Here is a 72,089-nt window from a genome sequence, read left to right as displayed (position 1 = left end):
TGCCAGGAGGCATCATGCCTGCCGTCTTTGAAAAGCATGGCACGCTTGACGAGTCCATACCCTGCAGCAGCAGCCTGTAGCAGCAGCCTGCACCTGCCACCTCAGTCTTGGCAGTAACGGCTAGGGTAGTGGTGGTTACGCCTGATGTGACTGAGCTCCAATATAAGAAGACCACGACCCTCACGAAACAAAAGTATTGAAGCTAGCACTTTCAACACTCTTAACTCTTAGTGTTTCCTTAAGTTTTCCTTAGAGTTCTAACTTAGCCATCGGAGTGTTCCGTCCGGGAGAGCTCCCCGGGAACCCTTCACCTTCCTCTTCCTCTCAGGTGTTGTCCGTTGCAGCTAGGGGCCAAGTCTCAGCCAGCTAGGAGTGCCCAGATTGGGCTGCATCATTTTTTGGCGCCGTCTATGGGAATCGCTTCAAAAGGCCTTCCTCTAACTTCTGTGCAACTTTCTCCAAAGAACTCATCAGCATCATCGACACCTAAGGCTTCCTCCAGCAACACCGGACGTCGAAACACCCCTGAGGAACAATCCCAGTTACCCACCATCTGCATCGGCTAGTTCACCATCCCCCTCTCTATGGACGGGGTTCCTAGCCTGACTGTGCCCTAGACGGTGGCACCCATGACAGTTCCACTGCCCTTTACAGTCGGAACAACCTTCGCTGAACCCACCATCCTCCCTTCAGTGGCCAGCCAAGGTCAGCTTGAGGATCTGATGCAATGCATGCGAGCCATGCAGGCTCATATGCAACAGTTCCAGCAACTCCAGTTCCACCAGCAGCAAGTGCTACACCAAGTGGTCCCAATACCAGTATCAGCAACAATTTCCTTCACTCCCTCCTCGGCATCCAGCTGCACAGCTGACGAAGCCTCACCACCGAAGTGAACTTCCTTCCCACCGAGGAGAGACCCCGATGTCATCCCATGGAAGGAAGGAAAGACCCCCTACCCCCGACTCGCGGCCTGTAGTTAGGTTGGAGGCTTCTCAGCCAGTTAGGTTGGTATCACCTCAGCGTTCGCAGTTTGGACCTCTGCTTGCCAAAAACCGGTTCGAAGTGCTGGCCGATGACTTGGAACAAGGTCCCTCTGTTCGTAGCTACCGACAGCCATCCGAGCATTTCCCTGGGCCCATCGAGCTCAGCAATACCGAGGCCAGTAGCACCAAAGCCGAGTTGGTCGAACTGCCACCCGCGATCTGCCCAAGCTCAAAGGCAAGGTAGAGGTAAGTTCGGGCGAGCTAAAAGCTACTCCACTTCTTTTAATTCCTTCCCCCCTGTCACCATAACTCCTTGTTGTCCCCATGCCAAGGGACTTCAAGATCCCCCCTGGACAAGTACGATGGATCCTTCGATCCCAATGACCACATGGATGCCTTTCAGTCCCAGATGCATTTGGCCAGAGCGAGCGAGTCTTGCATGTGCGTGGCCTTCTCCACCACTTTCAAAGGGGTAGCTTGCACTTGGTACCGAAACCTCGCGTCAGGTTCAATAAGGAGTTGAGCGCAGTTCGTACAGGTTTTCACCTCCCACTTCGTCACCAGCAAAAGGTGCTCGAGGACCCAAGAAATCATCCTTAGCATAGTCCAAAGGGAAGGAGAGTCCATCTGGAACTATGTCAAGCGGTTTGATGACATTTGCTTACAGATACCTGACCTAGACCCCGTAGTTCGGCTAACTGCCACCAAGCGGGGCATCACCCATAGGGAGTTCAAGTGGCATGTGGTTGTCAACCAACCAAAGACCGTGATCGAGTTCGTGGAACTGGCAGATCGGTTCAGAAGGACAGAGGAGGAGATCAACCAGAAGGGCGAGCAGGCCCTTGAAAAAAGAAAAAGGGAACCGGAGCACCCTACTCCAAGTGACAGCAAGAAGAAGAAGGACCAAGCTCGGGGGGCAAAGCCAATCTAGCCTTTCCGAGCTCCGGTAGCAGAAAGGGACTATATGCCCCTCAACGCAAAGCGGGCCGAGATCCTCATGGCGATCAAGGATGCCCCATATGTGAAGTGGCCACCTCGGCTTAAGGCCGATCCCAATGTTAGGATTAAAAACTTGTATTGTAGTTTTTATAGAGATCACCGTCATGGTACTGAAAATTGTAAGAACCTCCATGACGAGATAGAAGAACTTATCCATTGAGGATATCTAAGAAATTTTGTATAGCATAATAATAGTAATAAAGCAGGTCGACATGGGGAGCAGAGTAAAGAGGCTCCCGAGTCTTGCAAACAAGCAGAACAGCCGCAGAAGCAGCCTCCCGATGAGAGACCAGTTTGGGGGACCACCCATGTAATTGTCGGAGGATTAATTGTCACGGGCTGCACATTGGCAGCAGCTTGGTCATCAACCCGTGAGCCAAAGCGGCCGAGGTTGATGGAGGAATCGATCTTCTTCACTGAAGACGATGCACGAGGGGTCCATTATCCCCATGATGACGCACTGGTCATAAAGATAAAGATCAAAGACTTCGAGGTTAGGCGCATCCTAGTCGACTCGAGCAGCTCGGTAGATATTCTCTTCAAGGCAACCTTCGATCAGCTTCAGCTCGAGGAAAGTGACCTGAAGCCCGCAAAGACTCCACTTGTAGGATTCAATGATGAGGAGGTCAGGCCTTTAGGGAGAGTCACTGTATCGGTGGAGGTCAACACCTGGCCTAGTGTGGAAAGGCTCAGCCACGAGTTCCTAGTGGTTGCGATCCCCTCCCCGTAGAACACAATAGTAGGTTGGCCCAACACCCATGCCTTTGCGGGGTGATGAAGTTCCCTACAGACTTTGGAGTTGGAGTGATGCGGGGTGACCAGCTCGAGTCCCTTAAGTGCTACGTAGCCACCCTCAAAGTAAAGGCCAAGGTAGCAAACGACCTCGAGCTAGAGCGACCTACAGAGCAGTTCGCGGAGCGAGCCGCACCTACCGAAGAGACCATCCCCATCCCGGCTTCGGTAGAGGACCCAGCCTAGGTACTTCAGATCGACGCTTCTATTGAGGAACCCTTGCGGTCTCAACTGGTAAGTTTCTTACTCAAAAATTTAGATGTTTTTGCATGGTCCGAGGCAGAAATGCCCGACATAGACCCCAACATTATGACTCATAGGCTCAACATTGATCTTGTAGTTAGGCCCATTAGACAGAAGAAACGCAACCTAGCCCGAGAGCGATGAAGGGCAGTCGACGAGGAGGTCGGGAAGCTCCTTGCAGCCGATTTTATCAGGGAGGTTCACTACCCGAGCTGGGTGGCCAATCCCGTTCTGGTGAAAAAGGCCAATGGTAAATGGCGCATGTGCATCAACTACACCGACCTAAATCGAGCTTGCCCAAAGGATTGCTTCCCGCTTCCCAGGATCGACCGTCTAGTGGATGCGACCTCAGGACACGAGTTGCTGAGCTTCCTGGATACCTATTCGGGCTACAATCAGATCAGGATGGACCTAGCTGATGAAGAGAAAACTACTTTCATAACCGAGTTCGGCCTGTACTGTTACAAGGTCATGTCCTTCTGGTTGAAAAACGCTGGGGCCACTTTCCAAAGACTTGCAAATAAACTGTTTGAGCCATTAATTGGAAAAATGGTAGAGTGTTATGTAGACGACATGGTTGCCAAAACCCAATTTTCGCATGATTTAATACAAGATTTACATTCAGTTTTTGAAATTTTGCGTAGATTTAATATGAAGTTAAATCCGAACAAGTGTGTCTTTGGTGTCACCTCGGGTAAATTTCTAAGGTACATCATCAACTGGCGAGGCATTGAGGCCAACCCAGACAAAATCAAAGCCATCCTAGAAATGAGGCCACCCGGAAATTAAAGGAGGTTCAGAAATTAAATGACCGGCTAGCTACCCTGAGCCGCTTAATGTCCAAGTCAGCAGATCGCTGCCTACCCTTCTTTAAGGCCATAAAAAGCAAAGGCTTTGAACGGACTGAAGAATGTCAGCTCGCGTTTGACGAGCTAAAAAGGCACCTCGCCAACATCCCAGTCTTGACCTGACCTGAAGAGGATGATGTTTTAGAGCTATACCTCTCGGAAAGTGATGAGGTGGTCAGCTCGGTACTAATAAGAGAAGTAGATCGGGTCCAACGACCCGTCTCTTATGTTAGTAAAGTATTGCAGGGAGCAGAGATAAGGTACCCAGAGATAGAGAAGTTAGCCTATGCACTGGTCATAGCAGCCCGGAAGCTCCGCACATACTTTCAAGCTCACACCATCGTTGTCCTTACCAACAAACCTTTGATGCAAGTCTTGCTCATGCTCGAGGTCTCGGGAAGGTTGACAAAGTGGGCCATCGAGCTCAGCGAGTACGAACTCCAGTATAAACCGCGAACTGCTATCAAGGCCCAAGCCTTGGCAGATTTCATCACATAATGCACCTTTAGCTCCGAAGTCCCTAAGTCGGAGGAACATGAGACCCCTAGTGCGGGTGAGCCTGGGGTTGCCAGGTTGGTTGAGCTCGGGTGCCATGAAGTAGCAACCAGTGCGACGTCGCTCCTAATTAGGCCAAGCGCGAACTAGGATGAAGAACCCTGGATCCTTCACGTTGGTGGCTTGTCAAACCGGCAGGGCAGCAGAGCTGGGATCGTTCTGTACGGACCAAGCGGTGTGAAACTGGAGTACACACTACTCTTAGAGTTCGCAACATCCAACAACGAAGCAGAGTACGAGGCACTATTGGCCAGACTGGATCTGGCAAAGGAAGTGAAAGGCAAGCACATTGTCATCTGCAGCGATTCTCAACTCGTGGTCAATCAGGTTATGGGAGAGTACGAAGCTTGCGGGCCAACCATGGTAGCTTACTTGGCCAAGGTAAGAGGGGCTCCGCTCAACTTCCGGTTACACTTCATCCAACAAATCCCGATATTAGAGAACGCTGAGGCCAATGCCCTATCCCGGTTAGCCAGCACTGGTGATATCACCATGAGGACTGTGTATATAGAGAACTTGCCTCAGCCTAGCATTCTTGGGGGGGGGGGGTAGAGGAGGTTGCTCTCATTGTTCAAGCAGAGCCGAGCTGGATTGATCCGCTCACGAGCTTCCTGCTACACGGGACCCTCCCTGCAGATCATAATGCCACCAAGAGGGTAAAGCGTCAAGCAGCCAAATACGTCATGATAGACGGATGGATGTACCGAAGATCCTAATCTCTCCCCTACCTGCGTTGCCTGTGACCCTCTGAAGCTGAGCTCGTCCCCCACGATACTCATGAGGGCCTGTGCGGTGGACACTTGGGGGGCAGAGCCCTCGCTCAGAAAGCACTACGACAGGGGTATTACAAGCGAATGATGAAGGCAGATGTGATCAAGCTCATCAAAAAATGTAACAAGTGTTAGAAGCACGCCAACATCCACCATCGACCTGTCGCCAACCTAAAGTACCTCACTAGCTCGTGGCCATTTGCACAATGGGGGATTGACTTACTCGGGCCATTCCCACCAGCTATAGGACAAAGGAGGTTCCTGGTGGTGGCAGCTGACTATTTCACGAAGTGGGTCGAAGCTGAACCTCTCGCAACAATCACAGCTCGGAGTGTGCAAAACTTATTTTGGAAGAACATAGTGTGTCGCTTCGGATTACCTCGGGTACTGATCTTCGACAATGATAAGCAGTTCGAAGACATCAAATTCCAAAACTAGTGTCAAGACATGGGAATTCGGCAAAACTTCACCTTAGTGGCGCACCCTCAGGCAAACGGTCAGATGGAAGTCATGAACAGAGCTATTCTCCACGGACTAAAGGCGCGCCTGTACCGAGCTAAGGGACTATGGGCAGACGAGATGCCCAGTGTATTATGGGCCTATCATACCACAGAAAAGACCACCACAGGAGAAACACCCTTTAACCTCACCTACGGCACCGAAGTAGTCATTCTAGCCGAGATCAAAGTCCCCTCGCTAAGACTAGAAGCGTATGACGACAAGGAAAATGAAGACGAGCTACGTACCAACCTTGACTTACTTGACGAAGTACGGGACCTTGCATACATCAGGACCGCGGCCTACCAGCAAAGGGTAGCTCAGTACTATAATGCCAGAGTCAAAAAGTGAACTCTCTGCATTGTCGACCTAGTTCTCCGTAAGGTTATGGTGCATGAGCCCTGTGTTGGTAAGCTCGATCCGAACTGGGAAGGACCCTACCGAGTAAAGCGAGTACTCGGGGAAGGAACATATGAGCTCGAAACCTTGGACGGGAAACAAGTGCCTCGGGCATGGAATATTATCAACTTAAGGCAGTATTACCTATAAATAACCGAGTACACCATGTGTCACTCTCAGAGCCTAAGGGCCAAAATTCTAAGCTAACAAAAACCTCAGTGCAATAAAACCCAGTCACTCCTTTGACATGGGCAAACTCCAAGAGCAGACCACGAGTCACTCTCAGGACTTAAGGGCCAAAACACCGAATTAACAGACTCTGACATAATAACCTAGCTGTCTCTATAGCACGAACGAATTCTAAGGGTGGCTAAAGCCACTCCCCACCCGGCCAAGAGGCTATAAAACGAGCTGACCAAGGAGCTTGGCACAACAGTACACAATGTGTCGAGGGTACAAGTAGACTGGTAGATTCCGCGACGCTTAACTCACCTCGATGTATGCCAAAAGATAGTTCGGGTACATGCCTTACCATGCCTTACTGTCAGCCACCTCAGTAAACGCAGAAGACAGTTCGAGCACATGCCTTACTATGCCTTACTGTCAGTCACCTCGGTGTATGCCAGAAGACAGTTCGGGCACATGCCTTACTATGCCTTACTGCCAATCACCTCGGTGTATGCCACAAGACAGCTCGGGCATGTGCCTTACTATGCCCTACTACGTCAATCACTTCGCACACTCAACCATGATAGCTCGGATAAAACAACACTTGGAAAAAAGAAAGATCAATTTCATTAACAAGTAAGTTTGTACAATGAGCCTGACAAAAAAAAACAAAAAAACAAAAAACAAAAACAAAACAACAAAGATTGAGCTCGCATGCTCGGAATACAAGACAATCATTTTGGGGGCTCTTCATCCCCATGCGAGACCTCCTTAGGAGCTTCAGGTTGGTCAGGGGCATCCACTTCCTCATCACCACCCTCCTCCTCTGAATTCGGATCCTCTATGGTATGACGAGCTATCTCGTCCGTGATTCGCGAGGTGGTGATGGCGCTTGTGTCAAGTTTGGGGTACGTGTGCCTTATCAGCTACCTGCTGAGCTTGAACCCCTTGCGGTAGGCCTCCCCCAGAACGGCATCAAATTTGTTGGATTGGATGTACTCCACGACAGCCTTGATCTTTGTCTCCTCTATCGCTTGAGTGAAGATCTCGGTCTTCTCTTTGATATCCACCTTGAGGAGCTCCACCTCATGCAAAAGGGCCTTCTTATTCTCCTTAAGGCCTTCCACCTCTGCCCTGAGGGTTTCCAACTCGCCCCTCAGCACACCCTTCTCGTGTGCTAGCTCTACTTGGAGGGCCTCCACCTCACCCCTCAACATGTCCTTCTCGCATGCTAGCTCGTCCTTCTCCACCGACAGCACCGTAATAATGTCCCTCTGGGCCCTGGCACCACTATCCAACCGTTGGATTTGCTCGTGAGCTGCCCGCAGATCGGTATGGGCAATGCGGGAAGACTCCTCGGCGGTCAGAGTCCGCTTTAGGTTCCTCTTGGATTGAAGAGCAAGGGCGTGCACGATAGAGTTCACTTGACAAAGGAAGTTAGTTAGTACCGAAGAAAAGTATATATCAAAGGAAAGGAAAGGAAAGAGAAGAGAACTTACCACCATAGTGTGGGTGGCAGCCCGGGCTCCGAGCTGAGCAGGGTTGAGCATATCGGCCCAAACCAAGATTTCCTCATTGTAAACGACCCCTTTGCTTTTCCGAAGGCCGCATTGGAGGACCAAGATACTCCGGCCCCCAGCCGGGCTCCTTGAGCCAGAGATCGCTGTCTCGGTTGTACGAATGGGCTCGGCGGAGACCTCAGCTGCTACGTTAGCAACCTCGGTGGCAACCTCGGCCTCAGTTGCTGCCCTCATAACGGGCTTGGCCGAGGTCTTTGGCTCCCTAGGGGGTATGGCCTCCTCCAAGTCAATAATTGAAGGAGCCCCAGGGAGCTCGGGCTCGGAAGTTGGAGTCGGCAGTAGCTTGGGCACGGGAGTGGGGGTTGGCGATGATTTGATACGAGCTCTCTTAGCAGCCCGCTTCTTCCTCCCCTTCATGTGCTTGAAGAGCCGATCTCCGTTAAGTTTATCTGCCTCCATGAGACCTACAACAGAGCTCGGCATTAGTACTTGAGTAAAAGAAAGGAGTAGGCCAGACAACTAAGGTACTAACTACCTACCTAGACTCAAGCTGGTCTGGATGAGCATACTCTCGGTGATGTAATCCTTGAAACTACAATCGACCTCAGCCCACGATTGGAATGTCTCCCTGGTCTTCTTGTCAAGGATGATGCCGGGGTCTTGGGTAGCCGCCCTCCAGTAAGTAGGGAAGGGCCACCCCGTAGGGTTCTGGACTACGAAGTAGTCCTACTTCCAGGTCGGGTCTTGCTAGGAAGCTTATGCATCAACTTGAACCCCAGACGAGGGGACAAGTAGTAAGCCCTCCTATGCTCGGGGAGAGCGCATGAAGCGCTCTTCTTAATGGTGAGGATAGAACAGAATATGAAAAAGTTAAGGGGGAGGACATACTCGTAACAGAGGGAGATGGTTCCAACCACGTTACGGACCAAGTTCGGGTGAAGCTAGTCTATCGTAACATTGAAGTGGTTTAGGACCTCCATTATGAGTGGATGGAAAGGAAGGCACATCTCGGCTATGAGTTGCTCCCAGAAGATTACGACCTCATCAGGGTCGTGCTCCGATGGGAAGTTACCTATAGGTATATTGTAGGTGTACTCCCTGTTAGACAGTTTTGTATGCCCTTAGCTTCAATCAGAATGATGTACTTTATGAGTTTATTGTAAATTAATAAAAGTGCATATTTGATTCATGCTCCCTTGGTATGTTTCTGTGTAATACCCTTAAAATGGACACTTAATGAGACTCATGTTAGTTTAGAATGTTCACAGCTAGTGAATCGGTCTAGGGAGACCTATCCTGATAAGGCTAACACTGTGGTGCCACCAACTCGGTTGGGATGGCCTGTCTCAGCTGCCAGGGTGAGACCCTAGGCACATACAGTGTAAGATTAATTGAATCTATGAACTGGACTAGATTTTCAATATTGCCCTAGACCTTGGAGATTGATGGGCAAGACTGGAAAGTTACACCCGACCCCTAAACTCGATTATGATACTGCACTAGGTGTCAGATTGGGCTGTCTTTGATGTACCAATCAATGAGATCCTTAGCGGGGGTCAAAACTTGGGTATGTTGGGACAGTCTGAGAATTCATGTAAGTGGGTGATCATAGTGACAGGATCAGCCCCTTTGTCGGACAAAGGTAATGATCGGGGATGCACTCTCACTGATGGAAACCAAGACTGCCGACAGCTGATTTCAATCGTTGAGATTTGTTTTGCAAAATATATTTTATATGAGATATAAAAGTATATATATTATGGTTTCTAAAATGTTTGCAAATAGGTTTTAATTCCCAGGATCCATATAAGCAGAGAGTGCAACATTGTTCCTTGCAGGCGAGGGAGAGGTCCTCTCTTGTCGGGCACTGTATGATCATTATGGGCTGAGAGGATGAGTGTAAGACCATTGAGGATAATACCTGATGGGCTAATCTTGCATCTACCCACAGTCCCTGGGTGTTACAAGGTGGCTTGGCCCAGGGACCACTTAGGTTAAGTGTTGGGCCCATAGAGCCCATTTGATGGGTTTCAGGGGGTGCACTGTCCATAACAGTGTATTCGGCCAGGCCTTGTAACAAAGGCTGGGCCGAACCCATGTGGCTGATGTGTAGATCAATGCTTGGGTCACACGCCATACAAGAAAGCCCAACTGTGTAGCAGTTAGGAAGGTTAAGTGAGCACATAAGCTTAATGGGCCTAAAGCCCATTTCGAATTGGACTTATTTAATAAGTTAAATATGGGTGAACTCTGAGATGGATCAGCAGATAGGATAGGGTCTTAACCCTATCCACTCAGAGAATCCAGATCTGAATATGATTCAAATCTAGAAACCTCCTAATGAGATTAGGAGAAGACTGATCTAATCTGCAGATAAGATAAGGGTTTATCCTTATCACCTAAAGAGAGATCTAATCCAAATATGATTTGGATCAGCAGCTCCTAATTGGATTAGCAGCTGATCTTTTAGGTTTACAAAAGAATGAGGGGGCAGCAGCCTTTAGAGGAATCACATAATCAGATCCTCTTCAGAGTTGAAATTAGAGAAGAAGGATTTCTGCAATCCCTGCAAAGATCTTTCTTGCTATCTCCTTTCTACAGCCGCTAGACATCCAGTTCAATCTCCAGTTGTGGGAGAAGTCAAGATTCAATCTTGACATCAGTTCTTTGAGAAAGAATTGATAGGAAGCTGTGCTCACGTGCCATCTTGTTGTTTCTTGCGAATGACAGAATTCTTGAAGAATACTACTGATTTTGCTCCATCCTGCACTACGCCATCTTCAGTGGGAGCAATCTTTGGATCCTTCCTTAGGCATGAACACTTTCGTTGGGGGATACTATTTCTCCGTATCAGGTATAATCCTCTCCTACTCCTTTAGGTTCAGATCTGGTTCAAGAATGATCTTTGAAAATATGATTTTCTAAATAGGGAATGCGATTCCCAGTTGAAGGGAGAGAAAAATTTTTGAAATTCGCCCATTTATTCCGCAAGTTTTGGGCGTCCATACGATGGATCTCTCATCCCTTTAGTGGTATCAGAGCCATGGTTCAAATCTTGAACCAATTTGTTTCAGATCTGAACCTGTGCAAATGGGTAGAAGGCGTTCTACCCGATTTGCGCAGATATGGGCTTTGGGAAATTTGTTCCCAAAATTAATGGGCAAATAATCTAAAATTAATTTTATATAAATCTGATTATTGTTTAGAATTGTTCTTTATGATTTTCTTGATTTATGGGTTGTTCATACAAGAGGAGATCGAAATCTTGACTTGTGCAGGGAACTTGCGGTTTTGCCAGATTATGGGTTATTTTGTTACATTTGGTCTGTAAAATAATTTTCTTTTATTTTTTAGACTGAATGAATAGGTATTCGATCTGATGTAATTATTGATAGAAATTAGGATTTCTGTTTATTTTATTTTGGATTGAAGATGGCGGCTCAGAAAAGGAGAACTCGCGGAGGAGGAGATTTCGCAGATGGGAAAAGCGCTATCTGCGATTGCAGTTTGTGAAACTGCAACCTTTGATTTAACCTTTATTTTGCAGGAAGGATTGTGCGAACAACCCTGATAGGCTGATTTTGATTGTTCTTTTATCAAAATTTAATTTCAGATTATTTTCTTGAATTAAAGATTTAATTAAAGATCAAACCCTAGACCCATTCGAACCAAGATTGGTTTAAATTGTTTTGACCGAATCTAGGGTTTAATCAAGGCAGAATGTCAGTCCTAATTTTTCCACTAATGGGCCTGAGGATTGATGTTTAATTAAATTGTTAATTCGGCCCAACCTGTAAAGGCCCAATTTTAAATAGTTAAAACTGGTAAAAGCCCACTTAACACATAAAGCTATATGGGTTGAACCATTCGGCCCATATACCTAGATAATATTAATGGTTAATATTATGGATTTCAAAATGGGCTTCAAATGGGCTTTACAGATAATTAATTGATTGGATCAATTTATCCCTGCATGTGATGTATGGATGTGTGATGTGCTACGTACATGGGCCATAAGTGCTTGGCCCATGCTCAATCGACAGTGGCTCTTTCACCACACCATGGCTGAATGCACATCATTGCCATGGTGTCCCTTTTGGTCATTGGATGACCTCCCTCAGTGGTGGGCCCCACACCTAGCTGATTTAGGCCCATCGAAATCTGACTTTATGAAAGTCAGTGGGAGCCACTTTGGTCTAACCTAGATCAAACTAGGGCGTAATTAATTGTTCCCTCCAGCTAATATGAGTGCATGTGATAGGGAGATTCATATGATGAACTCTCTAAAGGCCTTCCATCATTAATATGAGGATGGGTCCTTTAGTAATGAGGAAACGCACCAGAAAATGGGCTATCCATTTGCTGTTGGGCTTGTCTGAGTGTTTCATAAGATGATAGGGGCGTCATAGACCGACGTGAGAGGGGCTTCACCAGAAAATGAGAATTCTCTCACGGTACCTTGGCGTTCACGAATATGATGGGTAAGCACTCACTAGACAGAAAGGTTTACCTGAAAATGGCTCTGAACCTTGTCTGACAAAGGCCAAAGGAAAAACTCATATGATGAGTGGATATGATCCTTCACAGAAAGGTGATGGGGTTATGCAGCTGAAACAGTTGACTCCATGCACCCTATGTGATTTCCCACATTTCCAGAGACAACCCGTAATCTCCGTCACTAAGAAATGAGGGAAATCTCAGAGATGAATAAATGGAAATGGAATGTAGATTAAAATCCATATCAATGAAATGAACATGAATCAAATTAGGTTGTGGATTGATGTTTGCTCTATTATCAGGAAATGACAAACGAACAATTTGCAAAGTTGCTTGATGACAACAAGTTGAAGGGCCCAAACTATGTCGACTGGAACAGGAACCTTATGTTGGTCCTAACTTCTGAAAAGTTAGATAAAGTGGCAAAGAATCCTGCCCCGGAGCGTCCATGTGATAGGGCTTCTGAGGCCCGAAGGAGAGACTATCAGGAATGGGAGGAGAAAAACTCCCTTGCCCGATGTTACATCATTGCCTCCTTGGACAACCCAATACAGAGGCAGTTCGATTAGATCGAACTTGCCAAGGACATATGGGACAGTCTCAGGACGATGTATGAAGAGCATAATCATTCTACTCGACAAAAGGTCTTGAAACAGTTCATGACCGCACAAATGTCCAAGGGACAACAAGTTCACGACCATTGTCTTTGGATGATGGGATACATCAACGAACTGGAGGCTCTTGGATCCGGATTGGACCTTGTGACCCAGATAGATGCTATCCTTAATTCTTTGCCTCCTTCCTTTAATCCATTCATCATGAACTATAACATGAACAAGCTGAATGTCAGCCTGCAAGAGCTTAGCAATATGTTACAAAGAGTTGAAGAACTGATTAAAAAGGATGAGCCCGTAGCTATGCTTGTTGAAGCTAGCAAGACAGGCAAGAGAAAGAGGAAGGCAAAGAAGTCTCAGAAGAAAGTCACTAAGGGCAAGAAGTAGAAGAAAGACAAAGCATTGGATGCGTGCCACTTCTACAAGAAGACCGGCCATTGGAAAAGAAACTGTCATGCCTACTTGGAATCCAAGAAAGGTAATTTCGAAACTTGTGTTATAGAAACCAATCTATTGGTAGCTTCTGTGTCCTGGTGTATTGACTCTGGGGCTTCAGCTCATAAGTGTAACTCACTGCAAGGGTTCAAGGTAAGCAGAAGGCTGAGTGAAGGAGAAGTCACACTCTACTTGGGGACTAATGCAACTGTTGCAGTCGCGGCCATAGGAACCGTGGAGTTATTTTTTAGAGAATGAACAATTGTACTGAAAGATTGTCTTTATGTACAAAATTTAAGGAGAAATTTGATTTTTGTCTCGAAACTGTGTGTAGATGGTTATTCTGTCTTCTTTAGTAATACAATTACTATTAAAAGAAATAACAGATTCATTGCATACGGGAAACTGGAGAACGGTCTCTATGTTCTACATCATTCTCTAGAAACTAAAATAACCGAAACTACGTCGGCTGAAATCCCCAAGAAGAGAGCTCGTGATACAGTTAATCCCACGTGTATGTGGCATTACCGACTTGGCCACATCGGTGTTGACCGAATCACAAGGTTGGTAAAAGATAGTCCTTTGGATTTTCTAATTGTAGAAGATCTTCCCACCTGTGAGCCTTGCCTACAAGGCAAGATGAAGAAACGGCCATTTAACGGTAAACCTGAAAGATGTACAGGCACACTTGGCCTAATACATACTGATGTATGTGGTCCCCTGAGTGTTAGGACACGCAATCAACACGTGTATTTCATCACCTTCACAGATGATTTTTCACGATATGGTTACATTTACCTAATGAGACACAAGTCTGAATCTTTTGAAAAGTTCAAAGAGTTCAGACAAGAGGTCGAGAAATAGTTAGAGAGAGAATTTAAAGCCCTTCGATTAGATCAACGTGGCGAGTATCTCTCTGACGAATTTAGGGACTACTTAAAAGACAATGGGATAGTATCACAATTTGCTCCTCCTACTATACCACAACTTAACGGTGTTTCAGAGAGGAGGAATAGGACCTTATTGGATATGGTCCAGTTGCTTCTCATACACTCAAAGTTACCCATATCCTTTTAGGGTTACGCATTAGATACTGTGATTTACGTGCTGAATCGGGTTCCAACCAAATCAGTTCCGAATACTCCATATGAACTTTGGGCCGAAAAGAATCTAAGTGTCAGACACTTGAAGATTTGGGGTTGTCCAACACACGTTAAAAGAACGAGTGCAAACAAGTTGGAATCCAAGACCAGTCGTTGCCTATTTGTAGGCTACCCAAAAGGCTCTGTAGGTTACCTATTCTATTACCCAAGTGAGTAGAAAGTGTTCTGCAGTCGAAATGCACAATTCTTGGAAACCGATTTCATCCTGGACACCCATCGTCAGGAAGTTGTTCTTGATGAGGAGAGCTCAGGAGCAGTGGGAGATATTCCACAAGTTCCAGGTAGTGACCAACCTAGAAGATCCACTCGGGTATCCAAGCTACTAGTTCATTATGGTTATGACCAGGATAGTTACCTGGTGGAAACCTTGACTAATGAGGAGGATCCTGTGACTTACGCGGAAGCTATGTTGGACATAGATTCCTATAAGTGGGTGGAGGCCATGAGAGCAAAGATGGACTCAATGGAGACCAATGGAGTCTAGACTCTAGTAGATCCGCCCTCTGGGGTGAAAGCAATTGGTTGCAAATGGATTTACAAGAGAAAGAAGGACCCCGATGGTAGGGTTGAGACCTTCAAAGCTCATCTGGTGGCGAAAGGGTACACTCAGAAAGAGGGCATCGATTATGGGGAATCTTTTTTGCCTGTGGCCATACTTAAATCCATTAGGATCCTGCTAGATGTAGCAGCATACCATGATTATGAGATTTGGCAGATGGATGCCAAAACTGCATTCCTGAATGAAGATCTTACTGAAGATATCTATATGCAACAGCCGCAAGGCTTCATTAATGCAGGTCAGGAAAACATAGTATGTAAACTTAATAGATCCATTTATGATTTATACAACCTTCTAGAAGTTGGAATATCCGTTTTGACTCTGCTGTCAAATCGTTTGACTTCAAGCAGAATCCGGATGAATCCTGTGTCTATAGAAAGTACAGTGGAGATAAGGTTACCTTTTTGGTTCTATATGTAAACAACATTCTACTCATTGGGAATGATGTAGGAATGTTGACTACGGTGAAAGTATGGCTTTCACAGCAATTCTCCATGAAAGATCTTGGAGAAGCCTCCTATATACTGGGTCTTCGACTCTATAGAGATAGATCGAAGCGGATAATAGGATTATCCTAATCAGCTTACATTGACAAAATAGTCAAAAGATACAGCATGGAAAACTCTACGAAAGGAAATGTTCCTTTCAGGCACAGAGTCACTCTCTCCAAGAAAATGTCTTCCAATACTTTTGAGGAGATTGATGGAATGAAAGACATTTCCTATGCCTCTACCGTAGGGAGCATCATGTATGCCATGCTGTGCACTCGTCGTGACATTGCTCAGGTAGTGAGTGTACTAAGTAGATTTCAGGCCAACCTAGGGTAGGAGCACTGGACTGCTATGAAAAACATACTTAATTACCTTCAAAGGACAAAAGAGCTTTGTCTAGTATTCGACGGTAGCTCACTACAGATCCAAGGGTATACAGATGCCAATTTCCAGTCGGATTCAGATGATAGAAAGTCTACATCTGGATATGTTTTCATGATAGGATCGTGTGTTGTTTGCTGGAAAAGCAGCAAACAGGGGTCCACTACAGATTCCACAACCGAGGCCCAGTACATTGCTGCAAGTGAGGCTGCCAAAGAAGTCATGTGGATGAAGAAGTTCATTCACGAATTAGGAGTAGTTCCATCCAGCACATCATCCATTCCATTGTTGTCACACAACAATGGAGCCATTTCTCAGGCTAAGGAGCCACGAGCTCACTTGAAGTCGAAGCACATCGAGAGGAAGTACCACGTACTACAGGAGATTGTTGGTAGAGGGGACGTCCTGATTCAAAATATAGCATCAACGAAAAATGTAGTAGACCCATTGACAAAGCCACTATCACAGAAACTGTTTGAGAAACACATGAAAAGCATGGGACTCCGACTTGTACCTGATTGGACCTAAGTGCAAGTGGGAGCTGTTAGACAGTTTTGTATACCCTTAGCTTCAATCAGAATGATGTACTTTATTAGTTTATTGTAAATGAATAAAAGTGCATATTTGATTCATGCTCCCTTGGTATGTTTTTGTGTAATACCCTTAAACTGGACACTCAATGAGACTCATGTCAGTTTAGAATGTTCATAGCCAGTGGGTCGGTCTAGGGAGACCTATCTTGATAAGGCTAACACTGTGGTGCCACCAAGTCGGTTGGGGTGGCCTGTTTCAACTGTCAGGGTGAGACCCTAGGCACATACAGTGTAGTATTAATTGAATCTATGAATTGGACCAGATTTCCAGTATTGCCCTGGACCTTGGAGATTGATGGGAAAAACTGAAAAGTTACACCCGACCCCTAGACTCGATTATGATACTGCACTAGGTGTCAGATTGGGCTATCTTTGATGTACCAATCAGTGAGATCCTTAGCGGGGGTCAAAACCTGGGTATGTTGGGACAGTCTGAGAATTCATCTGAGTGGGTGATCATAGTGACAGGATCAGCCTCTTTGTCGGACAAAGGTAATGATCGGGGGTGCACTCTCACTGATGGAAACCAAGACTGCCGGCAATCGATTTCAATCGTTGAGATTTGTTTTGCAAAGTATACTTTATATGAGATATAAGAATATATATATTATGGTTTCTAAAATGTTTGCAAGAGGGTTTTAATTCCCAAGATCCATATAAGCAGAGAGTGCAACACTGTTCCTTGCAGCCGAGGGAGAGGTCCTCTCTTGTCGGGCAATGTATGATCGTTATGAGCTGAGAGGTTGAGTGTAAGACCATTGAGGATAATACCTGATGGGCTAATCTTGAATCTGCCCAAAGTCCCTGGGTGTTACAAGGTGGTTTGGCCCAGGGACCACTTAGGTTAAGTGTTGGGCCCATAGAGCTCATTTGATGGGTTTCAGGGGGTGCACTGTCCATAACAGTGTATTCGGCCAGGCCTTGTAACAAAGGTTGGGACGAACCCATGTGGCTGATGTGTAAATCAATGCTTAGGTCCCACGCCATACAAGGAAGCCCAACTGGGCAGCAGTTAGGAAGGTTAAGTGAGCACATAAGCTTAATGGACCTAAAGCCCATTTCAAACTGGACTTATTTAATAAGTTAAATATGGGCGAATTCCGAGATGGATCAGTAGATAGGATAGGGTCTTAACCTTATCCACTAAGAGAGTCTAGATCTGAATATGATTCAGATCTAGAAACCTCCTAATGAGATTAGGAGAAGGCTGATCTAATCTGCAAATAAGATAAGGGTTTATTCTTATCACCTAAAGAGAGATCTGATCCAAATATGATTTGGATCAACAGCTTCTAATTGGATTAGCAGCTGATCTTTTAGGTTTACAAAAGAAGGAGGGGATGACAGCCTTTAGAAGAATCACATAATCAGATCCTCTTCAGAGCTGAAATTAGAGAAGAAAGATTTCTGCAATCCTTGCAAAGATCTTTTTTGCCGCCTCGTTTCTGCAGCCGCTAGACATCCAGTTCGATCTCCAGTTGTGGGAGAAGTCAAGATTTGATCTTGACATCAGTTCTTTGAGAAAGAATTGATAGGAAGCTGTGCTCACATGCCATCCTGCTATTTCTTGCGAAGGACAGAATTCTTGGAGAAGAATATTGCTGATTCTACTCCATCCTACATTGCGCCATCTTCAGTGGGAGCAGTCTTTGGATCCTTCCTTGGGTGTGAACACCTTCGTTGGGGGATACTATTTCTCTGTATCAGGTATAATCCTCTCCTACTCCTTTTGGTTTAGATCTGGCTTAGTTTATGGTTCAAGAATGATCATTGAAAATATGATTTTTTAAATAGGGAATGCGATTCCCAATTGAAGGGAGAACAATTTTTGAAATTCGCCCCTTTATTCCGCAAGTTTTGGGCGTCCATACGATGGATCTCTCATCCGTTCACTCCCTGGGTAGGTTTTATTGCTGAATAAGGTGGCGGAGCCTCTCCAGGGTCATGGTGGAGGGTCTGAACCTGTCCAGCATCCGACCTCGGTGAGAGGTGGACACCAAGTTACCCGAGGCCTCCCACGCCTCGGGGGATTGGACTCCGGTAGGGTTACCCTAAGCCGAGGTACCCACCTCGGGCACCTCGGGCTCATCTAATTGGCTATCAAAGGAAGACATAACAACGAAACCGAAGAAAAGCTAGGGTGACTCACCAAAAAAAGATGGACCAGACTAGGAAGAACTGACCCGAGCAAGAGGCTTTGGACGCGAGCTCAAAACTACGACTGAGGATTTGTGATGAAGGAAAATGGCCAGGACCCCCACTATTTATAGCCACTATACGTGGGCGTCAACGGTTGAGATCGAAATGATCTGACGGTCCTCATGAAAACCAGGTGCACGACCTTCGAGGAGAAATCAATTTAGTGCATTTTTTTTTACGTCCGCGGAGTCCATAAGTCGCAAGACGTCCGCGTGTAGACTGTACGCGACTCGAGCTGTGCCTGGTAGAGCCGAACAGGGGACCGGTCCAACCGATGAGCTGGCAGATACGAAAGTTCAGGGCCTGAGCCAAATCCACCTGACAGGTCACGGACTCCCCATGCTGGGTCAGAACCCCTTAGCACGGGGAGTGGGGGGCAATTGATGTAGTGTGATTTGGCCCGACCTCGTAGCACAGGGACATGTGTATGTGACCTGGCATAAGCAACAACTTAGCGCGACAGCCTGGCCACAACTCGGTGTAACAAGCTCGCTGAGGCCCGACCAAATGACTTGGCGGATGTGACAACCCTGCGAGAAGCAAGGCCCAGCTTGCCCCAAGCCTGAAGGCGGAGCTCCCCGAGCTCCCCTTGTGCAAGGGGACTTGAGCTCTCCCTTCCTAAGAAGGGAGCACCCCAGCTTTTGGCTAAGTGTCCCGAGGGAGAAACACCTCAGGGCAGCACCATCGAAACTCCTATTCGTACTTGCTCAAGGCTCGCTTATGTGAGCACCTCGGCGTACCTCGGCACCTCGATGCAAGGCAACCCAACCTCAGGTGGATCGGTACAAAGTAGCTCGACAGCCTGTAGGGAAGATCCGCCTGACATCCGTACCTGCCAAATCTGGTGGCAGTGCCCACATCTCTTGCCAGGCAGCGTCGTGCTTGCCGTCTCTGAAAAGCATGGCACGCCTGACGAGTCAGTACCCTACAGCAGCAGCCTGTAGCAGTAGCCTGCACCTGCCACCTTAGTCCTGGCAGTAACAGCTAGGGCAGTGGCGGTTACGCCTGATGTGACTGAGCTCCGGTATAATAAGACCCCGATCCTCACGAAACAAAGGTATTGAAGCTAGCACTTTCAGCACTCTTAACTCTCAGTATTTTCCTTGAATTTTTCTCAGAGTTCTAACTTATCTATCGGAGTGTTCCTGCCGAGAAAGCTCCTCGGGAACCCTTCACCTTCCTCTTCCTCTTAAATGCCGTCTGTCGCAGCTAAGAGCCAAGTCTCAACCAATTAAGAATGCCCAGATTGTGCTGCATCAAGAGCAAAAACAAAAGGCAGAGGACAATAAAGGAAGGCGATGAATAGTATCGTTGCCTTTCTTTAATATTTTCAAAAAAAAAGTTACTTTATTTTTGTTATTTTATAAAATTATTACCTTTTATTTTGATATTGAGTGCAAAAATTTGCTCTTATAGCTAGAAATCCTAAAGTAAAACCTCTCCTTTTTGACCTTTTCTTAAAGAGAGAGAGAGGGACGCACCGTGTGTCCGTTTGTACGCGAATAAAGCCAAGGTGCCAAAGGGCCAAAGGCCACGCGCTTTTGCTTTGCATTTTGGCCTTGTCTTAGAAAGCGTGCAAATTACGCCGGGTTGTCGGTCACCCAAATGCCACTAACCGATCCGAGAAACCGACCTTCGGCACACGTGTGAGTCATGACCGTAGAGTTTGTTTCTACGAATCGCACCGAAAAAGAAAAGAAAAACCGATTTCACAACGCCAAACCTACTAAATTCAATCTTCACCGTTTATATACACCGCCAAAAAAAATCAACGTAATTCCCGATGCCAAAAATTGGGATTCCTATTTCCTAACCCGGGGTTAGATGGGTCCAAGCAAAAGGTATGGTTGGGAGAGTTGTTTCTACGAATATAAGTGGGGGAGCGAAAACATCGATCAAATCCCCTCTACTAACTTCTATCACATCTCCATTTCGCAGCGCTTTCTTTTCCCCTCTCGCTTTGTCTCTGCCAAATTTCTTGCTCAGATTTCTCCGATTTAGGGTTTCTTCTTCAGTTGACTACACATTCGAAACCCTAATTCGGATAAGGTATGTGTTTCCTTCTGCCTTCTTTTCTGTTTTGCCTCTCTCTCCAGTTCTTAGTTTTTCATATTCTTCTTTTTTATTTTTCTGTTTCTCCGGTTGATTTGGTGGTAAGATTGGTTCATGGTTCTGAATTTTTTTTTACCCCTTCATTTTGGTCACGGGTCTCTGGATCTGATTTTTGTGTACCAGTTGTCTTTATCTGGCATGATCTCTCTCTCTCTCTCTGACGTTTTTTTCTCCGTGGTTGATTTTTGGGCCTTGATATGATTTAGCTTCCTTCAATGATGTATAGGCTTCCTTGAAAAAATTGTTATACTTTTTTAATTACACAATACTTTATTGTTTTAATTTCTGGATTTGTTGAGTTTTCAGCTTTGATCGTCTTTTGTATTTTTTTTTTGTGGTGGGGGGGGGGGGGGGGGCGTGTTTGCCCTCATTTATGTATCATGAATAAACAAATATGATCCATATTTTCTTTCGATTCTCATGTTTTTTACTCATTGTTCTATGTTGTTGCAAGATTTCTTGAATGGTTATCCTAAATTGCTGTGATCTTCACTTTTTATTTCTCGGTCGTTAGAATTGTATTGTCACTTTGGATCTATTAACGTTGTTAAATTCGGCATGTAGTTTAGCATGTTGGTTCTTGACCTATTTTGTTCAGTTGTATAATGGGTCTTTGTTCTTCTGGAGTTTATGATCTTTTCTCTTTCTCTTTTTTTTTTTCTGGTTTTCTTGTGCTGTAATTCGTGACACACGGTGAGGAAACAATATTAGTTAAGAGGGAACTTGTCCCTTTGTGACTTTGTGTCTGTTCAACAAGAGATGACTTCTTCACAATTTTGCGATACCATGATATAAAGTAACTTTAGATTCCTTGAGAAGGTGCCGTCCATTAATCTAGAAGCTGGTAAAATTATGGAGTTCCATTCATCATTTTGACTAAGCTTTTTTCAGCATAATATTCTATAACGGAAGCTCTTCTCCATATTCAAGGGGTCTTTAATTGTTAAAGTTTTGACTAATGGCTATTTAATAGATTTTACCCAAATGTTTTGGATTTGTGTTTCCGTATTAATTTGTGTTGGGAACTCGTGGGTCTACTTCCATTTGTGTTAAGCTCTGAGCTTTGTGATTAGAACCTAAAAGAAGCCCATTTGTAGTCCTCCACTTTCAACAACCAAGGTTCATGTCTGAACTCGACATCCAGATTCCTACTACCTTCGGTATGTTGTCATCTGATGTCTGCTTTCAATGTATTTTTTGAAGTTGAGTATTTTAAATCCCTTCTAATTGGTGTTGGTGGTGTCTGGTATGGTGAGGCAGATCCCTTTGCAGAGGCAAATGCTGAGGACTCGGGCGCTGGGTCAAAGGAGTACGTGCATGTGCGTATACAGCAGAGAAATGGTCGGAAAAGCCTGACAACAGTGCAAGGTTTGAGGAAGGAATTCAGTTACAACAAAATACTCAAGGATCTGAAGAAGGAATTTTGCTGCAATGGTACTGTTGTCCAGGACCCAGAGCTAGGCCAAGTTATTCAACTTCAAGGTGATCAGCGGAAGAATGTTTCGACGTTCCTCGTTCAGGTAATGTGGATATCAACATCCCTCTTCCCCCATTGCTATCTTCATCTCCTTTATTTCTGACCCACCGGTTTCAGTTTTCATCTCTTTGCTGTTATTGTTTATTATTGGGAACTCTGACCCTTTATTACTTTGTAAACAGGCCGGAATTGTGAAGAAGGAACATATCAAGATTCATGGTTTTTGAACAGCAGAAGACCAGTCCCTGCATGATCTTACCTTACGCATTGTCAGCAGAGAACATCTTATTGGACTTTCTAAAACAATCTTACTACATACATATGTTGTCTTCCTCTGTAGTTTATTTTATGATACGATGACTAGGTACTCCTGTGGCTTTTAGTTTTCTTGGTTCTGCATTCTGGTGCATGTCTTGTAATGTAGAACAAATATGGTGAATTACTCTTGGGCCGTAACTTTTATTCGGAATAAAAAGGAAACGCAGCTGTTGTTTTTCTCCTTTCCTCTGTCCTCACTTCAGTGAATGAATTGTTGTATCGATTGCTTAGAGCCTTAGACATTGCTTTCCTTCTGTTGATTCCCCCTACGAGCACTCCACTGGCGAACACGTAACTTGGGAGAAAATTTTCAAGCCTTTAAATATGTTGGGTTAGGTGTCCATCAGTGACATTTCTTTGGAGTGTCCATTCTCGTAAGGTCGGTACTCCATTGAGATGAATTGGTGCTGAATATGAAGTTTTCTATAATCCACAAAAAAATAAAAATTTAAGGCAAAATAGTCATTTTTAGCATATTGTTTAAGTAAATAAATATATAAATAACAGAATAAATAACAGACAAATACATACAAATGTGCTTGAAAATGGATTATTTTGTTCATGTTTTGTATTGGTCATGCCTCGTTAATCCCTCGATCTCATAATTGATAATCTACACTGTTGATTATTTTTCACCGATAACATCCTTGAGCCGAGTTGAACATTTGGATATATATTGCATAAAACCATCCAAACCTACGTTAAATATATCAAAGAAGTCCTATAAATCTTAATTTTATGCTTTTCATGTTTATTTTATGGATTTTATCGTTATCCTTTATGCCCAAATCCTGTTTTTTGGTACATATGCCCAAATGCCTTGAAGCTTATGCCTCGCCCCTGTACATTCAACGGCTTTAATACTTTTAAAATCTTAAAAGAATATTATTGTCTTTAATTGGGTAGTTTTTTTAATTAGAATGACCTTGTTTGAATATGAACGCATATATTTTTTTAATTTCATTGGGTTACTTGGTTGAAACAATTTCTTCGTATATACTCTTTTAGGGAGTACAATTGTCATTGTTTCGTCAGCTGTTGATATTTTTATCTAGTTCATTGCCTTAGTTTTCTACTTCAAGTTACAAAATCATCAGCTTAATTGAACTTGATAACTTTGTTTGTTAACCGAGTTGAGCCAGTCTAATATATAATATATAATATATTATATATATATTATATTTTTATTTTATATAAGGTTTCAAAAATTGGATAAGACAACAAACTGTTACAGGGACTGGTTCTTGATATATGAAACATTTAGTTACACTGCCTAGTTAGCGGGTGGTTGATCAAATTAACGATCTTTAGTCAAAAGTGGTTTTAGGATGAAACAGAATTAGTTACCTGACCAGTTTCTGACTCAATTGGTACAATCATTTAGTTTGGTTCAATTTTCAAAATTATGATTGATTATATTAATTTTATAATTCTTAACTTTTATATGTATAATTTTTTATTTTTATAAAATGTTTGGTTTATCGTCGAGTTCGAATCGAATCGAGCTCAAACTTACAAACTTTTAACTCGAGTTGAATTCAAATTTAAGTTTCTAGCTCAAGTTTAATTTAAGCTCGGCTCGAGCCTCAATTTATTGGCAAAGTGAGCTGGAATAGCCAAATATTCTATTTGGTTTGGCTCAAATCTACTCTACGCCTAATCATTATTGGTGAGCTGATAAATTATACATGTTTTGTACTATCTTTTTATCTCATTTTATCTCAAGTTATATGAAAATCATTTTTTATAAGAAACATCATTTTGGATGTTTTGGGCGTTTTTGTTAGGGGTCGGTTGGGGGGGGGGGGGTTTGGGATAGGATTTGAAAACACAGTTGAGTTGATTTGTTTTTTTGTTTTTTTGTTTTTTTTTTTTTTTTTGATAGGTTTGGCTCAATTAAACCCACTTGATTCGTTACCACACGATGTCGATTAATTGGTTAGGAGTTTTTATTGTATTGAATCCGAAATCGAATCCTTAACGCACTTATAAAAATAAATCTATCCACGATGAAGTGTTGATGTTGTAAATGGTGCATAGAGGAGGCATTATTTTCATCAAGCTTTTAAAAACTTGATCGGACGCGGAACCGTTTTGAGACTGGTTATCAAGTCGAATGGTTTGACCGTCTGATTTTAATGAACGGCCTATTCTGATTTTATAAGTAAAAAATAAATAAAATAAAAAGCAGTTAAAAATCATACTGCTCAATTTAAACAATGGCCTGTTCTGACTTTAAAAGTAAAAAATTAAAAAAAAATAAATAAACAGTTAAAAATCATTTTATGAGTCAAAGGGTCACTGATCAAATCAACAGTTTTTGGCTAAAAAACAATTTTAGAGTATAACGAAACTGGTTATCTGACTGGTTCCCGAATCACCAATATGGCTGTTTGATCCAGTCCCATCCGATTTTCAAAACCATGATTTTCCTGGAGGCTGGAGTTGATATACGGTGGGACCTGCTATGTATGAGACTGGGACCTACCATAAAAGTGGGACCTGCTATGTATGAGATATATGGTGTGAGATCATGTTGATAGATGGTTGGAATATATTTTGTTGACAAGTGATCTAGACTCTTCTATATGGGTTCCATGTACACAGATCATCGGTGTGTTCATGAGTCATTGGTTGCCCAGCCACATGCGGTGCATGTGAGAAAATAAAAATTAACAAAAATAACAATATGATTAAAAATAAACTTAAATGCTTGTAGTAAACATGCATGTGCATTGCATGTGGAAATTTTACATTATAATAACAATTATTATTATTATTATTATTATTATTATTATTATTACATTTTGTATTTCATTTCTATCATAAACAAAAATATTTTTTATTTTAACAATGAATTTTATTTAGCGTGGTAAGTATAAAGCTTAGAATTGTTCTTAAATGTTTTCAGCACAGTTCTCTACTTTTTCATTTTGTGTTCTATCTTTCTTTAAATATTTATCATTCAATTGTGGCATCATGAGTTTCTTTGAAAAGTTGGACCATTTACCCACCATCTAGATAAGAAAATGCTTTGTTTTTGTGTTAGTTTTAAGTTATATATTTCATCTACATTATATAAATAATTTTTACTAATCACACTTAATTTATATATATATTAAAGATTTATTATTTAACTATCATTCATCGATTGTTCAATAAAATGAATGGATAATATTAGAAATGTACTCAATATTTTATTTTTTATAAATATATAACATTAGATGTTCATAATATTTTTTTTTTCATGATGGTTCTATTGTCTCAACAAATTAGATGGTTAAATCCCAGGAGTCGAGCTACCATGTAATGAATCCTATCCCACCATGAGGATGGTGTGTTGGTGTGTTGGTGTGTTGCATAGCCATTGCAATTTATCAAGAAAATAAAGATTAACAAGAAAGAGTTCTGCAACACCATGGTGGTGTGGCACAACATTATAAACATGTTCAATGAGCACTCAAATTCTTTTTTTGACACCTGTTCCTTAAAAATGTCACCAGCCTACCTTGAAAAATATTAAAATCCACTTTTCACAGTTGTAAGAATATTTATCGAATGTTCATTGATGTCACTATATTGTGTATACTAGATCCTGTCCTTTGCATCATTATCGTTCTTTTGCATTTTTATTTTGAACAATGTTGCCAGTTTAGAGCCATTTTAATATATATATTTTACAATGGAGTTCGCTTCTTATTTAATATGTTTTATTACAGTTTACCAGAAAACACTGTTAGCTTTTTGTCTCGATTTATATGAATCTTTTTTTCCATAAAATGTCATGTTGGTGTTTATTGTGGGAAGAATTTACTTTTCCTATGTGGCATATGTCTTAAAACTTGTTATATAGGAAAAATCAACGAAAAAAAAAATGTGTTTGACAAACAAACCATTCACATTATGGAAATAAGCTAATAAGATGTAACTGGCATTCATAAAAAGCAATAATTCGAAATTACAATAACTAAAACAAAAAGGTTTTTACCATTTCAAGAATTCATTTATTTTATTTATTAAGTATTGTAAAAATATAAAAATAAAACTTAAAAAATGATGGCCGACCAGGTGCTAGATTCTCTGTCTTGGATCTCGATCTAGTTTTGGGCTGTGTTGAAAGAGTCTTTCGTGTGTTGGTTTTGCAATTGTCGTTTAGTTTAATACAAATGTTTTAAGGAGTGTCTCAAAGAAAAGATCAAAGGCCGATGATAAAATGCTCCTTTCTCACTTCACATCTCAATAATCAGTACTAATTTGTAAAGGGAAAATTTCACTTAGTGTCAAGTTAGTATTCCAACTTTCAAAAAAAGTGTTAAGTTGGTCATTACCGTTAATAAATCATTAATTATCTTTTAAAAATATCAAAACTATCATTCAAAAGAAGACATTGCTTATTGTCTTCTACCTTGAGACCTAAAGATGGCAGATTTGGCCCTTTATTGATATCATGACACATGGCATCTCAAAACAGCTAGATGATACCCTGGCATCACCTAGGCGATCACTAAACTTAGCCGAAATGATGGAGTCCCACTTGGCGATACTGGATGTAGTGCATGATGCCCATGCCAAACAATGCCTATATAAATGTCTTACCTCCAACCTCAGAAGGTAAATGTGCAATTTAGCTCTCATAGCTCTCTATCTCATTTTTAGCTCTTTTAAAAAAATCTCTAGCTCGTTGACTTAAGCATCGAAGTGCCCACATCGGGTAAAGCAACCCGAGCACTTTGACACTGTTTCCTTGTAGGTCGCCCTAATAAGCTATAGAACTCATCACCGTTCAGCTAGGTGTCCGAGCCACCTTCCAGTTATGAACCATTCAGTTAGGCGTTCAAGCCACATTCTAGGTAAGGACTGTTCAACTAAGCATTCGAATCACCTGCTGGCCGGGAGCTGCCGAAATGCACATCATCAAGACCGAACCGGTTGAGGCATTTGAGATTGTAGACTAATGAAGTCATTGTATTGTACCTTTAGATTTAAAACACATTCTTGTCTAATTATTTCTTTATTTTTAGTTATTATTTCCTTTTATTATATTTTATGTTTTTTCTCTTCTTTTTAAGATAACTAGTAAGAAATAATAAACATTGTCTTCTTTTAAAGGATGGTTTTGACATTTTCAATAAATAATTAATTAATGGTTGATTAACGACAAGATGAAACTTGACACTTTTTTTAAAGTTTTAATACTACAATGATGCATAATAACTTTAGAGATTACTAAAGTTGAATTTTCCCATATATTAAACCAACTCTCGTCTCGTGTTATAGCATACATACGGCTCGCGGCACCACCCGAGGCGATCAAGTTGGATTTTCTCAAGTGAAGAAGCAAATTGAAATGCTTTTCGCCACTCAGATTTCACACGTGATGCCTAATAATCAATCAACTTGACGCAGTTGTTGATACATTCAGTTAATTAGCGGCATTGGAATTTGGAAGGTGGAAGACATTTCGATATCTTTGTCTCAATTAAGTTGATCTAAACATGAGAATACATAAGAAAATCAACGTAATCCACAGCAATGCTTATTTCTGGTGTGATGGAATTGGTATTTATCTATATATAATCGTCTACGATGAAATCATTATGGTAGAGCCAAAATCAAGCTAGAGTACAAAAATAAAAAGGAACCAAATCTTAAGCAATCAGAATATTTAATTGGTCTACGTCGTTGCTCCCGTCCAATATTGGATCCGACCAAAAACTGGGCTCGTTTGTCGATAAAAGATTCTCTCAAACAATGGCCATGACCCATCATGTAGAGAATATTCCGATTTCCGATGCCATTAGTCGTGTATACATGTTAATCACCCATTGTATTGTGCTTCTGGTTTTACAAACTGAATCCCCATCCAAACACGAATTGAGGGGTGACATTGAATCGATACCTCCAACCACCCATTGTATTGTGCTTCTGCTGAAGAACCTATATGACAGCATTTATTGTTAGTCATTATTTCATGGTTTTGTATCCTAAAAAATGAAAAAAACATATAGAATATTGATTAAAAGAGAGTAAAACCTAAATAAATTTAGCATTGATTAAGTAAAATTTAGAATGATTTGTGCCATACATGACATTCCTTTGTCGGGTACCAAACACACCTAGCCAAGATATTTAACATTTTTCGGTACTCGTGCTTTGTCAGTGTTTAAACTTTTAAGTGAAAATAACAATGGTGCCAAACATAAATATCAACCAGTAGCTCTATATCTCAGATATTTGACAGTCCTCAATCTCTTTTCTTGTTTGTTTCAAGTGTATGTCAATCCTAATAGATCTGATTGTAGATTTGCATGGACAACCTTTTATGTCAATTCTTGATCAGTTTTTATTTTTTTTTCAAGGCTCTAATGTTGGCTTCGCATTGTCCCCATTTCGTGGTTAAGAAGGCTTAAAACTATAAGGTACCTCACAAGATTTCTGTTGTTTTTTATTTTTCGTGTGTGTATGATCAGTTTGGATAGAATAAAGTCATAAACATATGAGATGTTCATTCAAAAGGAAAAGATTGGTACAAGCCTACCTATCTCCTCATGTTTGCATTAGGCAAAATGGTATCGTCTTCTATTACGTTGCCCCATGATGATAGCAGGATTTGGCAAAACTTTTGCAATCTTTGGGTTAGCATGATAAACCCGGAGCATGTTAGTGAGCTCTTTTGGCAATGGCAATGTGGAGAGTTAGGACCTATTACTCACAGAGTGCTTCTCACACTAACTTCACATTTCACAGTAGTCTTAGTTGTACATTGAGAATATCTCCCATACATGTATGTAATTATTCATAGAGCTGTCATTAACCAGTTTGTGAAGAATTTGCAGGTCTCATAATTGAAGAAATCACTAGAAGCACCAAGTATCTTCTTACTTGTTCCCCCTTTGATTTTTAGTTCACCAAAATTACCATTGAGCGTGAGAGCTGAGGAAAGTTTACTCTTAATTTTGATATAAATTAAGAGGACTATAGGAGAGTCCACTTCAATTAACCAAGGCTGACACTTTTGCAGTGTTAACAGGGCTAAGAGTTGCTGCAAGGGATCAGAATTGTGGTGGGCGTGATTCAGTGTTAACAGGGTTAGAAACACCAGTTGTTCCACTCATAAGATCATAGTCATCTGGTTTTAACAGCATCTTAAAGTTAGAGGCAAATTTTATGATGCCCAAGTAAAATTTGATGAATTTTTGTTTTTTTGTAGCCATAAATACCTGGTGATTGATTACAACTTTTATCATCTATAAAGTTTTTTTTTTAGCATAGTCGAACTATAAAGTTTTATCATTTATCTACATCCGATTATTGCTGGGCGCCATGAGACAGGTGGCAAATTCTGAAAAATCCCAATCCAAGAGGCTGTTTCTACTCTTCTGCAACTGTAATTAAAGAAAGGTAAATTACCAAGATCCGCTGTAGTATGGGTAACTGACAAATACCCTTAAACTTTCATTTGTGATAAGACCCCTTTAACTTTCACTTTGTAATAAATACCAGTTAACTTCAAACAAAAATCTCATTCTATTGTTTAATTTTTTTAAATCTCTAAACTATTATTTTCTTACTTATATGATTTATTTAATTTCTGAATATAACATCGAAGTCCTCTCGGTTGATCTATAATAGCTTTTTATAGATTTTTGGCTGGATTAATTATTCAAATGAAATCATAGATGTTTCTTTCTATTAGATATAAATTTATGGTTTTGTTTGATTTTATTTGATTTATTGGAGAAAGGAGTGGAGTATTTTTATATTTTAAGATGATGAGAGACATTTGTGTTAGTGAAACGAATCAAGAATTAAAAAAAAATACTTTTTTTCTATGTGAAATGATTCTTGTTAGTTTAACTGGTTTCATATGGGGAAAATGGAGGCATTTTTGGTCAATTAGGGTTTAAGAGAAAAGGGCGAAGCAAAGAAAATAAGGAAAGTTATATTGCAAAGTGAATGTTCAAAGGAGTCTTGGTTGAAGACAACCAAGATAACCAACAACTAGAGGGACATGAGTGCAAGTAGAGATAAAACTAGAGCTGTCAACAGATTGGGTCTGGTCAGGACAGGGTGGACCAGTCTTGAACCAATTATTAACCGGTTTTATAAAATAGAACCAAAACCAAACCAATTATTAATTAGGATAATCAGGCCTAACCCCGGTTCTATTTGACATCTATAATTATCCATGATAATAACTTGGAAATTCAGTTTTAATAATATAACTCTATTAAAATAGACAGTAGGTAATAAACTGTTGGGAAAATTTCAGATTAGTATCCTTTACTAGTGTCACTTTAGTCCCCAAGCTTTAAAATGTGATAATTCAATACTCAAATTTTCAAAACGTGGCAATCCAGTACCTGTTGTTAATTAGCTGTTAAGTGATTTTTAAAAAGACACAAATGCCCTTTGAGTGTCATCTAATTTTCTTTATCAACCATCCAAAGATTGACAAAAAAAAAATAATAGTCCCAAAATCCTTACCTCTTCTTTTCAAGAAAGTTGGGGTCATCTGAATGCCCAATCAAACTTAACCCCAACTTTCTTGAATGGAGGGGATTTGGGACCGTTAATTTTTTGTCAATGTTTAGATGATTGATAAAGAAAATTAAATGACACTCAAAGGGCATTTGTGTCCATTTTCAAATGTCATTTAACAGCAAATTAACTGTTGATTAATGACAGATACTATATTGTCATGTTTGAAAATTTAGATACTGAATTGCCACATTTTAAAATTTGGGGACCAAAGTGGCACTAGCCACAAAGTATAGGGTACTAATCTGAAAATTTTCCTAAACTGTTTATGTATTGATAAAACAAGTGTTTTTAACCAAAATATCTTATATTGTCTATCAAATTGCCCTTTTAGACAGAAAACAAACCTGTACATGTTAATATGTTACTAATTATAGGGTCCGTTTGGTTTGCGGTTAGGATCGGAATCAGAATCGTCTATTCCTACAGTATATTTTGTTCATACAGGAATGAGAATGGGAATTGGAATTGGTAAGAATGGGATTTTATTCCCAAGGGAAGGGTAGGATCGTGGGAATGGCCATTCCCTCATTCCTTCAAGAATGCCATTTCAATAAAAAAGAGAATGAAATTCTAATTCTGCTCAACCAAACAGTTGGAGTCGGATTATTTCCACGAACCAAACGGGGCCAATATAATCGATTCTAAATGGCAATAACCCACTCCCGTCCCAATTGTTGATCAAGACAGAAACCACAGATCCAGAATCGATACACAATCGGTCTATTGGATGGATCCGACCATTTCACTTCTCTAAATAAAATAATCGTTTTACGGATTACAACTTCAGAGAGACTTGGTGGTAGCTGATAAATAGAATACTAATGCAAGTAACCATTCTCTATCTCCGATCTCGATCTGGGCTGCGTTGGTGTGGTTTGGCAATTGTCGTTTAATACAATGTTCGAGGGAATGTCTCAAAGAAAAACCGATGAAATTCACCTTTTTCACACTTACTTTAAAAAGGCATTTCTCACTGTCACGGCCGATTTGTTAAACTACACAGCCGGACGGCCCGACAGCACTTGATTAAAAATAAGATCCGTCCATCTTCCGTCTTCGTTTAGGTTATTCACAAGCTTCATAGAAGAGCGTGTTCTGGAGATGTAAAAAATAAAAATAATAAAAAGGAGGCGACCAGGTTGCGTGGTTGGGCTTTTTTAAGTGAAGCAGCAGCAAAGCGAAATGCTTTTTGAATGGTTTTCTTAAAAAGTGGAACCCTTCAACTTCTGTACCAGACAAAGAAACGAGACTCAGTTTCACACCCGGTGCCTGATGACGGTGTCCACATACTGTCTCCTCCCATCCCGTTCTCATTTCATCTTCTTTTTAATTTGGGGTTAAAAAGTCGGTGTAGAGTAGACGACATTGGGATACATTCAATTAGTTAGAGACATTGGGAGATGGAAGATATTTTGATATTGTGTGAGTCTGATGAAATATGAATTGCATCCTCAATTTGATTTGTTGATATTAAATGGAGAATCAAGGTAATCCACATTCTACAGCATTAGCACGCTTTTAGCAGAGTCAACAATGGAATTATTAACATATAGGAAAGCCAAATCAATACTCAATACTCAAAACTCAAAAGGGAATCAGAATATTAAGTGGTCCGTAATTCTTCTCCCATCCAATTTTGGGCCTGGTCAACCTCCATGGGCGCGGCACTATGACAATCTACCCAAATTAGAACAGCAGAAAATGAATGATGATCAAGTTTAATTTATTAAAATAAAAACATAGAGAATATTTATCGGTGATAGCTGAGGCATTAAAATCGTTTTTTTCGCCTCTAAAAATGTAACTATATGTAAAAATATACTGTGGTCGTGGCTTCCAGTTCCAGGTACAAACAACAACCCTGATCAGCATTGGTGTTATGTTTACTCATAGCCCAAAGCAATGAACCAATTCATTGTATATACGCAACTCTCCCATATTTGCATGTTGCCATTTAAGATGTGTCCAGTGTAAAGATGTACTGTCATGTGGGTAGATCTGAGCCACTCTCTCCACATGCTCTATACATATTTCCATGTTGCCATTTAAGATGTGTCCAATGTAAAGATGTACTGTCATGTGGGTAGATCTGAGCCACTCTCTCCACATGCTCTATACAAAGGCATATATCAAATCAAAGAGCATAAAACTTGCAAAAGCTCAAATAGAGTTCCTTTAATAGTCCATATGAGACTCTATGGGCCATGTTGGGCTGGCATGGCATGTTCCACATGCGGCCCCTGCAGGTCATCTTGGACTGTGCCTCTCTCTCCTGGGATATTTTGGAGGGTTGGCCCACTGTCTGAGCTCAAGCACGTGCGCGTGTCGTGCCACGGGCCAGGTTGGTCCATGGATCAAGCCTTAGCTAGTAAGGCCACGCTGTGGACTGGGCCAAAGCTATTTATTAAAAAAAAAAGGTAAAATACAAAAACCACCTCTAAAGTTTCTGTCAATTATAGAAACCTCCCCTATAGTATCATTTGAACAAATACTCATTTTAACTTAACAAAATTACTAAAATAATCCCATTTTAACTTAACAAAAAAACATATTTCAGTAACTTTGTTTGTAAATTTACTGAAATGATCATTAAAAGAGGCTTTTGTTGAATTAAAATGGGGTTATTTTAGTAATTTTGTATGTAAAATAATTTATAAAATGGTAAAATGGGTATTCGAAAAAAATTGGTCCACAGCATGGCCCAATCCACAACCTGACATGTGGAGATTTTTATGATTGACAGAAACTTCAGGGAAAGTTTTTGTATTTTACCCTAAAAAAATTGAAAAAGAAATCTTAAATTTTTTATTTTATATGAATTTTGAATTTGATGTAAACAATTGCTTATATATACAATAATTAAATAAAATAGTATAATAAATTTGAAAACAATTTTTTATTTTATTAATAAATTATATACTATATATTATTATATAATTATAATTTATATAATATATAATATATTATATATAAATATATATAATATAACTATATTATATAAATATATTATATGTAAATATATAAATATATATGGGTCATGCTGGGCCATGCCAGGCCATGTCACAGGTTGGGTCGTGCTAGCCCACAGGCCATAGGCAGCACATTCCACATTGTCGGGTCATGTTGGCCTGGCCTGCAAACCTGAAACCCCAAGCCCAACATGGCCTATACAATCGTGCTAGGCTGTGGTACAACCCGTGATCATCAAGCCAAACCGGCTCAAAATCAGGCTAGGCCACAGGCGACACGGTCCAATTTACACCTCTATGAGACTCGAATTATTCCACAGATCGAAAGATTATATAACAAAACAAACAACTTTATCACCCGAAAATACATCATATTATGATTGATAGGGACAAAATACTTTGTATTTTACTGAGTGGTAACTCGATTGGCATGTTAGCTGGGCAGTTCCAAAAGAGATGCGGATTCGAATCTCACCATTACCATTACATTGGAAAGTTAGTGTGTGTTGTGGAGTCCGGATCTCGTACCCACGAGAACTTTGCCCATATTTACCACAATCACATATGGAGAACATCTCATCCCCTGCATAGTATTATGCAGGGGGAGATGTTCCCAATTCACGGGGAACAGTGTATTGTGGGTAGGCATGGATAGAGTTTTCGTGGACAGGAGATCCGGAGTCTGTGTTGTGTTAAATACCAAAAACCCACAGAAAAACAAAGTGACGAATGAAATTATACAAACCACATTACTTCAATATTTTTACTTTGAATCACACACACATACCAACACTAGTGATCTAATCGAATGGATAATGCTTGTGGTTCTACAAGCTGAACCGACCCAAACCTAACAAAGTATGCTCCATGTCAGGCCTAAGCCAGTTTTCTATCTCAGATATTTACATTCCCCCCTCCCCAATTTTCACTGATTTAATCCAATAGACATAGGATTCATTTAATTCGATCCACCCAACGGCAATTCTGATGTGTTGAATATTGATTAAAGTTGAGGTAGAGTTGGCCTGGATGTGTTAGTACCAACCCAGTTATCTCATCTGCTTAATTGCTTGTGATGTCTGGAAGGGAAAAGAGATTATGTCGATCAGGCTCACTGTAGTGGAAATATGATAGGGTTGGGAGGGGTGGGGCTTCTGTTGTTGATAAAATTGATACATATTTTTAAGTGCCGGCAAATTAATGTGTCAAATGACGATATGCATGTTTTCTGGGCATCATCAGGTTTTATCATTTATTGCTTCAAATCCAAGTACCCGTAATCTTACTCAACAGCCCAAGTGGATAAGCTTGTCGTATATGCTTTCTATTCCAGTAAAAACTAAAAACGCAACTATCTATTACTTATTTATTTATGTGTAAAAGTTGTTAACCAACCAGCCGTTCAACCACCTATCAAAGGAAGACTTCCCAACTCCCTCTCTGCAACTACCAGTCTTCTCTCCTTTCTCACCACCCATTCTTCTCCCCAATCTCTCCTATTAATATTTACTTCAGCCCATCCACAGCACCACCCTCAGCTCCCCACACCCTCTTCTTTTTGCCTCCAACAAATCGAAGAACTCGAAGCTCTCGACTCTGTTTTCCTTCTCCACAAATGGCCGATTTGGATCGCTCCTCTGACGATACCTCTGTGGATTCTCGGGGTATTTATTTCAAATTTACTCATTTTTTCCTTTTTCTCGTTCTAAACCAACCACTTTTTCATTGGTCATTTGCTATGACAATCGGGTTTTATTTCCTGGGCTGTTTCCTGCATTGACCGCACTAAATGTCTATAGAATGTTTGTTGTCATTTAGTACTGTACTCATTAAGCGTTTCTTCTTCAGCTTGGTTTCTTTTATTATGCGTTCCTGGCTTTTAATTTTATTATTATACACTTGTTGTGATTTAGTTTTCCTGAGGTGTTTGTTTCATACAATGGCTTCACTACCTCTTTCTTCTCTACTCGTGACATGAGACCCTGTTTGTATTCCTTGAATGTGTACTCTATTTTAACTTGATTATTTCTTTTCTGGGTTTTATTTGATGTTTGTATAGAGGATACCAGCCAAGACTCTAAGCTGGAATTTACAGAGGACGAGGAAACGCTTATTGCTCGGATGTACAGTCTGCTTGGAGACAGGTCGGTCTGATTCCTTTTCCCCATTTCGTCAGTTCCTTCGTCCTTTTAATCTTCTGGGTTCTCGCTCTTCCTAAACCTTTTTTTAATCTAAGATTTCAATATCATTTGATCAGGTGGTCTCTGATCGCTGGGAGAATACCAGGAAGAACAGCGGAAGAGATCGAGAAGTACTGGACTTCTAGGTACTCAACAAGTGAATGAGAAAATCTATATGGTGTTTTCTCTATGAAAGCAAGCAATTTTGGGGCGTATTGATGCAGAGTTTGGGCACGTAATTCAGTTAGCTTGGCTATAGAGACAAATATATGAAGTTTCGTGTCTCAACCGATTTCTAGTTGAGGCATTCATAAAGCCTGTATTTGTGCAATTGCCTGTCTTATGGGTGTGATCTTTGATGTTTGGAAACTTACTAGTTCAGTTTGGCTCTCATGGGTATTGAAATATCAATCCCATGATGAGCTGAAGTGCATGTAAATATGCTGGATGTAGCTTACGAGCTATCTTTTCTTGCAGTACAGTTCTTGGTTTAATTTTCTCCCTTTCATGGCTCTTGAACTCTCATCTCTTTACTGAAACCATCATATGGCACTGGGCTACAACTACAAGCTCAGCTCTGCTCCACTGAACAAAGCTCTGTTTTAACTATTCTGGGTTACCAAAAAGTTCAAAGAATACACCTTCTATCCAGGGAAAACATATTTTCATTCCCAAAAAATTTTGCTCAGTTCACAGTTCCTCCCAATTTCCTCTTCGTAGGTAGTGTTCAACATCAAAGTGTTGAAATTTGCAAGAGAATACCTGGGAACAGGAGAAAATTTTGTAGTTATTCCAACCAGTGTTTTCCTCTAGGCGAGGCGCTAAGAAAACGCCTGGAGGCGCGCAAACTAAAAGCGTAAAGACCCTTGAAGCGTACACCTCTATCAACGCCTCTATTATGCTTCATAGGAGAGGCTTACACCTCTTATGCTTTTGTACTAAAGCTATTTTTTATAATTAAATGCTTTGGGCAAAAGTGGGGTAACTATTCTATGTTAAAATAATCCAGAAGATGAAAACCATCCAAATTTGTTCATTATTGAGGGGTGGGGGGAGGGGGGATGTGACCCCAGACCCCAAAAAACTAGTCATAGCATACTATATATGAATCCAACCACATATAAACATAACAAAAACATATAAAATATCTATAAAACACTAAGGCCTCCTTGTGCTCTAAACCACATGTCACACCTTTAAAAACGCCTCACATCATGCCTTTGCATTTTAGAACATTGGACATGAATATTTGAAACAAAACATATAAAATATTCATGCTTCTAAAAAGAACACCAGCTTTGTGAGAATGCAGACATCAATCAATGAGACAGTGAAGGAGCTGCAGCATGAAGGACATGAATATTTGAAACAATACAGAATGAATTCCTAGTTAACAGTGAATAGATTTAGAAAGAATTTAAGTAACCACCAGAAATATGGGGATGGACATAATATTTGAAACAAAACAGAATGAATTCCTAGTTTACAGTGGATAGGTTAGAAAGAATTTAAGTAATCACCAGAAATTTGGGGATGAAGGACATGAATATTTGAAACAAAACAGAATCATTCCTAGTTTACAGTGGAGAGATTGGAAAGATTTGATGTAACCACCAGAACTATACAACCGAAAGACTCGGCCTCAAAATCCAGAATAGATAATCAGCTCCAGAACAGCAGATGAAATCCCTTTAGTCAATCGAGCACGTCTTTGTTTGCTGAAGGAAGTTGGAAATTTGAAGTGGACTCTTGACTTGGAAACCATAAAGAAGACGGATTTGAGGACCAGGGAAAGGGAGAAAGAAAGGATAATAAGTATTCATTGTTACAGATTTTTTTTTATCTATGCATTATTATAGAATGGGTAATCTTGAAAGCTGCATGTTTACATATATGTGAATTTCATCATGGCAACAACCATATACAAGTGCTGCATCATGGTTGAGTACAGTGTTCTGTAAGATTAACTGCAATAAACAGCTTTCTGCCATATGGAGCATGACATGGCAAATCCATATTTATCCATTCCATTTCATTGGAGACCATCGGGATGAACACGTATACAGTGTTCTTGAGCATGTTATCCTAATGCTGAAAGTGTAGCATATTAACATTTCCACTGCACATAACATCCCTTAAATGTTATGGGGTTTGAACAACAAGATGAGAAGTTTTTTAATACCACGTGGTAGAAGGCTGTTCACTTGAAAATTTTCCACATGGAAAGTAAGACCTAATGAAAATAGGTGGGTAACTTGCTCATTTAGAAGGGTCGTGCAGAACCACTTGGAATTCAAATACAGCATCAAAGGTGAATAGAATCCTTAGCAAGTCTAATAACAACCCTGTTACAGTTAGGCTTACATGATTAACCTGGGAAGGCCTAACTGGTTTAGCAGTCAATTGAAGTGCTTCATGCATTCTTATGTTGGAATAGCTTGGTTCCTCACCAACTATCATTCCAGCTGTTTAGAAGACCTTTGGCAGAACCATAGTTAACTTGATCTAATCTCCACACTTATATGAGAAAAGGGTTCATCATTGGCTGACACTGTTACTCTGGATAAGTATTGCTTTGAAGTCTGTCGTAATAAGAGAAGCACTTTATTGAAACTTGAAAAATATCTAGACCTGTACAACGGGATATTTCCATAAGTGATATAATATATCTTCTATATAGGCTCTCAGTCTCAGAGGGACCAGTTTCTTATTTTTCACCATCTGATTCAGATCCAGAAAGAAAATATGGCACTAAAGAGGAAACAGCAAAAGATAACAGAGTCTCCCTATATCGGCCCCTTCAATTTCTAAAGATATCCCAAGTATTATCCCTAAGGAATACAGAAGAAATTGATTGTAAGAAATACACATTCATCTTCATTGATGTCAAAAGGAAATCTTCGATTATAAACGCCCACATCAAGCAAGTCGTAGACAGCTTCCAAGTTCTCATGGATTATAAATAACTCTATATTTCAAAAAAAAGTTATCTTAATTCCAGATAGTCAGAAGGTATCTAAACAAGGAAAATATACTATGGACTTTTTAACCAAGTCAAAAGGAAAAAAGAAATATATAGCTGTGAAATCATTGTACAAATTTTATTCCTACAAGTTTCCTATCAGCATAAGATTATGGGTTATGCTTACAAGTAGATTAATAGAAACTAGAAAATATATAGACTATGCTAAGCCAAGAATAGGGGTGAGCAAACGGTTTGTTCGGTTTAAAACCGAACCAAATAAACCGAATTTTCAGAAACCGAACTATGAAATGTGGCAATCAAACTGAAACCGAATTTAGGTTAAACCGAATAAACCAAACCAATTTTCCTTTTTTGATTAAAACTGAAAATTGCAAAAACTAACAGAAAATTGCAAAAGAGATTGTAACTCAAATTAACATAGTTTTAGGCTGTGTTTTTTACTGTTTGGCATTGGAGCTTCAATCTTTGACAATCTCCTCTATTTTAGGTTGGCCCTATACCTGTTGATGATGGCATCGGAAAAGAGATTGTAACTCAAATTAAAACTACCATGGCATCGGAAAAGAGATTGCATTTCAGCATTTCACCCATCAAAATGAGAGAAGAAGAAAAAGAAAAAAAAAAAACAATAATAAATATTACATATCTGAGAGTAGACTTCGACAACCGACTCGCTGCTCGCAGTCGCCGTCGCCGGAGTATGAGACTATGAGGTTGTTGCTTCGTAGTTCGGAAAGAGGGAACTAGGAAAGTGAGAAGACAGTCAGACACCAGACCAAAAGCAGACAAAGCACAACAGACTTGAAGAGGAAGACTCTTAGCACAATACAGAACTGGGAAAGTGGGAAGACAGTCGACTCGCTGCTCGCCGTCGCCGTCGCCAGAGTATGAGGTTGTTGCTTCGAAAAGAGGAAACTGAGAAGTGGGAAGACAGTCAGACGTCCGTCGCCAGAAACAGAGACTTGGGGAGGAAGACTTGCGCTTGTCAAGAATAACTGTTCAACTCTCAATGGTTTTGGTGGGCCTAAACAAAGAGGGGTTTAGTGATAATTACTAATATACCCTTATAATATCGGTTATTTTGGTTAACCGAAACACAAAATACTCCAACTGAAACCAAAAACCGAATATTAAAGAACCGAAACCAAACTGAATATCCAAACAAACCAAACCGAATGCACCGAAACTGAAATTTCGGTTCGGTTATTCAGTTTAAACCGAACTATGCTCACCCCTAGCCAAGAAAACAAATTCAATAACAGCCTTGACATCAAAATGTGATTATTCTTCTACTGGATGCCGGACGCAATACAGTGGAAGAAATTCCATGAATAAAAGAAGCCTCTGAGATGGTAAAATTCCTGTATTATCTCTCTCTGATAAGATCAATACCATGACATGATATTATACAGTGTTTAATAAATTATAAGAAAGAATATTACAAGAAAGAATCTGTAACCAGAAATCAGTCAATTAGTTTGCTCCAAACAATATCAATGGCCATTTGCACTTTCTTACGCTTACAGAGATCCTTAATGACCCTCTCCCAAGTGGAGGCCTTGGGTGGAAGAAATTTCTGCAACATTACCTCCACAATTTTTGAAGCACTAACAACTCTTTGCCGCTTAGACAGCCGGACCACAAGCTCATCTAGGAATTCTCTCCCATCTTGAGGTGGGTTTAATTTCTCTTGCAAATTCTTCAAGAAAATGTTACAAGTAACTAGATCTGGTTCACAATCCTGATCCAACATTCCATTGAGGAGATCTATGGCACGTAAGATGTTACCCTGCTTGCACAAACCATTAAAGAGTATGTTATAAGTAACAATATCTGGTTGAGAGTAGGATTCCTCACAAAGCATCACATTAAGGAGCCGTAAACCATCATCCACCAGACCGGCATTGCAGAGGCCATGGATCATTGAACTGTATGCCACAGTATCAGGCTTACATCCTCTGCCTAACATCTGCTTCCATGCCATTAACCCTTCCTGAAGCATCCCGTTTTCACAGAAGCCATGGATGAGTATGCTATAGCAAATCTCATTAGGAGTACATCCATTCTGCACCATCTCCTTCCATGTGAGAATTGCTTGATGAACATTTTCTGTCTTGAAAAAGCCCTTCACTATGGAGCCATAAGTATAGGCATTAGGTATACAACCTTTGGACACCATCTCTAAGAGAACCTTCTTGGCTTCATCTGGTTTACCTTCTCGACACAGGCCATCAATAAGAGCACCATAAACAACAGTATTTGGCTTGCATCCCTTTTCTATCATCTCTTGCCACAATGTGAATGCCCTTTCCGAGTTCCCCTCTTTAAACAATCCATTAATAAGAGATGAATAAACAAATTCATTTGGAGGGTGTCCTCGTTCCTCCATAGAGACCAAGACACGGGCACCGTCAGCAGCTCTTCCTTGCTTGACAAGCCCATTGATGATTGTGCTATATGTGACATTGTTCGGCATGCACTTGTTTGACATCATTCGGTCCAGAAGACAAACAGCCTTCTCCAACTTACCTTTGAGACACAAACCATGGATGAGAGTGTTGTAAGTCACTTCATTTGGAACACACCCTTTAAGAAACATATTGTCCACAAGTTTCACAGCACGGGACATATCGCCCTTCTTGCACAATCCATTGATCAAGACGTTAAATGTCACATGACTCGGGAAGCACCCTTCAATCTGCATCTCATCCAACAAGGAAACAGCTTCATCAATTCTATTGCCATTGCATAACCCATCCATCAAAGTGCTATAAGTGAACACATCAGGAGTACAATTTCGAAGTGGCATTTCACGGAACATTTCAATAGCCCTGTCTACCAACCCCAATTTACAAATTGCTTTGATGATTAAATTGTAAGTGAGAACATTTGGCGAAATACCCCTTCCCACGCCGTGTGAGTGAAATTCCATAGCACGCTCAAGGAGACCCGCTTGAACGAGAACATTAAGAACTGAGTTAAATGATCGAACGGTTTGCCTACACTGAAACTCGTCCATCATTCGTTCAAATAAAACCACAGCTTTATCGGGCAAATTTGCTTTTCCATAAGCTTTGAATATAATGATGAAAATTTTCTCTGTAAAGACCCTCCTTTCACGCTTCATTCGGTCTAAGACCCTCTCCAACGACTTGAAGTCCCCGGCGTCAGCGTAGTTCTTAACGAGAAAATAAAAGGTAGAATCACCCTGTTTGTAAGCACCGAACTTAGGACCCGACTTAAATATGTCTTCAGCGATAGGGACCTCAATTTCATCTTCGTTGGTTTGTTCAGTCTCAGAAGAACTTGTACTCAATAAAACACTATGAACCGAAAAAGAACGACCAAAAGAAGTTAAAGACTTACAAGAGAATGAAGAATGCACCCATCCCTTCCCTTTTCTGACAAGAATCCTGAAAAACATCTTTGGTTACCGCTGCCTCCGATTGAAAAGAATCATTTTTAGAAGACATTTTCGGCATTTTGCAGAGATTGGAGGGTTTCGTGTGGTTTTGGAATGGACCAACAAAAGCTTGAGACTAATGAAGGGAATAAGAGATTACTAGAAGGTGGAGATGGGTCCGGATCCAATTGATAAATATTGGAAAGAAAAAGAACAGCAGTAGAGTTGAACATGAGTTTTGGCTGAGGGAGGAGAGGGTTGAGAGAAAGCGTTAGTCATTCAGAAGGTTTGTTTCGGGAGGAAATGGATCAAATGACAGAAAACCCCAGAAAGACAAAGTGTTAAGTGGTGGATTCTCGACTTGGGTTGGTCGATGATTAATCAAACCGGGTTCATGCAGGAAACGCAACACGGCGCCAAGACGGGTATAGGGCCGGGCCAGCCGGCACCCCCTTCCCGTCCTTGCCTAGTGGCCAAAATGCGTACCCTGCCTCAGCCTAGAGGTAGACCTGTTCATGGGCCCGCCGGCCCGGCCCCCGGATGAGCTTGAACGTGGTTATAGGTTTGTGGGTTTAAATTCGGGCCAAAAAGTCTGGCCTGCAATAAATTCGAGCTAGACTCGAGTTTTGTCAAAATAGTCCGGCCCAGCCCGACCTAATATTAGACTTAAAGTGAGTAATGTGATTATATCCATTTGAATAAATTTTTTGATTTAAGAATGCAAAACTATGTTTTAAAATATAAAAGAAAGGGGAAAAAAACCATCTTGTAGGCCCATTGTTCATTTAAATAGGAAAAAAAAACTATCTGAATTTTTAATTCTAATTTGAATAGGGAAAATTATTTTTTTATTAGGTCAGGCTTCGGTCTCAGGCTCGGGCTTTGGGCCTTTTATTAGGGCCGGGCTCGGGCCCAAGTTATAGGCCCGTTGGTTGGCGCTGGGCTCAAGCTCATGCCTAACATATTTCCCTTAATGACAAGTGTAAGCCCGGCCCGAGCTCGGCACGACCCGGCCCATGAATAGGTCTACCTAGAGGTGTAAATCGGTTTGCGCCGCCCACGTCCCAGCATGGCCCGGCACGATTTTGAGTCAGCCTAGCCCGATGGTTCACGGGCCATGCCACGACATGGCATGATTGTATGGGTTGTGCCGAGCTTGGGGTTTCAGGTCCTCGAACTAAGCCAACATGGCCCGCATTGTTGTGTTGTGTCACCCATGGCCCGCAGGCTAGCCCGCCCAAAGGCTAGTTCAAACTTTTTAGGGGTTTTCTTACATAAATACTTCTCAATAGCTATAAACAGCTATATGGGGGTATTTATGTATTTTGGCTTTGAGAGGAGATAAAATGACAATAATATCCCCCCAACAACTATATAACAGCTAGTTTAAGGGGGTATTTAGGTAAAGTGATAAATGACTTTATAATGAAAAAAAAAACTATCTAATCATTGTCGTCATAGCATGTGATCTATTAAACCCTCCAATGTCTACGGTTCCATTGGAGTCTTATTTTAGTATAGGTATTATGATGCTGGACGACAAGAGAAGCTCCATGAATGATGAAAGTCTAGAAATGTGCATTTGCATTAAAGATCAGTTGGATGCTAAGAATAGATTTCAAGAGAAAGGAGGAAGAAAATGACAATCAAGAAGATGGTTAGATAAAGATGCAGGTGAAGGTGGAACTTGAAGAAAAATGATGAAGTTAATATTTTTTTTTATTTTTTTGTATATTCAATATTTCGATTAATGTAAATTTTTTTCAATTTTTAAAATTATTGTAATTTTTTCAATTTTATTTAAATTAGTTGTTATTTTTTCAACGATGTAATTTTTTATTTTCAATTTATAATTGAATTTTATTTTTTATATTTTATTCCATTTTCTATATTTCATTCATCCATTGACCATTGCATTGTTCAAAATTAAGAAATAAAATTCTTATTTTTTTTTCCAATTTGTTCCCATAGTTCAAAGGAATTAAGGAAAGTGAAGTATTATAGTTTTAGTGTTTACTTAACAAAAAAAAATCAAAATGTCAAAAAAAAAAAACAGTTAAGTCTAGTTTGGCCTAGGCCCAAGGCCTAGCTCGTAGCCCAACCTAACATGGCCAGGCCCAAGGCCTGGCTCGTAGCCCATCCTAACACGGGCCAGGCCCACTGAAAAACCTACAACCTACTCAATCTAGGTACGCAGCACAACATGGCCCAACACGGGCTTAGGCCATGGACCATTTCGGTCTGACCCCCAAAGTATCCTTAGGGGAGGGAAGCACAACTCGCACTTTGCACGGTCCGCACGCAGGCCATACCATGCTGGCCTACCACAACCCAATTTACACCTCTACCTCAGCCCTGAAACAAAGGAATTATAGGAATTTAGAAATATTTTTTAAATGGAAATATATAATTATTAGATATTAGGGTTTGTCGGTTTAGGGAATTTGAGGAAAATGAGATTATGAAACCCTAAGGCATTTCAATGATTAGTGAAGGATATTGTAATATTAATATTTTAATAATTTATCACCAGGTTCAAAGGCAAGTTTAGGAAAATATATGTAAACCCCATCCTAATTCAGGGTAAAACAATTTTCTCCTTCAGGAAGGAGAAAGCTCACCCTATTCGAGGTAGGGCAGACTACGGCCTAGTTTTATGGAAAAAATTGCCATCCCTAACCTATTCCAACCCCAGTCAATATCTATGGAATAAGACTATAAGAGGAAGGCCATGTTGAGAGTAGGGCTGAGCATTGTTTGGCTAAAACCAAAAAATGGAATAAAAAATTTTAGTTTTAGTTATTTCAATTTCTCATTATTTCATTTAAAACTTCAGTTTTAGAAATTTTGATTTATTCAGTTTGATTTTTAACCGAATAAATAAATTGATTGCTCACCCCTAACTGAAAACCACAATAGTAAAATTCATCAAAACATTAACCTATGAAAGCAATGTTCAAAATATCGATATGCCCGATATATCGGTATGGGTGTATCGGTCAGACCCCCGATATATTCACTATAGAGGCATAATAAAGGGGTCTCGAACCAATACGTGTATCCATACTTTGATCCTTGCATGAAAGACCCTCCAAGAGTAGTAAGATATGTCATATATGTTGCTTAATATTACTAAATGGGAACGTGGGTCATACGAGTCCAAATATGCTGTCAACAAGATGCTGGCAAAACGGCTTCAAACATGATTTATAACTGCATATCTCAAACATGTTATGTACTCATTAACCGGTCATGCCTTTGAGAGGAGTTTGGATGGACTCTCCGTATAGTGTACCCCACACAGCTCATCCCCTTTGTGCATGGGAAACATCTCCCGTGCATCGGTGCATGTTTCATTGTTCCCAATGCACAGAGGGAATGGGTTGTGGGGCGTGATGTGGGGAGCCCATCAAGTTTCCTTAACTGAAATTTCAGTTTTACAGTACTGCAACTCACTCTCACTGACTGGTTGAGAAACAAGCGCCACCTGAGATATATACTGCATTTAAAAAGTCTTCAATTGAGTTTCTTAAAAAGTAAGGTAGAGAAATTCTAAGGGGACGTTTTTTTTTTCTTTATTTTTTTGGATTTTGAGATAGCAATGGGATTTTGATTACTATTCTTTACTTAGGTATTTGTGGGGATCAGGTAAGTGATACATATCTTCTAGGTGGGTAAATAACTTTCCGACCTAGGTAGAAAATTGACAATACTTGAATGGGACAAAAATGCTCCTTTTAATAATAGATTTTTATAACTAAAATGATCATTACCTTATTTATATGGAAAATAAAAGAACATAGATAAATGCATTTACTTGGGTAAATCTTTCTTGGAAAACACTTACCCAAGTAACTTAATTGAAAAGTGAACATGGCCTAAATAAACTGACCTCTTTTTTAACTTTCATATACTAAGCCATATCCTATATATTAACTTGGATAATTACAAATAAATAATCACTATATGTTCATCCAAACTCCATAGCAATAATTAATAGCAATTCTCTCTCTCTCTCTCAAAATAAAAATAAAATGAAAAAAAAAACTAATTATAAATACCAAGACTTGGGAAAAAAGAAGAAAAACAAGAAAATTAATTGAATAGAAAGGAAAAAAAAAGGAGCAAAATAAATAAAGAATATATGGGCCGAGGGGTGATTGTTGATCAATCCCATGGACTGAGGGAGCACTCCCATGGTTGCTTAGTGTAGCGCTCAGTGTCCTTGCAATAATCATAGATAACAAGATTTCTCTGAACCCAAGCGAAGTCTTCCTTCTGAGAATCGTAGAGGTGCCAAGCTTCATATTGATCCCACCAATTGTGGGTGGTGGTAGAGACACAAGCAGGGTAAGGATCTTCCCACTGGCATCCGTCGGCATTGAAATCCTTGTAGGAGGATACGAAGGGAGCCTTCTTCCAGTCTGTTTTCTCAAGCCCACCCCTCGTTGCCCAGTCATCCGCATTCCATATGCTTGAGAACATCCACATTGGCTTTTCATTTGGGAAGAAGTCATTTGGCTTCTCTGTGTTTTTATACACCCTTATGGGTACTCTATCCACGAAGAAGCTGTCAACCAAACCAAGACCAATGATATATGTTTATTATCAGAATTGACTCAAAAGCTCATATGTTCAAGCTCCGTTCAGCTCAAGCTCGACTGTGAATTAAGTTTCTAGAAAAATAAATAATTATATATATATAAGCTTGATTAAGCTCGCAAGCCTCATGAGTCGGGATTTATTGTCAAAGTTGACTCGAAACTCAGTTTAAACTGAGCTAAATCGAGCTTTTCACAGGCTGAGCGAAGGTTTGAACACCTCATGCTCATCAAGTTGACCACAAAACCATTGTTTACAATTCAAAGTTCAAAATTTACAATGTACATTGAATCAATGGGTTCTCACATCTCACTCTTGAATCTTGATCTGTTAACTTCCCCCCCCCCCCCCCCCGGGTTAGTACTGTCAGTTATTCATTCTCAAGTCTCAACCCGATTTATATCTGGTCTGTAACTTGGTATTAGCATCTTCCTAATTGATCACCAGGATGTTGACACAGTCCAAGTGTGCAAAGCTGCAAGCTTCTCCCCTCATTAACCTACCGAATGGCCGCTTACAAAAGAAGGGCAGATAACCGTGACCAGACAGGCTATCAGCATCACTCATCAGGCATATAAAACTGCTTTGGGATCGAAGAAGAGGATAGGATTAGGATGTACTTACACAATCTGGTGGTTATTCCAGAGAATGGAGTAGGTATGGAAGTCCTCGGTAGGGTCGAACCAGAGCATGTGCCTCATCTCTCGGCCCCCAACTCCGCTCTTGTACACATTGGTCTGTATCGTGTAGGGCTGCCCTGTTCTGTTCCCTAAGAACTCGAAATCTAGCTCATCCCTCTCAGGCCCAGCTCCTGGATCCGAACACATCTGTAACATGTATATAACTATCTCTTTTAGTTAACGATGATTCAAGCTAGATCATCCATTCAGTCACCAAGATGCCTTCACTGGAGAGTGGAATCAGAAGGAAAACTGGGGGAAGACAAAAAAACAGAGGACTTCTACAGTATGAAAGACTTACATAATAGGCCGTCACAACACCGGCAGAGTCACCTCCGACCAACTTGAGCTTCATGCTGAACCATCCAAATCTGTATCTCTGCTTTGTTTGGAACCCACAACCTATTCTCCTCATAACAGAAATAAATTAAATCTTCAATGAATTAGGTAATTAAAAAAAAATTACAATAGATTCAGATTTAAACTTAACATGGTCGAATAGAAAATATGGGTGCCATCTCTACTGTGTCGAAATTTATGGTTCTGCGTACCTGTTTCTTTGTCGAGAGAAAGATACCAGACCTGCCCGTCTGCCGATGTCTTGAAATGGTCCTCAGACCACATAATATCAAAATTGTCTCCGAATGAAAACGAGCCTGATTCCGCTGCGCCTGATGTAGAGCAGGACGCCATGAGAGCTGCAATTCCGAGAAGAATGGCCAATGGGAACACCCTTGTTTCCATTTTGGCGCCCCTGACGCTGAGAGAAGAGGGGGAGGGGTAAAGAGAGAGCTTTTTCCAGTTGGGTGACAGAGAAGAAATGGGTTATATATGATCCCATAGTTTCTATATGAGACTGTGCATCACTGATCACCCAAGGGTAGAAGTTGAAAATCAACCTTGTTTTTGTTCTATTCCTTGATAAAATATGTCAAACTCAAAGTTTACCAGTTGCATTCCTGTCTTTTACTTGGGCAAATGGTGTACATATCGTTCTGGCATTTAGGACTCCGAAGTCCGAAGCCTGCAGTGAGATGACAAGAGGGCTTCAGCTAGCGGAGGATCCTGACCTTCGGTGGTCAAAATGGTTAACAACAACATCTCATCCTCATGGTTTAGATCGTAAATGAGTGAAACAGATGGAATAATGGGAAAAGCGCATATGCCCCCGTTTGGGGTGCTTATTTTTAACTACTTATTTTAGGCAGGGACCATACTTATAAGCTTTTATCTGTGTTTGGCGAATAAGCAGGGTTAAGTGCTTTTTAGGGAAATAAGCCCATTTTGAATAAGTTCAAAATTCTGGTTTTTTAAGCACTTAAAAAAAATAGTTTATTGCATTGACTTGCCATATAATTTTCAAAATACTATATTACTCATTTAAAAGAAGCACTTTTTCACCAAACAGTCATAAGTGCTTAATAGAACAAACACTTATCTATCCAATAAACACTTCCCAAGCAGGAGTAAACATCATGAATGCAATATCCTCATGTTCAGTCTCATCGAATTATTAATACCAAAATGCATGTATTATGTTATTAGCCCCATTTAATCATTTCATACCCTTTCAAGATATCTAAATAGGTGTTTGACATCGATTAGTTGATGGAACGGGAGGGGGTAGATCTAGAGAGTAACTGGTGCCGAGAGAAGGAATCACTTGTTCCTTGAACCGTTCTTTCAAAAAATCCATCTGATTGATGAGTCATAAGACAATTCAGGGTTCAGATGGTTATTAAAAATAGGAATAGGAAAGAATAATCGAACCGAGCTCATGGATTTACTTTACCTAGGTCAGTTTATGGCCCAATATGTCGTTGCAATGATGTTGTTTTTAGAGAAAACGGTGCTGTATGCATGAAGGTCTCTGTTGCACTGTTTTTTCAAAAAAGGGCTCATTTTGTTGTTTGGCTTTGATACTGCCATATAGACTGTTTTCTAGGAAAACTGTATTAGTTTTATTTGGTACCTATGCTATATGACCGGTTTCAGCATTGATCTATATTATCTTAACTCTCAAGATGATGCGACATCATTTACTGCTGGCAGTATTAAGTCTTTTTTTTTGAGAAAAAAAATTAAATTTGATGTTTCTTCATACTACATTTTTCTAATTTTCAAGGTGTGGTATAGAGCAACATTTTTTTTAGAAAAATGATGTTAAATAAGAGGCCATCTTTTGAAGTACCTCTTTTTCTGTATGACACCGATGTAGTGCCGTTTTCTCAGAAAAATGGCATCAATGGCAAACACTGCCTTAAAAATCTTGAAAGGGTATCAAAGGATTAAACGATGCAAAGATAAGAAAGAAAAAGAAAAGAAAAATAGAGTGTGAACTTATAATCACGAACAACAGTAGACGTAGAATGGGTTATGGGATGAGAAATCCAATTCCAGGCTGCACTGAACTTGGCTCATAGTGGTGGACAACGGAATTAGGGCCCACATGTTGCATATGAGAACGTGGGTGATTGCGAACCCTCATAAAATAATCAAAGTCATTGGGCTTGACAACTGGATATTTGGACGCTCGAGAAACAGTGAGTTAAAAATGATACTTTTAGAGTAGAACCCATATGAGAAAAGACGGAGGAGCCTAATTCAATAATTGAATTAAATCCTGCTTTTCTAACAGAGGACGGACCATCATCATGAAAATATAGAGAAGACATTGATGCATTGATCTTGAGTCTCGACCCTCTTCCTAACATCTCAAAAGAAGCGAAACTAAAACATTCCTCTCACTGCTTCAATATTTAATCTCTAAAAGAGACTGAACTGAGGATTCAAGCATATAAGAGAGTGATGAAGGCCCGAAACTCAACAGCCTAAACAAAAAAAAAGGTTGGGTGATGAGTGATGAGTGATGAGTGGTGAGTGGTGAACAACTGAATTTTCTTTTGGATTTATTTATCAAGTGTAGTAGTTATGTACAGTTGTTGAGGAATAATGTTACGGGAAACATGTACATCCACCACATATTAGGGCCCCAGTTTTTTGGGTTTTCGATGGATTATTAGGCCCCAGATTTTGGGCTGCAAACGAGGTCGGTCGGTCCATTGATATATACGATAGATGGAGGTCCAATGACCAACGCCAAGGCTTTATAAACCTATTGATTTACAAAATAATCAATAGGTTCAACTGCCCAGATCAAGAGTTTTAGAGTAAACCGGAATTAATTACCTGACCGGTTTCTAAATCAACCGGTCCGCCCGTCGAGTGTGGATTTCAAAACCATGGACCAACGTCAGTGGAAACCTTGTGATCCATCGACCCTCGTGCATGCCATGAACATGAATGGAGAAATCAGGAGATATCCTATGATGTTATGGAAGTGGTGTCACTTGCTTCTTGTCAGTCTGTCAGTATCAGTAATCCCCTTCACATGCATTTGGCACAGGCATCACGTGAAAGCTGTCGGTAGAATTCCATGTTGGTTCCGGACTCCGGAGGGAGTGATTCCACCTCCACCGTCCCGGACCTACCACCCCTTACATTGCTTTGTTCCACCGTATATGATATATCCACTTGGTCCCATTTAACATATATTAATATGGAAGATGAACAGATTAAATTAAATTACTCAGTTAGTTGGGTCATGGATGATGACCCTAACCATTATTTTCTAGCATTTTGATACTTATTGTTGCATTTTAATCTAATAAGAGATTAAATTTAACGGGTTTGATTGGTCAATTACATGAAAATTTGCATCTGCACAATTGGCTGAAAAATCAGTTTTTCTCTTACAAAAACCCAGTTTTGAACTTGTCCCACATTGGAAATTATAAGTTTTGTTTTTAGTTTTTCAATAGGAGCTGATTTACACTCCTTAGGTATGGGGATTCGATACCGCGCAACGCGCATGCGCGTGTGTGCGGCGCAATGAGGTGCTTTAGAGGCGCACTTTGCTCCACCCGCGTGGCTCGCGATGGACGGCTCTGGTTTTGGTGCGTTGATGACCATTGATCACCGTTAATGAGATCAACGGTCACGATTCGATCGGGTGTGATCAAGAGGCACAATTCAAAGTTAACAGTCACCAACTGTTAACTACTTTTTAAACAGTCACAATGTTTGAAATTGTGACTGTTCAATGTGCCTTCTCTAAACCAGCACCTACATTTTCTTCATACCTCTTGACAAATTATTTAAGGAGCATGAATTAGACTCCAAATCACACGATTTCGAAATTCACTCTCTCTCTCTCTCTCAGTCCGGTCTGCTACTGTCTCCAAGAAGGTTTCTCTAGAGACTCTTCAACTTTGCTGGTTGTAGATTCTCGCCCAAGGCTCTATTGTATCCTGGGAACGAATTTGCCTATAACCCAACAGTAAACTCAGTAAAATTGAGTGGGGGCAAATAACGTTCTAAAGACAGTGTCTTCAGACGCGCCTCAGAGCTTCTCCTCCAAAGTTACAGTGACCCCATTCTTCCCCAACAATTTTAGAACATTATCCTGCAATAGAGGCGGAAGCAAGCATGACTTCGATTAAGATGATGAACCAAGATCTTGTTCGACTAGACCAGTTCGATGGAGCAAATTTCAGCCGATGGCAAGACAAGATGATCTTCCTTCTGACCACACTGAAGCTATACTATCTGTTGGACCCGAATCTGCAACCACTTCCTAAACCTACTGACAACGACTCAGAGAAACTAAAGAAGGAAAGAGCAAAACGAGAAGAAGACTCACTTCTGTGCTGATGGCACATACTGAATGCTTTATCAGACTAGCTCTATAACTTCTACAAGGAACTTACATCTCCAAAAGAAATCTGGAAGGCCCTGGAATTCAAATACAAGGTGTAAGAAGCAAGTACAAATAAATATCTTATTGCAGAATACTTTGACTTCACCATGAACGACCATAAACCCATACTGGAGCAAGTTCATGAACTACAGGTGATAGTCAACAAAATTCGATCCCTTAACATCATCCTTCCTAAATCTTTCCAAGTAGGAGCAATCAATGCCAAACTTCCACCCTCTTGGAATGATTACAGGAAGAAGCTTCTGCACAAGGCCGAAGAACTTACATTGGAACAAATTCAACAACACCTTCGTATTGAAGAAGAGTCTCGAATTAGAGACAGTAGGGATAAGACCTTGACCGGTATGCTGAACTCTAAGGTCAATTTTGTGGAAAACGGATCGAAGAAGACTAACCCTGCAGTACAAGTAAAGAAGAATTATGGAAACTTCAAGAAGAGCAACAATAAGAAATGATCCTGCTATGTTTGTGGAAAGAAGGGGCATTATGCCTGAGTTTGCCAACATCGAAAAGGCGAAACCAAGTCTGCAAGCCATGATTACTGAAGTCAACATGGCAAAATCGTCTTCTGAATGGTGGTTTGATTCAGATGCCACAATCCATGTTTGCAAGGACAAGTCTTTGTTCAAGACATACGAAGAAGTGACTGATGGCTAGGAGGTACAGATGGAAAACCAAACATGTGCCAAAGTTGCTGGAAGAGGCAGCGTAGAGTTGAACTTCATCTCTAGAAAGACACTGACTCTCCTGAATGTTCTCCATGTTTCTGATATTAGAAAGAATTTGATCTCAGTAAATCTTGTTTGTAAGAGGGGATTCAAAGTTGTCTTTGAATCCGACAAACTAATCCTATCCAAGAATGGGATGTTTGTTGGAAAAGGAAATGATTGTAATGGTAAGTTCAAATTAAGTATTAATGAAGGAAAAGTTTCTGCTTATATTGTTGATTCTTTCTCTTTATGGCATGATAGATTAGCACACTTGAATTTTAAATCCATAAAGAACATGAGCAAGCTAGGTATAATTGCTTACAGTAATGAATCAATTGAAAAATGTGAAATATGTGTAAAATCTAAAATGGCTAAGAAACAATTCCCTAGTGTTGAGAGAAATTCTCAACTTCTAGAACTAATCCATTCTGGCATCTGTGAACTCAATGGTGTATTAACTAGAGGAGGTAAGAGATACTTCATAACATTTATAGATGACTTTTCTAGGTACACCTATGTCTACCTTATGAGAACTAAGGATAAAGCCTTTGACATGTTTAAACTATATAAGACTGAAGTTGAAAATCAACTAGAAAAGAAAATTAAAATCCTTAGAAGTGATAGGGATGTTGAATACTTTAAAAATGAATTTTATTCTTTATGTGAAGAATTTGGAACAATACATCAGTGTTCTGCTCCTTATACCCCTCAACAGAATGGTCTGGTTAAAAGCTAATGCACCCTTAAACCTATGGGGGGAAGCACTACTAACAGCTTGCCATTTACATAACATAATTATTTCTAAAATTAATAACAAATGCCCATATGAATTATGGATAAAAAGAAAGCCTAAGTTAGCATATCTAAAAGTGTGGGGGTGCTTAGCACATTATAGAGTTCCAGATCCTAAAAGAACCAAATTAGGACTCAGAGCTAAGAAAAGTATGTTTGTTGGATATGCAGAACATAGCAAGGCCTATAGGCTTCTAGACTTAGAGTCCAACATAATAATTGAAATAGAGATATTGAATTCTTTGAAAATAAACTGTGTTCTGGACCTACAGAAAATGAACCCACAGAAAATGACAGAGAAACTCAGATCTTAATACATGTTGATAATAATGAGACTGAAAGAAGAAATGACACAACTGTAAAACCTACAATAAGACTTATAATAAGTCAAAGACAAAGAACAGTGAAACACTTAGGTTCAGATTTTATCTCTACTCAGTCAATTGTATTTTTGGTTGATGCTGATAGAGAGAAGATTTTAAATAAGATACCTATTGTCCTAAACATTGAAAATGATCCAAAAACATATAGTTAGGCCATGACCTCTAGAGATGCTGCCTTTTGGAAGGAAGCTATAAATGATGAAATGGATTCAATAATGTCAAATAGCACATGGGTACTAGTAGACCTGCCTCCAGGATCAAAACCAATAAAATGTAAATGGGTGTTTAGAAGAAAATACAACACTGATGAGACTGTACAAACTTTTAAGGCTAGATTGGTAGCCAAAGGATTTAGTGAAAATGAAGGGATTGATTACTTTGACACCTATGCACCAGTGGCTAGAACAACTTCTATTAGAACACTCATAGCATTAGCATCCATTTATCACTTGTCTGTTCACCAAATGGATGTTAAAATTGCTTTCTTAAATGGTGATTTAAATAAAGAGGTTTACATGGAACAACCAGAAGGATTTGTTCTTCCTGGAAACGAGAAGAAAATTTGTAAACTGGTTAAATCACTATATGGTTTAAAACAAGCACCTAAATAGTGGCATGAGAAATTTAATTCTTGCATTCAAACTTTTGGTTTTAAACATAATAGTGCTGATAGATGCATCTACTCAAAATTCACTGAAAATTATGGAGTAATTGTGTGTCTTTATGTTGATGATATGCTTATTGTGGGTTATGCATTAAGCCAATCACATTATATTAAGAAAGTACTTGAGAAATTTAAGCATTTAGGGTTTAAAGAATATAGTACGCCATATGATTCTAGTATAAAGCTAGTAGAAAATACTGGTAGAGCAATTGTACAATTTGAGTATGCTAGTGCAGTAGGGAGCTTGATGTATGCTATGCTTTGTACCAGACCTGATATTGCATTTGCAGTAAGTAAACTCAGTCGGTTTACAAATAATCCCAGTGCAGAGCACTAGAAAGCAATTTGGAGAGTTCTTGGGTATCTCAAGAGAACCTTGGTACTTTGCTTGTTTTACTATGATTATCCATCTGTACTAGAAGGGTACACTGATGCAAGTTGGATTACCGGTAATGGAGATAACAAGTCCACATCTGGATGGATTTTTGTCCTTGGTGAGGGTGCGATATCTTGGGCATCCAAGAGACAAACTTGTATATCTCACTCGACCATGGAATTCGAATTCATAGCCTTAGCGACTGCTGGAAAAGAGGTTGATTGGATTAGGAATTTATTATTGGATATAAAACTTTGGCCTAGTCCTATGCCTCCAATTTCCATTTACTGTGATAGTGAGGCAACTCTGTCAAGGGCCTACAATGGTGCCTACAATGGTGCCTACAATGGTACCTACAATGGTAAGTCCAGACATACAAGTCTAAGACATGAATTTGTTAGGCAACTGATTCAAGATGGAATCATCACTATAACCTATGTGAGGTCAAGTAAAATCTTGGTTGATCCTCTTACCAAGGGTTTAGCTAGAGAATTGGTAAGAATGACAACCAAAGAGATGGGATTAAAACCCTTTACTTAGTCACCTGTAATGGTAACCCAATCTGAACTGAAAAACCATCAGTATTAGGTTTAATGGGTAACAAGTTACAACAATGTGACTGTTAGCACTGACATTGAGAAATTTCCATCACAACATAAATAATGATGTCCGTTATGATGAGAGGTTGAGATAAACTCTTAATGAAGTTCTGAAATGTGTCAAATAACGGAGCACATAGTGGAACTTCACCTATGTGAACATAGAAGTGGTGTCGCTTCTCATGAGGGTTTGGGTTTGCTCTCGGGATTGTTCATGAAACTAGGAAAGAAGCACATGGCCATAACAATACTGAGCAAAACTTCAAACTCTTGCAGAGACTGGACATTTTTGTGTGTATAGGTGTCTCTGGTCTGTCTTGAGAGTAATTGGTTTAAGGTCTTACCACCAATAACTTTGACAAGGCTCTGAGATAACCATACTAACAAGAAGTTTAAGTTGATAAACACCTTTTGTATGCATAACTGTGTCATAGTAATTTGGATTGAGAGAGAACTATGTAATTGATCAATCAACGTGGGGGATTGTTGGATTTTAATCTCATAAGAGATTAAATCCAACGGGTTTGATTGGTCAATTACATGAGAAATTGCACCTGCACACTTGGTTGAAAAATCAGTTTTTCTCTTACAAAAACCCAGTTTTGAACTTGTCCCACATTGGAAAATTATAAGTTTTGTTTTCAGCTTTTCATTAGGAGCTGATTTACACTCTTTAGAATTAATAGAGGAGGGTATGGAGATTCGATACCACGCAATGCGCGTGCACGTGTGTGCGGCGCAATGAGGCGCTTTAGAGGCGCACTTTGCTCGCACCCGCGTGGCTCGCGATGGACGGCTTTGGTTTTGGTGCGTTGATGAGCGTTGATCACCGCTGATGAGATCAATGGTCACGATTCGATCGGGTGTGATCAAGAGGCACAATTCAAAGTTAATAGTCATCAATTGTTAACTACTTTTTAAACAGTCACAATGTTTGAAATTGTGACTGTTCAAGGTGCCTTCTCTAAACCAACACCTACATTTTCTTCATACATCTTCACAAATTATTTAAGGAGCATGAATCAGACTCCAAATCACATAATTTCGAAATTCACCATCTCTCTCTCTCTCAGTCCGGTCTGCTATAGTCTCCAAGAAGGTTTCTCTGGAGACTCTTCAACTTTGCTGGTTGCAGATTCTCACCCAAGGCTCTGTTGTATCTTGGGAACGAATTTGCCTGTAACCCAACAGCAAACTCAATAAAACTGAGTGGGGGAAAATAACGTTCTAAATACAGTGTCTTCAGATGCGCCTCAGAGCTTCTCCTCCAAAGTTACAGTGACCCCATTCTTCCCCAACACTTCTAAATCCTGACATTTTGGTTTTAACCTTTCCACTATATCTAAAAATATAGTAGTAAATTAAATAGTAATTAATTTTACTCTAAACAAATTCACCGTAGTTCAAATGGTCAATATTAATCTTTTTAATTTAAAGGAAAAACCTACGATGTCGGAAGACATGGTTTTGGAAGAGGTTTGATTAATCAAAACCCATTCATTAATTTTGATCAATACCACATTTATGATACCAGTTGATTGATTATAAGTTTTTTGAGTGGTATTATATTCCAACCCTAATTTAAATATAAGACTTAAAGACTTTCAATAATGTGAGTCCCATTTTTTCATTGAAATAGATCACTAATTACAAATTTAATTTAATTTTCTAAATTAAACTAAAAGACCCAAATTAAATGAGATTAATATCAAACAAAATAATTGGTATAGTTGCCTCATTACATAGTTAAATAATCAATACGAGCCTTTCATGATTAAATAAGAACTCTCCGAGTCAGCTTTTTGAAAATGATAGGAAGGGCTGTGGCTATTATCCAGCTCCCTTTCATTATTTCTTTGTTTTATTTTTCTAAGATAATGACAAATTAAAGTAACATAAGCTAATTTGTTTTGCATATGAAATAATATATAAAAATCAAATTAGGCTGTGTTTGGTTTCAGTGCAAATTTATCTGCACTATTATAAATGTATGGGAGTGCAAATGTAAAAAATGCAAATTCTTATTTAATTTTGTTTTGTATTTTACTTTATTCTGCTTCATGTCTAAATTTACTTCATTGGTATTGTAATCAAATAAAATAAACTAAAATTTAAACTAAAAATAGCTCAAAATTTACACTAAAATCATTTACACTGTCATGATTTTGCATCAATGCAAATTTATTTGCATTGCAACCAAACACAGCCTTCGGAACAAAATATAATCAGCCATACACATCACCGAACAACTTACATAAGCATCGACCCCTGGTCCAAAAAACTTGTAGGGCTTTATAGTGGACTTTGATTGGATAGTGTAACAAGATTGAGCTAAACTAAGCAAGTCCCTAGAGGTGTAAAACGGGCTGGCCCATCCATGGGTTGGCATGGCCTAGCATGGATTGGGTTGTGCCTGGTAATATGGCACGGCCCGCCAACTATAGTGATGGACCTAGCATGGCATGACCCCTTGGAACGGGCTGGGCTGAGGGATTTTGGCTCGTGTCAAGGCACGGCCTGTGGCCCATGTGGGCACATGCCAATAGAAATGGCAACGAGGCGGGGATCATATTTCCCAACCTCGATCGGGATTCCTATTAATCCCCATCATTGCCAAAATACCCATCCCCGACTGACCCCATCAGGTCGGGAAAATCGGGTCCCCATTGAGGATGGGGAAAATTACCATCTCTACATGCTAGCACAGTCCACGTGCTAGGCATGCATGGCCTATAGCTTGGCATGTGCCATGGCCTACACTAAATATATCTATTATAAGGGGGTATAATGGCGAAAATGCCCCTAACAACTATAAACAACTATCTTAGGGGATATTTGTGTTTTACTAAAGAGGTGCAAGAAATGACTAAAATGCCCCTAACAACTATAAACAACTACTAGTTTAAGGGGGCATTTCAAGTAAAATGATAAATAAATTTTATAAAATTTCTCTTATTTCAGATGTTTGCCCAAGGGGTGCAACTTGGGTGAGCCCAACTCGAAATTTTACTCGGATTATGTTTGGATTTTCAGTCCTTAGGCCCAAAAAGTTGTGCTTTTTTATTTTTACAGGTCAGACCCGAGCCCAATTCAACTATACACATTTATACATGCATATGTATATGTATATGTATATGTGTATGTATATATATAATTTTAGAGTGGGTTCATTGAACAATCCAAGCCCGGCCTAGGCCCAAACCTAACCCGAGTGCATCAAATTACAATGCAGGTTGGGATTGGGTTGGGAAAATCAAGCTTGACCTTGGGCTCAATCCGGGCTTGAGCCTTAAGCCCAAATTTTAGGGTTAGCCCAGGTTGACCATAAACTTAGTCCAATCCACCCAACTAGTACCCCTAATTTTATTAATGAAAATTAGGTTTTACATAAAATAATTTTAAGTTTTATAATATTAGAATGACCACATAATAGCATAGTATTGCAAATAGTATTTGAAATACGATATATAATTATGGCATCAAAGATACTTTTTTTTTTCAGTTACTTTTGACAATGCTAGTAATAATGATATGGTTGTAAGTGTTTTAAAATCTCAACTAAAACCTATTTTAGAAGGAAAATTATTTTACATTAAATGTATTTATCATATTTTAAATTTATGTATACAGGTAGGGGTGCTCAAGATTCGGTCCTAATTTTGAAATCAAATCGGTATTACTAGTTTCTAGAAAAATGATAATTGAAACCGAACCAAAGCTGATTGGTTAACTATGAGTTCGGTTTGTCAGTTTTTTAGTTTTTTATATTTACAATATATTATAAAAAATATACAAATATATAATAAAAAGCTAGAAATATATTAAATATTATATTTAAAATAATAAATAGTATATTATATACTATATATTTATATATTTATTAATTTATGATATATAGAAAATATAAAATATATAAAAATATAATTAATATACAAAAATATATAATATACATAAAATATAAGGAATATGTGTATATCGGTCGGTCCGGTTAACCTTTGGTTTTCTATATTGGTTAACCGAAACCAAACTGGTACCTTCGATTATTTAAAATACCGAATCAACCAATTCAGTTAACTGAATTTTTGGTTCGGTTTTGGCTAGTTCAATTCGATTCGTTTTTCTTGCTCACCCCTATATACAGGATGGTTTAAATATTATTTCAAACCATATTTCAAAAATTAGAAATTGTATTTTATATAATAGATCTTCAGGTGCAAGAAAACAAGATTTTAAAATTTTATGTCATCAATATAGAAAAAATATAAAATTTTATGTTAGATGTCCAACATAGGTGGAATTCCACTTATGCTATGTTATAAAATAGTAATATCATATAGAGAAATTATATCAAATTTTTATAATCAAAATATTCCAAATATTATGATAACTGAATTTGATTGGGAAATGAGAAATTGTATAAAAGACTTTTTTACAAATATTTAATGAATACTTTACATAATAAATTATTTAAAACTAGTGATTATTTTTCAAAATATAGAACTAGAGAATATTTTATAAATATTATTGAACAAATGAAAATTAAATTTAAAATATATATATATTGAAAACATATTTCTTTTATATTGTTTAGCTGCAATATTAGAAACTAGAATAAAATTAGAATGTGTAATTATAATACTTAATTCATATAATCAAAATATGCAAACAGATCTAAGTAAATAAAAAGAATAAATTAAAAAGCAATTATTATCTATAATTTATATGAATCTAAAATAAAAAAAAAATTGGTTCAATGTCGTGTACTTAACATAGTAGTAGTAATAATAATAGTAGTACCATATCATGTAGAGCTAACGTGTGGTTGTAGAGCCATTGTTTCCTCATCTTCCTCTACATAAAGTTCATTTTTAGTGAACTTAATTTTTATTTGCAGAACAATTTTTTAAGTTTCCTTATGTATGAGGAAATAGAATTTTGATATTTTAACCCAATGGAAAATATAGAAAAATAATTATCTTGTGCTTGTTGCCATGTCACATGATTTACCTTTCCCACCAATGTATATTGTAGCACCAGAATCTTGTTTTAGTGTAGGAAACAAGGGGCTAGTCGCTAAATGAGAGAAGCTGAATGATATATGAAAGCTTGGAGATGTACATTTGTCTAAAAGGTTGGTTGAATATGAAAGATTGATTGCAAGATAAAGGAGGACATGACACATCATCTAATTTATCACCTTAAGTTGAAGGCTTGAATTTTTTTATCATTGTAAATTTTGAGATTTTCAATTTTATTTGTAAATTTTTTTAATTCTATTATAGATTTTTATTTTCAATTTTATTATATCATTTTTTAATTTTATTGTATTTTTTTCAGTTTCATTTAATCATTTTATATTTTATTGTATTAATTGATTATTCACATGGAATGAAATTTTAAGATGTTTTTTTAATTGTTGTTGAAATCATTGAACTTATCACTATTTCCTTCAAATTTCATTACTTTTTTATATTTTTTTGAGTATTTAATTTTTTGAAGTGAAGTGAAAAGAAGAATGAAAATCTGAAAAATGGAATAATATGGGCTGGATCGTGCTAGGCCCCACCCCCAGTCCTTACAGGCCATTAGTCGTGCTGATCTGGCACTGTGCACGAAATTGTGGGTCGTGCCGGCCTGGCCCAACTCACATTACATCTCTACAAGTCCTTGGTAGGGAATTTTGAACTCGGATTCCGTCACTTTTTTCACACGCTTTGCAAGGGTGCATTAGGAACATCTTTTGTTGTATAGTTTTTTTTTTTTTTTTCTTTTTTCTGCAAAAAAACTGGAATTCATTAAGATTATGTTTGTTTTGATAAAAAATATAAGGAAAGGAAAGGAAAAGTAGAGATACTTTTATATATCTTATATTAATTTCTCTGTTTTTTTCTTCATTTTTTTCTGCCTTTTCCTTCAAACCAAACATAGTATAAAGGAAAATTAAGGGAGCATTTCTTACTGGCAGTTGCAAAGGATGGAGGGATATTTCCCATTGGCAGTTGCAAGGGATGTGAAAATTCGATTTTGACTTTTGTCATTATCGAAAATTTCTTATTTGTAATTTTTCACGAGACATATCCAGCTTCTATAATAAAAGGACTCCCAGCCTGCTGCCTCCAAATGTCCTTGTTGAACTTGATGAAAGGGAGAGATGCGGGAGTTCACATCTCTGCCCCAGCGCCTGTCGCCCCCACAAACGCCTCACACAACGTTCGACTGTCGTATGTCTAATCGCACGCGGTGAGGCGTTTGTCCTAAAACCAGCATAAATTTTTCGTTTCTCATATAAACATAACGGAATTATTTTGGCTATCGGTTTTTGGTTGATGATTAGATAGTTTGGTTTGAAATGATGGTCTATTCTGATAAATAAATTAAAAAAATAAAAATAATTAAAAATAATAAATGATAAAAAATTATTGAACAGGTCAATAGTTTGATCGCCCGGGTCAACAAGTTATTGACTTTTTCAATTTTTGTTAGTCAAATATCGGGTTCGGGGTAAAATGAAACCAGTTGCCTAGATGGTTCCTAGGCCAAATGATCTAACCATCTGAGTCAATGATGGATCAAAAAACTTACTCCCATATTCCTGTACCCTTAACCTCAAATCGTGTCTGACCCCTATTCTACTACTCTCTTCAGCCCTAGGGTTTTTCTGATTTGAAAAGAAAAAACCAAATATAAAAAATAAAAGATATGAGGGTTGGAGCGTACCTAGTAACGGTGAATTGGCTGGAGAGAATGTCATTTCCAGAAATTGAGTTGGATCCGAGCTCAGGCGAAGGGAAGTAGAATGGGGTCAGATACAATTCGAGGCAAAGTTTTCGAACCGCTATTGATCCGGACAACCAAACATTCGGCCCAGAAACCATCTAAGCAACCAATTCCATTGATCCAACCAATCGAACTGTCGACCCATTTAACAGTTTTTTACCATTTTTTATTTTTTTAAATATATGTGTCAGAATGGCCCATCCATTAAACTGGACAATTAGATCGTTGACCCAAAAAATGATGGCTAAAACGAATCCGTTTTCGAATCGTTTTTAAAATGTTGATTTGAGGTTGAGGAAATAAGAATACGAGAGAAAGGAGATTTGGTTCGCTTTACGCCAACAGGGCGAGCTCTACACACGGAAACGCTCCACTGCATGCGATTTGACATGTGGCAGTCGCAAATTGTGTGGAGCGACAGGCGGTGGGGCGGAGATGCGAACTCAGACGATGGAAATAGCCAGCCACCTTATCTTCCAATTTGTGTACTACTACTTGGCACACCACCGATGGAAAAATATCTCTGCAACTCCCGAATCTTCTGGCCATTAGGATCAAAGCTTATAAAATGAGAAGGGTTAGTAATAATATAAACGGGTGAGGACGTACGGAAGTCGAAACCCAATTCACCCCCACCCAACAAATTCGAAATTTGTTTCCGGTATTCCTCACGCCATCATAAGTTTAGTGTTATAGCCGTTATACCCCTCTAGGAAAATTTACGTCTTTTTCATCGTCTCTTTCTCATTCCGAACCTACCACATCTTCTTTTTCGTTTCTCAAAGTTGTTTATCACCGGAGTTCTACAGAAACTACAACGTCTTCTCATTGTCTTTTTCCTCATTTCGAATTTACGGCATTTAGAAGTTACACCCTCTTCTCCTTTTCTCAGAGCTATTAATCATCAGATCACTAGAGCTCTACCAAAAACTATAGTGTCTTTTCATCATCTTCTTCCTCATTTCGAATTTACAACATTTTGAAACTACAATCTCTTCTCTATTTTATGTTTCTCAGAGCCGTTAATCACTAGATCACCGGAGCTAATTTCTCAAAGCCGTCTCATCGCCAAAGGTTCATCTCTCATCACTAGAGCTATAACGTCTTCCCCATTTCAAAGCTGCAGCATCTTCCAAATTTTTAGAGTCGTTAATCACCAGAGCTTCACCTCTCATCACCGAAGGTAATTTCTCAGAGCCATTTCATTGTCGGATCTTCATCTCCCATCACCGGAGCTATAGCGTCTTCCCTATTTCGAAGCTACAACATCTTCCCAATTTTTTAGAGTCGTTAATCACTGAAACTTCATCTCTCATCACATGTTCCATTGCTTTGGGTGCGGTAAGCAGCTAGGTGCGTCTACATTTTGTTAGGCATTCAAGTAATAAGCATTATGTTGAACTATTATTTAATTATACAGTTCATTTATTTTGGTTTTGTTGATTTCTTGGTTTGTTGTTGGGAGTTGATTTCTTCGTTTTGTTGAGTGATAATTGAGTTTTGTCATTCTTTATATGAAATTTAAATGTTACATTGTGTTTCGTTTGTTACTTGTGCTAACAATAGGGTGTTAAATTTTTTACAAGGAAATGCCAGGTAACAAAGTTGGGACTAGGTGCTCCATGAAACAATTTAGGGAGATGTTGTAGAGTTTGTCTCTAAGTTTGGAGCACAAGAGAATGCTCCAACAAATTCCCTTTGGACACTTCTTGGATCTGCAATAGGTGACTGTAGAGATGTCCCTTTTGAGTTATCTAGTAAAATCATGGGACACAACTTGCTAGTGCTTTGTAGTTGGTGAAAGGACTATGCAATTCAGCGAGGCTGATGTTGCCTTGATTATAGGTCTTGGCCTATCGGGTAGTACAGTTGCCCTATCGGAAGGCGTTCCTGGTAATGGATTGTTACAAAAATTGTTTGGCTTTGATGAAAATCGCTTTGCCTCTATAGAATTGGATCTAGTGTGGCATAGGCTAAAAAAAGATTATACTATTAGATGGTGAGGAGCACATTGAGGAAGTGGTGAAGCTGATTATTTTGTTCTTATTCGGTTGTATGTTGTTTCCCCAAGGCAGTTCGAGGGTGAGCTTCTTTTGAGCCGGATACGTTGACAATTTACAACGTATCATTGATTACGCCTGGGGTAAATGTGTACATGAAATATTGGTCAGTGGTCTTGATTAGTTTGTTTTTTGTTGTGGTGTTGGATCGAGTGAAGGCTCATCCTTGTATAGCGGCTGCCTATTTGGATGTAGTGCTATTTTGATGGTTAGTGTGGATGACATTCAATTTTTTATTTATTATTTATGTTAATCTCATTCAATTGATGATCGCTTATTGGCTTATTTCTTTTTTGTAGTCATAGCTTTACGAGCACACAATGCTAGTCCTTCAATTCCTGATGCTAGTTCTCGTCTGTTTAAGTGGGGGAACATGAGGTATCAGTGGAAGCTTAAGAGAGCTGATTCGTTGAAAAAAGCTAGGCTGGGAATGATTCTAGGTTATTGAGGTTTTGAACCCTACTAGCGAGGAGATGGCTTTAGTGGAGGTTCAGTCGGACCGCTGTGTAAGTTGAATTAATGATATTATTTTTTCCTTTACAGTGGAGTCCTTTATGTGATCCAAGTACATGGTAGTAATTAGCCTTTGGTGTTCATATGTAGTCTGTGGACTAAGGGGACCATAGTGTGGGTGAGGAACCATTTTCTGATAAAGAGGATGCTGGTCACGAGTGGGGTTGATGTGGGCAAAAGGTATTATTAGCATAACATACATGTTTTGATTTATATACAAGTTGACTTATTACTAATGTTGAGATTTGTTAAATTGCTTCTAACTTGATTTTTCAAGGATTTTGCAAATCCTATGTGGAATTTATGGAATATCAAATTCTTTGTATGGAGGCCAAAGAGTATGTCTCGACAAGAAAGCAGAACAAGGCACTTCGTGATGAAGTTAATAGGCTTCGTAGAATGCTGAGGAATAATGGGTTGGACCCTGATGCAGTACCATTTATTTAGTGAGGGGCTGGTAGGTTTGGCATCCTATGTGCCAGATGATGATGATTATGATGCAGACTTGCCTACTGGAGTTGCATGCGGCACCACGGGGGCAGAGGAATCTCCTGAAAGGAGAGAGCAAAAGCAAAGGGCAAGTAGCGAAAGAGTTTGCCATTGCTGTAGGGTCCAAAAGAATAGTGAAGGAGAAGGTGAAGTGATAACCGTTGGTGTTGTCTCGATGTTGTCTATAGGGTTGTTTTGGTTTGATTTTCCTAGTAGTTTAGTGACTAATGGTCCCAAAGGAGGACTTGGTCCCAAAGGAGGACCTGAAAGTTGTGAAATTGTTCTTGAACAACTCCAAGAGAGGGCAAGTGCACATGATTATATACTAGATTGTGTCCATTTAATTGATTTGCTTTAAACAAGATTTTGTTTGTATCTTTATTTTTTTCTTGTGTAATGAGGTTGATTAATGGTTATGGCAGTGAACAATTGATATGGAGCGATGGTGTTGTATTTTTCTACCCCAGATTGTTTGTTGCCCCTCTTCAACCCGGAAGCATGGGTGTACAATGAGGTATTAATTTGGTTTAGGGGAGTGTTGCATGTCATATAAGGCTAATTTGCAATGTGGCTGATTTGACATGTGTGGTTGTGTAGGTCATAGATGCGTATGGGTTTTTGTTGATGGCAAGAACAACCAACACCATCAGGATATACTATGTGTCTTCGATGACATCGATATGGGTTGTTTATTGCAATGTGTCTGAAATCCATATGCATGTGATGCATTTTGTGATATAATCTTATTTCTATTTGATTGTAACGCAATTGTATTTCTCGGATGTCTACCACGGTGTTCTATATTAGTGGTTGAAGCCTAATGTAATATTGATGTGCAATAAGGTTTTAATACCTTTATTTGATGGCTCACACCGGTAGCTACTGGTGGTGAATATGTTGAACCAAAAAATCGAAGCCTATAGTTCCCTAAACAACAATTGCAATGACGCTTATGCAAGATCCATGGTATGTATCATGAATTGATTTTTACACTACTAATTGGGTATAAGATAATGAGTCAGATTGCTCATACGTTTGATCAACTTTACATTATCTGGCAACAAACAAGTTTGAGAGAAAAATTGGCACCATTTGTTCCCGGGATGACCAGTTGGCCGTTTGAATTCATGGAGTCAGCCCCCAACAAATTGGGCAAGGTTCTTGTGGGTAGGAGATCCGACCACATCACAATTCATAGCTGTTCTGAACTGTGGACAAACTGTATGGATTGGACCAGTCCACACCTGTAGTGGCATTCTATAGTGTTGTTTGATTCTATGTATCCGATATACATTTTATAAATGGTATACACAGTTAATCATGAATATCTATTTTTTGCATTATATATATATAATATTATATAAATTATAATTATATAATAATATATAATATATAATATATTAATAAAATACATATTTTTTTTTAACTTTATTATACTAATTTATTTAATTATTGTATATATAAGCAATTTTATACATCAAAATTCATATAAAATTAAAATTTTAGGTTTTTTCTCATTTTCTTAAATAAATAGCTTTTACTCGGTGCACGGCCTAACTTGGCCCAAGGCTCGACCCATGGGCCAGCTCGACCCACAGCATAGCACAGCACGGCACGGGCCTGGGCCGTGGGCTGTGCCAGGCCGACTCCCCAAGTATCCCATGTCAACACTGTTGCATCTGCTTCTATGTTGTTTTATCTCCATGTCTATGATACAAACTCCTACCATTGCAGCTTCATTGTTAACTTCTTCATTTTCAGCCAACAACTCATCAATGTCAAACTCCCCACTCTTAGAGGCATTCACAGTTTCACACTTGAACTTGGTTCAATTGGTTCAATTGGCTCTCCATGGGTATGCAGAATTGTTTCACTCAAGGTTGGTTCAACTCGAGCCTTCTTTGCATTAATTAACTTTTGTCCTTTCTTGTGATTTGCCCATATCTTTTGATCTCCTTTATTATCACACCTTTTTTCCTTCCTTTCCCTTAAGTCCCTTCTATGTACATAGCTGACTCAAAAATATGTATATGTGCACCATCCTCGAGTATAGTCCGCTCTCTTCCTTGTTCTCCTTGCACCACCTCAGCTAACTTGAGATTTGTTTCTTGCATCAAATTTTCACCAGTCCCATCTTGATACTTTTGAGACCTCTCCTTGAGCCTTTCACATTGTCCAATGTCAAATCAACAATCATACCTTCTTCCCCAGTTACTGACTCAATTCAACTCATTGAAGGACTTGAGCCATTCACACTATCCAATCCTTCTTCCCCAATGGGGGTGTTCTGTAGTGTTAACAGTTTCTTTTAACTTACTTCTGAGACCTCAGTGAAGTCATTGAAGCACTTGAAGCACAAAAAGAAGCCATTGAAGCATGAAAAGAACACAAATATGAGTTTTAGAAGAGCACAACAAAGATTTTCAGCTGTTGAGACCTTCGGCGGGATCATCGATTATAGTGGCCTTCAGTGGAATCATCGACTATAGTAGCCTTCGGCGGAACACAACAGAGATCTTTGGTGGTGTACAAGAGGGATCTTCAGTAGTGGAGAACTTCAATAGTAAAATGACGTTGAGTTTAGAGGCTACGCATGAATGAGCATATCAAAATCAAACTATGGATGGACCCCTTCCACAAGAAATTACTGTTGACGCTAAAATAGGGTGTGGATAGGACTGGTCCACGATATAGTGTGTACTGGTCCCGTCCACAGCAAACCAAACACTCCCTTCATCCCGTGGCATGGACCAAAATGGTCCATCCACGAGATGAACACATTACCGAACACCCCCTAAGTGAGAAAGTTTGATCTTCCTATGCAAACTATTGCCATTTGAAGGAGGATCAACACCAAATTATGTAGTTATTAAATAACATCTTGAAAATAGGGATGACAATTTTTCATATTTCCCCGATCTTGGTGGGGATTCACCCTAAATAGAGTGGGGATGTGGACGATTTTTCTCCTGTGGGAATGGGGATGGGGAAATTTTCATCTCCGTTAGTGGGGATGGAGTGTCGACGGGGAGAGCACTCCCCACCCCGTGGGATCCCCACTAATGTATATGTATATATGTATGCATATGCTATATATGTATATATGTACATGTACGTCTATATATTAATATTTATAAAAATATAGTTGAATATGTTTAAATCTTTCTAATATGATTGTAGATTTTAATTAATTTTTTTAAATAATAAAAAACAAAAACAAAATAGTTAACATTATAAAAAATCACAGGGAATAGAGTCCCCACACGAATGGGAATAACCATGTCCTAGTTAGTAGGGATGGGGACAAGACGAGGATGGGGATTTCCGCGGGGATGGGGATGGGGACAGGCTCCTCATCCTCGCCCCACCCTATTGTCGTTCCTACTTGAAATGCAAAATGCCTCACAACCAAGGTTTAAAATTTTGATACATACTGGGATGTATTGACCAATACGTATCATATCGTAGGCTTTCTGTTATGTTCCTATAGGGGGTGTTTCAAGGTCTAACCCAATTTAAGGAGTATACTAGCGGAGGGGCCTTGCTTCATAGGGGCTGGAATTGACCTGTTGACCCAGTCTCTGGCCAAAAACTGTTGAATCAGTCAATGACCCATTGACTCAAGCGGTCGAACCATCAACCTGTTGACTCGTAAATGGTTTTTGGCCGTATTTTTTAATTAGGAACCATCTAGGCAACCGGTTCCGTTTTATCCTAATCTCGGTCTCTGGCCAAAAATCATTGAATCGGTCAATGAGTCATTAACCTAGGCGGTCGAACCATTTAACCGTTCAATGGTTTTTTGTTGTTCTTTTATTTTTTAATTTTTGTTGTCAGAACGACCATCTATTCGAACCGAACAATTAAACTGTCAGCATAAAAACTGGTGGCCAGAAAGATTCCATTTTCAGGTTAGATAAATCACATGCTCGAATGACATAACACATATGGTATTGCTTGATGGACTTCACACACTCAATTTTTTGCTTGTAAATTTTGTTGTCAGAAATGGGTTGTCCATTTTTTTTTTCTTTTTAATTGGGAACCATCTAGACAACCTGTTCCATTTTACCCCAATCCCAGTCCTTGGCAAAAAACCGTTGAATCGGTCAACAACCCATTGACCCAAGTGGTCGAACCATCAACCCATTGACCTGTTCAATGGTTTTTGGCCATTTTTTATTTTTTTTTTAATTTTTGTTGTTAGAACGTGCCATCCGTTCAAACCGAATGATCAAACTGTCGACCCGAAAACTAGTTGCCAAAATGGTTCCATTTTCATGTTGTATGAGTCACACACTCCAATGGCATAACATCATGCTTTTTAAAACCAACTTGGAGACTGAACTGATCAGGGGTCCAATAACCAGGTCGAACGGTCGACCTGTTCTGACAAAAAAATAAAAAAAAATAAAAACAGTAAAAAACGGTCAAAACCATTCAAACAGTTCGATATCTAGTTATTAACAATATTTATAATAACTATTATATATTCATATAATTAGATAATTTCATATATCTAATTGTGTAACAATATTTATAAGAAAGATAAGATCCTCTTGGCGTATTAGACTGTATTGATATTTTGAACCTTACTCGCAACCTACCAGATTTATGGATGCTACAATCCAAATAGCATACTATTGATCACTGTCTACATGGCAGAAGCATTTTTTTTTGTATGAAAAACGGGGTCTTGGAAGCATGGGTGTTTTTTCTTGAAAATTGGACCTAAAAAATGCCCACGCTTCCAAACACCATGTAAAATAACCATTTAAAATATTTGTCTTCCAAAATTTCTCTTCATATTCTTTCTTTAGAAACTAGCTTCAATAATAATTTTGTACGAATTTTATTTCTCTTGTTAAAATATTGTAATACTACTATTGCCGCATGGATTGGCAGGGGGCAACGAGGTAAGTTCACTCTCCAGGTTTCGAATGTTGGCCGAGGACTTCGGGGCCTCGGTGTTAGACAGTTTTGTATGCCCTTAGCTTCAATCAAGATGATGTACTTTATGAGTTTATTGTAAATGAGTGCATATTTGATTCATGTTCCCTTGTTATGTTTCTGTGTAATACCCTTAAACTGGACACTTAATGAGACTCGTGTTAGTTTAGAATGTTCACAGCCAGTGGGTCGGTCTGGGGAGACATATCCTGACAAGGCTGACACTGTGGTGCCACCAAGTCGGTTGGGGTGGCCTATCTCAGCTGCCAGGGTGAGACCCTAGGCACATATAGTGTAGAATTAATTGAATCTTTGAACTGGACCAGATTTCCAGTATTGCCCTAGACCTTAGATATTGATGGGCAAAACTGGAAAGTTACACCTGACCCCTAGACTCGATTATGATACTGCAGTAGGTGTCAGATTGGGCTGTCATTGATGTACCAATCAGTGAGATCCTAAGTAGGGGTCAAAACGTGGGTATGTTGGGACAGTCTGAGAATTCATCTGAGTGGGTGATCATAGTGACAGGATCAGCTCCTTTATCAGACAAAGGTAATGATCGGGGATGCACTCTCACTGATGGAAACCAAGACTGCTGGCAACCGATTTCAATCGTTGAGATTTGTTTTGCAAAATATATTTTATATGAGATGTAAAATTATATATATATATATATATTATGGTTTCGAAATGATTTGCAAAAGGTTTTAATTCCCGGGATCCATATAAGCAGAGAGTGCAACACTGTTCCTTGTATCCGAGGGAGAGGTCATCTCTTGTCGGACAGTGTATGATCATTATGGGCTGAGAGGTTAAGTGTAAGACCATTGAGGATAATGCCTGATGAGCTAATCTTGCATCTGCCCACAGTCCCTGGGTGTTACAAGGTGGCTTGGCCCAGGAACCACTTAGGGTAAGTGTTGGGCCCATAGAGCCCATAAGATGGGTTTTAGGGGGTGCACTGTCCATAACAGTGTATTCAGCCAGGCCTTGTAACAAAGGCTGGGCTGAACCC

The 72,089-nt window shown here is 39.6% G+C and overlaps 3 protein-coding genes and 2 long non-coding RNA genes across 7 annotated transcripts; 2 read left to right on the top strand and 3 right to left on the bottom strand.

Moving 5' to 3' along the window:
* Nucleotides 1-20,423: 20,423 nt before the first annotated feature.
* Nucleotides 20,424-22,795, top strand: LOC148875474 (protein translation factor SUI1 homolog). 2 transcript variants are annotated; one of them, XM_088964780.1, is made up of 4 exons: nt 20,424-20,756; nt 21,874-21,979; nt 22,080-22,339; nt 22,479-22,795. In XM_088964780.1, the coding sequence occupies exons 2-4, from the start codon at nt 21,943-21,945 to the stop codon at nt 22,521-22,523; spliced, it is 342 nt and encodes a 113-aa protein (XP_088820906.1). In that variant the 5' UTR covers nt 20,424-20,756; nt 21,874-21,942; the 3' UTR covers nt 22,524-22,795. The 2 variants fall into 2 exon arrangements, with proteins under 2 accessions (XP_088820906.1, XP_088820907.1); XM_088964781.1 differs by having other exon boundaries at nt 20,426-20,756; nt 21,893-21,979.
* Nucleotides 22,796-38,895: 16,100 nt separating this feature from the next.
* On the bottom strand, nt 38,896-40,294 carry LOC148875473 (uncharacterized). The gene is made up of 4 exons (XR_016105036.1): nt 40,128-40,294; nt 39,936-40,036; nt 39,735-39,793; nt 38,896-39,275 (listed from the first exon to the last, which is right to left on the bottom strand). It is a non-coding gene; the product is annotated as an uncharacterized LOC148875473 (long non-coding RNA).
* A 344-nt stretch (nt 40,295-40,638) lies between these two features.
* On the bottom strand, nt 40,639-43,007 carry EMB1025 (Pentatricopeptide repeat (PPR) superfamily protein). The gene has a single exon (XM_088964779.1). The coding sequence runs from the start codon at nt 42,715-42,717 to the stop codon at nt 40,759-40,761; it is 1,959 nt and encodes a 652-aa protein (XP_088820905.1). The 5' UTR covers nt 42,718-43,007; the 3' UTR covers nt 40,639-40,758.
* Nucleotides 43,008-46,426: 3,419 nt separating this feature from the next.
* Nucleotides 46,427-49,138, bottom strand: LOC148875471 (putative xyloglucan endotransglucosylase/hydrolase protein 8). Its single transcript, XM_088964777.1, has 4 exons — nt 48,530-49,138; nt 48,280-48,380; nt 47,923-48,125; nt 46,427-47,266 (listed from the first exon to the last, which is right to left on the bottom strand). Exons 1-4 carry the CDS (start codon nt 48,720-48,722, stop codon nt 46,864-46,866), a joined length of 900 nt encoding a protein of 299 aa, XP_088820903.1. The 5' UTR covers nt 48,723-49,138; the 3' UTR covers nt 46,427-46,863.
* A 14,244-nt stretch (nt 49,139-63,382) lies between these two features.
* Nucleotides 63,383-67,282, top strand: LOC148875470 (uncharacterized). Of its 2 annotated transcripts, XR_016105712.1 has the most exons (8): nt 63,383-63,636; nt 64,077-64,412; nt 64,656-65,327; nt 65,419-65,625; nt 65,723-65,812; nt 65,910-66,267; nt 66,544-66,635; nt 66,719-67,282. It is a non-coding gene; the product is annotated as an uncharacterized LOC148875470 (long non-coding RNA). The 2 variants fall into 2 exon arrangements; XR_016105711.1 differs by having other exon boundaries at nt 63,383-64,412.
* The last annotated feature ends 4,807 nt before the right edge of the window (nt 67,283-72,089 follow it).

The sequence above is a fragment of the Nelumbo lutea genome, chromosome 1, assembly GCF_056320005.1.
Source record: "Nelumbo lutea isolate HS-2025 chromosome 1, American lotus-T2T, whole genome shotgun sequence".
Lineage (NCBI taxonomy): Eukaryota > Viridiplantae > Streptophyta > Magnoliopsida > Proteales > Nelumbonaceae > Nelumbo > Nelumbo lutea.
The sequence above is the reverse complement of the archived record's forward strand: the minus strand, read 5'-3'. Positions and strand labels throughout refer to the sequence as shown.

Coding starts and splice junctions, on each gene's coding strand:
- LOC148875474 (XM_088964780.1), top strand. CDS start 21,943: ATGTCTGAACTCGACATCCAGATTCCTACTACCTTCG. Junction 21,980..22,079: donor CCAGATTCCTACTACCTTCG/GTATGTTGTCAT, acceptor ATGGTGAGGCAG/ATCCCTTTGCAGAGGCAAAT. Junction 22,340..22,478: donor TTTCGACGTTCCTCGTTCAG/GTAATGTGGATA, acceptor CTTTGTAAACAG/GCCGGAATTGTGAAGAAGGA.
- EMB1025 (XM_088964779.1), bottom strand. CDS start 42,717: ATGTTTTTCAGGATTCTTGTCAGAAAAGGGAAGGGATGGGTGCATTCT.
- LOC148875471 (XM_088964777.1), bottom strand. CDS start 48,722: ATGGAAACAAGGGTGTTCCCATTGGCCATTCTTCTCGGAATTGCAGCT. Junction 48,381..48,529: donor TTCTCTCGACAAAGAAACAG/GTACGCAGAACC, acceptor TGAGGAGAATAG/GTTGTGGGTTCCAAACAAAG. Junction 47,267..47,922: donor TGGAATAACCACCAGATTGT/GTAAGTACATCC, acceptor TTTGGTTGACAG/CTTCTTCGTGGATAGAGTAC.